At 47.1% G+C, this 67,970-nt stretch overlaps 9 protein-coding genes across 21 annotated transcripts; 1 reads left to right on the top strand and 8 right to left on the bottom strand.

Moving 5' to 3' along the window:
• Positions 1-2,626: 2,626 nt before the first annotated feature.
• LOC101769400 (translation initiation factor IF-2) lies at positions 2,627-9,313 on the top strand. 9 transcript variants are annotated; one of them, XR_002678215.1, is made up of 9 exons: positions 2,627-6,301; positions 6,461-6,680; positions 6,797-7,097; positions 7,181-7,237; positions 7,318-7,402; positions 7,789-7,979; positions 8,130-8,205; positions 8,296-8,416; positions 8,536-9,313. XR_002678215.1 is itself a non-coding variant. In XM_022827658.1 (8 exons), exons 4-8 carry the CDS (start codon positions 7,332-7,334, stop codon positions 9,166-9,168), a joined length of 1,092 nt encoding a protein of 363 aa, XP_022683393.1. In that variant the 5' UTR covers positions 6,462-6,680; positions 6,797-7,097; positions 7,181-7,237; positions 7,318-7,331; the 3' UTR covers positions 9,169-9,313. The 9 variants fall into 9 exon arrangements, 3 of the variants coding, with proteins under 3 accessions (XP_022683393.1, XP_004974102.1, XP_004974101.1); XR_002678212.1 differs by having other exon boundaries at positions 7,318-7,398; positions 7,675-7,979; XR_002678214.1 differs by having other exon boundaries at positions 7,318-7,398; positions 7,784-7,979.
• A 167-nt stretch (positions 9,314-9,480) lies between these two features.
• Positions 9,481-13,613, bottom strand: LOC101768999 (la-related protein 6B). Its single transcript, XM_004974042.2, has 10 exons — positions 13,155-13,613; positions 12,011-12,092; positions 11,373-11,467; positions 10,989-11,051; positions 10,840-10,916; positions 10,675-10,765; positions 10,506-10,553; positions 10,358-10,426; positions 10,104-10,241; positions 9,481-10,020 (listed from the first exon to the last, which is right to left on the bottom strand). The coding sequence occupies exons 1-10, from the start codon at positions 13,512-13,514 to the stop codon at positions 9,757-9,759; spliced, it is 1,287 nt and encodes a 428-aa protein (XP_004974099.1). The 5' UTR covers positions 13,515-13,613; the 3' UTR covers positions 9,481-9,756.
• Positions 13,614-15,807: 2,194 nt separating this feature from the next.
• On the bottom strand, positions 15,808-19,311 carry LOC101768595 (ankyrin repeat-containing protein At5g02620). The gene is made up of 4 exons (XM_004974041.3): positions 19,110-19,311; positions 18,305-18,849; positions 17,337-17,746; positions 15,808-17,190 (listed from the first exon to the last, which is right to left on the bottom strand). The coding sequence occupies exons 2-4, from the start codon at positions 18,699-18,701 to the stop codon at positions 16,312-16,314; spliced, it is 1,686 nt and encodes a 561-aa protein (XP_004974098.1). The 5' UTR covers positions 18,702-18,849; positions 19,110-19,311; the 3' UTR covers positions 15,808-16,311.
• Positions 19,312-26,175: 6,864 nt separating this feature from the next.
• LOC105914618 (putative disease resistance protein RGA3) lies at positions 26,176-26,805 on the bottom strand. Its single transcript, XM_012846898.1, has 2 exons — positions 26,801-26,805; positions 26,176-26,674 (listed from the first exon to the last, which is right to left on the bottom strand). The coding sequence occupies exons 1-2, from the start codon at positions 26,803-26,805 to the stop codon at positions 26,176-26,178; spliced, it is 504 nt and encodes a 167-aa protein (XP_012702352.1).
• Positions 26,806-32,463: 5,658 nt separating this feature from the next.
• LOC101768185 (disease resistance protein RGA2-like) lies at positions 32,464-36,975 on the bottom strand. Its single transcript, XM_022827336.1, has 2 exons — positions 32,784-36,975; positions 32,464-32,607 (listed from the first exon to the last, which is right to left on the bottom strand). Exon 1 carries the CDS (start codon positions 36,321-36,323, stop codon positions 34,836-34,838), a length of 1,488 nt encoding a protein of 495 aa, XP_022683071.1. The 5' UTR covers positions 36,324-36,975; the 3' UTR covers positions 32,464-32,607; positions 32,784-34,835.
• A 288-nt stretch (positions 36,976-37,263) lies between these two features.
• LOC101767251 (putative disease resistance protein RGA3) lies at positions 37,264-42,669 on the bottom strand. 4 transcript variants are annotated; one of them, XM_022827332.1, is made up of 4 exons: positions 42,059-42,669; positions 38,210-41,813; positions 37,891-38,026; positions 37,264-37,579 (listed from the first exon to the last, which is right to left on the bottom strand). In XM_022827332.1, the coding sequence occupies exons 2-3, from the start codon at positions 41,687-41,689 to the stop codon at positions 37,913-37,915; spliced, it is 3,594 nt and encodes a 1,197-aa protein (XP_022683067.1). In that variant the 5' UTR covers positions 41,690-41,813; positions 42,059-42,669; the 3' UTR covers positions 37,264-37,579; positions 37,891-37,912. The 4 variants fall into 4 exon arrangements, 3 of the variants coding, with proteins under 3 accessions (XP_022683067.1, XP_022683069.1, XP_022683068.1); XR_002678034.1 differs by having other exon boundaries at positions 37,312-37,576; positions 38,137-41,813; positions 42,059-42,222; XM_022827334.1 differs by having other exon boundaries at positions 37,312-37,571; positions 42,059-42,224.
• A 4,492-nt stretch (positions 42,670-47,161) lies between these two features.
• LOC101766836 (putative disease resistance protein RGA3) lies at positions 47,162-50,076 on the bottom strand. The gene has a single exon (XM_022827335.1). The coding sequence runs from the start codon at positions 49,547-49,549 to the stop codon at positions 47,303-47,305; it is 2,247 nt and encodes a 748-aa protein (XP_022683070.1). The 5' UTR covers positions 49,550-50,076; the 3' UTR covers positions 47,162-47,302.
• A 477-nt stretch (positions 50,077-50,553) lies between these two features.
• Positions 50,554-56,989, bottom strand: LOC101765870. 2 transcript variants are annotated; one of them, XM_004974036.4, is made up of 16 exons: positions 56,615-56,989; positions 56,451-56,504; positions 56,100-56,333; positions 55,439-55,537; positions 55,299-55,354; positions 54,882-54,993; positions 53,973-54,143; positions 53,614-53,847; positions 53,062-53,271; positions 52,772-52,978; positions 52,536-52,670; positions 52,164-52,454; positions 51,992-52,090; positions 51,491-51,915; positions 51,355-51,402; positions 50,554-50,863 (listed from the first exon to the last, which is right to left on the bottom strand). In XM_004974036.4, exons 1-15 carry the CDS (start codon positions 56,684-56,686, stop codon positions 51,369-51,371), a joined length of 2,433 nt encoding a protein of 810 aa, XP_004974093.1. In that variant the 5' UTR covers positions 56,687-56,989; the 3' UTR covers positions 50,554-50,863; positions 51,355-51,368. The 2 variants fall into 2 exon arrangements, with proteins under 2 accessions (XP_004974093.1, XP_004974092.1); XM_004974035.4 differs by having other exon boundaries at positions 52,536-52,682; positions 56,615-56,988.
• A 4,296-nt stretch (positions 56,990-61,285) lies between these two features.
• On the bottom strand, positions 61,286-62,567 carry LOC101765462 (transcription factor bHLH14). Its single transcript, XM_004974034.3, has one exon. The coding sequence runs from the start codon at positions 62,482-62,484 to the stop codon at positions 61,654-61,656; it is 831 nt and encodes a 276-aa protein (XP_004974091.1). The 5' UTR covers positions 62,485-62,567; the 3' UTR covers positions 61,286-61,653.
• Between the last annotated feature and the right edge of the window lie 5,403 nt (positions 62,568-67,970).

Consider the following 67,970-nt stretch of genomic DNA (forward strand, 5'->3'; position numbering starts at 1 on the left):
CAATTGGGCCGGCAAACTACTCACACCGGCAGGTAGAAGAACCCTTGTCAGAGCAGTCTTATCCTCACAGTCGATTTACTACCTGTCTGCTCTCAACGCCCCAGCAGCGGTTCTCGAAGAAATTGATAAACGCCTAAAATGTTTCCTCTGGTCTGGCACTGATCAGATTGTTGGCGCCAAATGTAAAGTGGTATGGACCACAGCGTGCAAACCGACTAAACTGGGTGGCCTTGAAATCATGCACCTTAAAAAGTTCGCGCGAGCATTGAGACTACGATGGCTATGGCACGAATGGAAGGAACCACGCAAGTCGTGGGTGGGTATGCCAACGCCATGCAACGACAAGGACAAAAAGCTATTTGCGTCCGCAACGACCATCACACTGGGAGATGGGAAGAAGGCAAAATTCTAGGAATCAGCATGGCTACAGGGAGAAGCGCCGCGAGATATTGCGCCATCGGTGTACAAAATATCAAAAAACAAGGGAAGAACGGTGAAGGACGCCATAACAAACAACAGATGGATGACAGATGGATTTCGGACATCAACGTGGACATCATACCCTCAACAGCACAGCTCTCAGAGTTCACTCTCCTCTGGACCAGGACAAGATTGGTTCAGCTCAACCCAAGAACACCTGACTCCATCACCTGGAATCTGACCAAACACGGAGAATACACGACAGCCTCGGCGTACCTGGCGCGGTTTCAATCTTCAACACCCTCCGACATGGAACGCCTTATTTGGAAGACCTGGGCCCCACCCAAGTGCAAGTTCTTCTCATGGCTCGCGTATCAAAATAGGATATGGACGGCGGATCGCTTAATCACACGAGGATGGCCTAACCAAAAAGTTTGTATGCTCTGTCACTCCCACGATGAAACGCTATTGCACTTGCTAATGAAGTGCCGCTACACCTTACGAGTATGGGACAAAATTTTCGAATAGACGGTTGCACATGTCCCACCAAGAGGAGATTGGGAAAAAATTTTATCGGTAAGCAAATGGTGGACACAAGTAGGCTCAATGCGTTACGCGGGTGTTTCAACGCCAATTCAAAAGCATCAATCAACTACTCGCCAAGATCAAGGAGGAGGCGCGATGTTGGATCCTAGCGGGAGCCAAGCATTTAGGCTCTATCTGCCAAGTCGACGATTGATAATCGCTTCACAAGGCCCTTTTGTATATGCTGTATATTTTATACCTTTCCTTTTTGGCTTAGAACACTCTTCTCTATTAATTAATACAAACCCGGTAACCTGCCGGCCCTTCAATTTCAAAAAAAAAATTGCCATTGTTATACAACTTGTATTGTTGTATTGGAATCGGGAAAGTAGAGAAGTGCACCAACACTCAATAGGGTACGGAGAACCTCTACAAGGTACAGAGAATCTCTCGGTGCCTGGGGCGTAGGTCATAGGGATTAGGGGCAGTATACATGGCCAAACGGGCGGCCCAACCCGGCCTGGCCTGGCCTGTATCGGCCCGGCTATAGTGTCGTCCCGAGCCGGGCCGCCTGCCGGGCCGTCTTACAGGTCTAGGCTCAGCCTCTTTATATCTTATCCGGGCTGGGCCAGCACAATAGCCCGACAAGCCAAGTAGGCCGGGCCACCCATCAACACGCCGAGATCTAGATTGAGAAGGGGAAGGAGGCAGATAGGCGAAGGCGGTGGCGCGGCGCCGGTGACCGGTGGCGGAGTGGGTGGACTGGCGAGATCTAGATCAAGAAGGGGAAGGAGGCAGATAGGCGGAGGCGCGGCGTCGATGACCGGTGGCGAACTGGCAAGATCTAGATCGAGAACGGGAAGGAGGCGGACAGGCGGAGGGCCGGAGGTGGGGCGACGCCAATGACCAGTGGCGGACTGGCAGTGACTGGTGGTGAGGGAGGGAGCTAGGGAGGGGAAGGATCGAAGGAGGCAGACGGGCGAAGCGGAGGCGAGTGGCGATTGCGGTGGAGAGGAAGGGAGGTAGGAAGTCAGGGAGGGGATTAGGGTTGGTGCGCGACTGCGCGGTGGGTGGGGCCGTGGGGGCTTATACGCACGCGGCGGAGTTACACGGTCCTTAGTCGTGCCGGTCCTTACACAGGCCGCCCGACTTGCTACCTCTTCAGCCCAGGTCCGGCCTGCTACCTCGGGCCGTGCTGGCGTGGGCTCGTGTAACGGCGGGCCAGACCGTGCTAGTGCCAGGCCTCGGGCTGCCCGTTTAGCCTGGCCCATTTGGCCAGGTATAAGGGGCAGCAGGCAGCTGCCAGGTCTGAGTCAGAGATCTTCTCGGCTTCTCCCTCTCTCTGAGCCTCACAGCTGCTGCCTGAGGGGCCTGCAGACACGGTGGCCAACAGGTCAGTTCCTGCTTCTCTCACGGTCACAGCTTGTGCAGCTGGAAAGGGTGATGGGAGACCCAGACCCTGTATTGACGTGCTCGTTCGGTGGAGTGCAGCTCTAGTGGGCAGTAGCAGTACCCACCAATAATTCCGCTTCTTCAGTCTTCACTGGTTGCTTTCCTCATTCCCATCTATTCCAGCTCAAGCTTCCTTACCTCCACCACCTCCCTCTCGCTTCTTTAGCCGTCGTCAGCAACTCAGCATAGTTTATAATTAGAAAAATAAAATGTCGTGTCACTTTGCAGTTTTGTAGTGGCAGTTTTGAAATTGTAGACAAAAGAAAGAACTGTGGCATGTGTGCTACTCTGAGACCGCACTGAGAGGCCAATGATGCAAGTCAGTCAACTTTACCCGTCACATGCGTGGCTGTTGATGGTCTGGGCCAGCTTGGATTGATCGTTGACATTATTACACCTACCAACAAGTCTCTTCCTTCTTTCCATCGCCTGTTGCCTCTTCTCAGATCTCCTAATCAGATCTCCTAATCAGATCTCCCTGTGGTTGAGCAAGGAAACATGGCAGAGTCGCTGCTGCTCCCCGTGGTGCGCGGCGTCGTCGGCAAGGCGGCTGACGCTCTCGTGCAGAGCATCACTCGCATGTGGGGCGTCGACAAGGACCGCCTCAAGCTCGAGCGCCACCTGCTGTACGTGCAGTCCTTGCTGGCCGACGCCGAGGCGAAGAGCGAGACCAACCACGCCGTCCGGACGTGGATGAAGGAGCTCAAGGCCGCCGCATACCAGGCCGACGACGTCCTCGACGACTTCCAGTACGAGGCGCTGCGCCGTGAGGCCCTGAGCGGCCAGTCCATGGCAAGCAAGGTACTGAGCAACTTCACCTCAAAGAATCGTCTTGTATTCCGTCATAAAGCGAGCAGAGATCTGAAGAACGTGCTCGAAAAGATTGACGAGCTCGTGACCGAGATGACAAAGTTTGGCCTGGTGGCGCTTGCGGAGGCGCCGCTGCAAGCTCTTCCTCGGCAGACGCACTCAGCACTGGATGAATCCAGAGAGATATTTGGCAGAGAAGATGACAAAGATGGGGTGGTGAAACTGTTGCTGGACCAGCAAGATCGGCAGGATGTACAAGTGCTACCCATCCTTGGAATGGGGGGTGTGGGCAAGACCACGCTAGCCAAGATGGTGTACAACAACGACAAAATTCAGAAGCACTTTGAATTGAGGATGTGGCACTGCGTGTCAGAAAATTTTGAAGCTATTCCTCTTGTTAGATCTGTAATTGAGTTGGCTACAAATAGCACATGTGATCTGCCTGACACGATCGAGCTGCTGCGAGGAAAACTGCAGGAAGCTATTGGCCGCAAAAGGTTCCTACTCATTCTCGACGATGTGTGGAACGAAGACCAAAACAAGTGGGAGGATGACTTGAGGCCGCTACTTTGTTCTTCAATTGGTGGATCAGGAAGCAAGATAGTTGTTACAAGTAGAAGCCGACAAGTGGCGTCAATAATGGGCACCCTTCCACCTCATGAATTAGTGTGTTTGAGCGAAGATGATTCATGGGAATTGTTCTCAAAGAAAGCATTTAGTAAAGGAGTGCAAGAGCAAGCAGAGTTTGTCAAAATTGGCAGATGTATCAGCAAGAAGTGCAAGGGACTGCCTCTTGCACTGAAGACAATGGGTGGATTGATGAGTTCAAAACAACAAATCGAGGAATGGAAGGCCATTGCAGATTGCAATATTAGTGATACCAATAGAGGTAAAGATGAGGTACTGCCCATACTAAAACTGAGCTACAAGCACTTGTCCCCTGAGATGAAGCAATGCTTTGCCTTCTGTTCACTTTTCCCCAAGGACTATGAGATGGAGAAGGACATGTTGATTCAACTATGGATGGCAAACGGTTATGTTCACGAAGAGGGGACGATGGACTTGACACAAAAAGGGGAATATGTCTTCAACGAGTTGGCTTGGAGGTCCTTTTTCCAACATGTGATATTAGTGAGGGTGCCCTATTCTAATTTTATACATGACTCAAAACATGAGATAAATGGATGTAAAATGCACGACTTGATGCATGACCTTGCAAAAGATGTTGCACATGAATGTGCAAATGCGAAAGAGTTAATTCAGCAAAACCTGCCTGTAAATGACATCCGTCACTTGCATATTTCGAGACATGATCAATTGAATAAAATCAGCCAGTTACACGGAGGCACTATGTATCTTCGCACTTTGTTGATACCACCATCATTGTACAAGGATCTGTCCAAGGATATGGTGAAGTCAAAACTGATGTCATCAAGAGCATTGAGTATTCGTTGCAGAGATACTTCAATCGTCCATATGGAGCTCACACGCACAACACATTTACGGTATCTTGATCTCTCTGGCTCGATGATTGTCAGCTTGCCAAACTCAATCTGTATGTTGTATAATTTACTGTCTTTGAGGCTTAATGGCTGCTCCCGACTACAATATTTACCTGAGGGTATGAGAACTATGAGGAAGCTCTGCCATATTTGTCTCTTCGGGTGTCGTAGCTTGGAACGAATGCCCCCAAAACTTAGTGTACTACACAACCTTCGCACACTAACAACATTTGTTGTGGGCACAAAAGATGGATGTGGAATCGAGGAGCTCGAAGACCTACGACATATTGGCAACAGGTTGGAACTGTATAATTTGCGGGAAGTAAAGTGTGGGTCGAAGGCCAATCTCCATGCGAAATATAATCTAAATGAACTGTTGTTGTGTTGGGATCATTTTCGTGATGAATATGATGAGTCTACAATTGGTGAGGCCACTAATCATGAACAAGTATTGGAATCTCTTGTACCTCATGATAAGCTAAAAATTTTGGAGGTGCGTAGTTATGGTGGCCACACAATCTCAGAATGGATGAGAAACCCTCAAATGTTCCGGTGCTTGAGAGAACTCATTATGATGGAATGCCGAGGATGTAAGGACCTGCCAATAGTATGGTTGTCATCCTCTCTTGAGCATTTGTGTTTACGGCACATGGATAGCTTGACCACGTTGTGTAAGAACATCGACGTGGAAGCTGAAGCAGACAATACCTCTCTGCAAATATTCCCCAAGCTAAAGAGGATGGAATTAATTGCTTTGCCTGAGTTGGACAGATGGGCAGAAAATAGTGCTGGAGAGATTCTTAGCTCGGTGACGTTTCCCCGGCTTGAAAAACTAGTTATTAAGAATTGTGATAAGCTTGCAAGTCTCCCAAGGTTACCGGTTCTCACATATCTCAATCTATCTGGCCGCGAAGGGAATAATTCTACAGGAGCTCTTATTTCGATGCCTTTGGGCTCTTTGCCATCTCTTATCCACTTAAGAATATCATTTTTGCTGGTAGACGTGATGATGCCTCCAGACGGCGAGGAAAGCCAGAGTCAAAGACCTTTGGACACACTACGATATTTGACACTTGAGGGTGACGACGCCTTCATAACGATATTTAATAAATCCAAATTGCAACTTGGGCTTGGAGCTCTGCACATTAGTCGTTGCTCCAAACTTGACGGAATCCTTCCTCTGCTCCCCAAGTTTCCCGCATCCCTCGAGGAAATCTGGATTGACAACAACAGAAGTTTGGTGGCGCTGCCTTCAAACCTCGGAGATCTGACCAAGCTGAGGAGACTCTCTGTGTGGAGTTGCAATGCACTGAAAGCGTTGCCAGATGGGATGGATGGTCTCACTTCCCTTGAGGAGTTGGTTATTGATGGTTGTCCAGGGATAGAGAAATTTCCGCAGGGTCTCCTGCACCGGCTCCCTGCCCTCAAATACCTACAAATAGGTGGCTGCCCTGACCTGCAGAGGCGTTGCAGAGAAGGTGGGGAGTACTTTGACTTGATCGCTTCTATTCCCGATAAAGTCATTGAAGCACCCGCACAGCCACGAAAGTGGTTCCTTCCCTCCTGCGGTGGTGGTTCTCAAGGCAACTGAGGTATGTATGCTGGTGCTTCGCCTCTCCCGTCAACTAATTCTGCTATTGATCTAGCTCACATCATTGTTTACCTTTTGACTCTTCACATGTATGCATGCGTTGCAACTTAAATTTGTGTCTACCTGAATGCATATTGACGCCATTCTTTTGTACTGTCAGTATGTCATCGGATTGACTACACTTGGAGTTGAGTTGGGTTTGGACTGATCACTGGACGCGGTGCTCCACATTAACCAATCCGTGTCTCCTCGCTGGTTTTGTGCTGCATAAGCATTATCGTTTCTCGGCAAAGGACAATACAAAAAATTAGAAGCCTGTTCCATTCTGTGCCACGGAAGCCTCTTCTTGTCTCGCTGATCAAGGCACGCGAAATGCACAGGTGAACATCTAGTCCAACACCTAATGCTTTGACCCAACTGTGCTGTTCATCAGAAATGTGCAAGTGCGCTTCGTGGATGAATACTGGAACTAATTGTTTGCTTGCCCTTTGTGCAGCAGTGCAGGATGATCGAGCACATGACAATACGTCACAAGGAAGAAGTAAGTTAAGACTAAAAGGAAAATCCTCTCAAGAGATTAGTGCAACTGGGATGAAGAAAGCACGGAACATCGTGATACCTCAAATTCCGCTCGACGTGTCGAATGGAACGCACTGCTGAGTGGTGGCATGCCGGCCTGTGTGCATATCTTGATGAGGGGACTAGAATCATGTTGCGATCATGCAGTTAGATCATCTCGTGTCGAGAACAAGAGCCGTGTCTGAAAATACGCCCAAGAAAGAGAGCATCCACCGGAGGTTGGGTCTCGGACGATCTATTTGTTGTTTGCAAATGATGTCCAGAACTCTGAGATTTTATAGTATCTGTTGTGTTGGAGCAGGCCACAAGATGTTCTGGAACTGAATTCTTGAAGAATACCACAGGGTCTCTTTGGAAGGTAATAACAATATGACATTTCGTAAGAGAGTTCACAAGAGGGCTATTGGTAGTTTGTCTTTAACTCTCTGTATATAATAGAATGTGACAGAAGAATGATCCACCAAACTGTTTGCAAAGAGATCCTCCCTTCCCGGCCTTCAAAACATCTGATGCTGCATTGTGAGTATGATTTTATCCACAAGTTTCTGTGTGCATCTATCAACTCCTAATTGCATTAGAATTTTTATAATTTTGCTTTTAAAAAAGTAACATGCATGTTAGGAAAAAGAAAAAGGACCTAGATGAAAACAAAAGGCATTGTTCCATTAGAGGACAAGGAGAAAGCAACACTATGCTTACTAAACCATTGAATCAGTCAATCATTTTCCATTTGGTTGCATTGATCCATCCGTGCGTTCACCAGTAATCAACTATATTTCTGTAACCTGTCTGCAGTTAATTCCAGCAAGCCTTGGAATTGCCGGCAAATTTGGAATCTTTTGGGTAGTATTCATGTAACCTTTGTCACAGTCTCCAAACCCCTGATCCTCTCAATTTGTTGAAGCAAAGGTGCGCCTGTTTCTTCAAGATGAACCGCGTGAGGAGAATTGCAGGAATTGGCAAGGCTAAGGTTCCATCTGCAGTTCAAAAAGACAGAGATGAGAGCATCGTTTTCTTCAGGGAGCTGTACAAGCGTGAGAAGGATAAGGATGTGAACCTCTTGGAACCAATGTATTCGGTCGAGTTTGAAGCTATCCAAGGTGAGCTGTTTGGTTGTGTCAATCCTTTTTCATGGTCATGTTATCAGGAATTTTCATGAACACATCCATTACCGGTGCAAATCTTGTGCAATTGTTTCCTCGAAAGTGGATTCACTCACTCTGGTGTTTGCATACCTACTGTTGTGCTAGGTGGCCATGGCTGCAAAGTTCCCCCAGGAAAGAGAGACTTCCTCATACCAGTGGACGAGAAGCATGACTATGACTGGTACGATAGGATTAAACTCGTGTCTGTACCCTCAACCGTATTCTTGCATATAGGATGGAATTGCTTCTAAAAGGAACAGTTTATTGTCAGGTTGATGACACCTCCAGCTGCACCACTGTTTCCTTCCCTTGAGATTGAAGCCAACTCCTCCCAAATGGTGTTCCAAAGGGTACCAATCCCTACTCGTCAAGTTAAACCATCAGCTCCAAGGGTACACTGAATGCTAATACTCCCAGATATCTATTTACTACTCATTTCCAAAACAGTGTCAGAAGAATTTCTGTAGCAATCTGCTGAATATCTTTCTCTTGATCTCTTTTTGTATGACAGCTCTTAGCCAAGCCTGAGGCAACTAAAGCATCGGCACGACCAGCATCACCCACATCCAACTCTTCGTCGAGAAAAACCTTCATCAAAGGCGCTCCAGCCATCTCCAAAGAGAAGAAGCAACCTCACACCGCAGGCCAGAGATCAGACCACAAGGTTCCAGTGAATGGACATCAGAAGGCCGCTGCTGCAGCTGTTCCAGCAGGTACCCGAACCAGTGGCGCGCCGAAGAAACACTCGGAGAGGTGCTATGCAACCCAAACCGGTGGCACAAGCGCAACCAAGGGAGTGACAGACCAAGAAACCCCTTTCAAGGCTCCGAAGAATCTGATCACAACAACCCGGTCGATATTCCGGCGCCGAACTCCATCGGCGGAGAATGCTCGGAGCAAAGATCCTGGGTCCGGTGCAGATGTCAAGAAGGAGAACGGCAAGGCGAGGAGGCAGTCGTATCCGCCGCCGGCGATAAGAGGCATGACGGAGCTGCAGTTACAGGACAGGCGGGATGCGCTGCCGCCGAGAGGGAAGAGTGTGGCTGGGAGCGGCGGCGAGCTCGCCACCGGCAACGGTGGCCGTGCGGGGAGGGCATCACTGATGAAGGGCACGGGAAGAACTGATGGGAGAGCATGGGTCTGATATGAGCTTCGAAGCCAGGCGACGAAGGGAGCATATACTTCTACAGCCATTTCCGGAATCTGAAATTCATATGGCGCCCTTGTATTGCCAACTTTGCAAAAACAAAATTAGATAAATCTAATGCCAAATCCTTCAGTTGTTGCTACAGTACGCACACAATTTTTCATGCCAAAAGTTGCTGGCTACGGGCAAACAATTCCAGATCGCTCCTAGAACTGTGGCTTGCACATGGTACGGAATCAAACATGCTTCAAAGAAGAGTATTAAAAAAAAACATGCTTCAAAGATTTATGTGGCAGAAGAGACGCGCAATTTTTTAACCTCCCTTTTTTTTGGTCAAGTATGATTTTTTTTACTTTAAGAACTACATATCACAGTACACATGTTTAGACTTCCGGTGTTAGTATACACGCATGTACCACAGTACCAGCCATATCCCTTTTTTCTCTCTTTTAGATGTCACATCAAAATGAACCAACACGCCATGGCAATCGGTTTTAGAACCTGAGCAAAGGATCACCGTCATCTGTTTGCATGACTGACGATGAGCAGGGCGGCAACAGGCCGCCACAGGCATGGACTCAACCACTAGGCAGCATCTGTGGTTGGGGCAGCATCTGGGGAAGGGTTGAGCGGCTTCCCTCGGCCCATGGTAAACCCTCTTGTTCCATCCGGCATGCGGGGGCCTGGGGGCGGCTTTGGGACAGCTGGGTGATCCGATGGAGGAGTGCCAATCGGATGGTGGGCATCTCGGCTGTGGCCATAGTACTGGCCACGACCGCGGCCTCTGCCTCCACGGCCTCGCCCTCTCCCTTGCCTCATTCCACCCTTGTCATGTGAGCCATCTTCAGCCTATGAAATTCGTGGTTAGAATAGCCATCATTAAGAAGTTTGGGCTGGTGATAGCAACATGAAACTGGGGGCCACGGTAGTACCTGATGATCAAGATGTGCTTCAGAGATCTGGGTAGTATCCTCTGCCCCATAGTCATGTGGGTGGCCAGTTGTGTCAGGGCCGTCTTCATCCACAGCATACTCATCTCCACCCTTCCTTCCCTGACCCAACCCGTGCTTCTACAAAGAATGCAGATAATTGTTTTCTTCACTATCATCCCACTACTGCATCCAGCTTTGCAGAAAACATAGAACAGACAGTGAAAAAAACAGCACAGTGGTATGATTCAAAGTACCAGACAAGCAAGCAGCGAGCGAACTCTAATGCCACCATCTCTCCACTTTCCCTCAGCACTGAATGCAACCTATAATACAGGGTGTTCCTTCTATTAGTGAATCAAAGGTGGGAAAACACAACTGGATAGAAAGGTCAAGCTGACATACCGCTTTTTCAGCATCTTCAACAGCCCCATACTCAACAAAAGCATGCAGCTACAAGAACAGCAAAACGAAATTGTAAAAACAGTATACTTATTGTTTCGTATCACAAAGCTATACGCTCACTGAAAAAAAATAGTATTCATACAGAAGGTAGATAAACCATGGAACAGACCTTATTAGCAAAAAGCATCTCAATCCTTGATGTTTTGCTAGCAGCAGCTGCACCACCATCCTGTGGGTAGCAGGTACGTATAGATTTCACACTGCAAGGTAGATATCATGACTTGTGACTTCAGTATTGCATTGGGCAACTGTTTGTGCTAACAGACATGCATACCTCCCAACATCCGAGAAAATCTTCATAAGAGCCTGATACTTTTGATCAGGTAAATTTTCAGCAACAACGATGCGTGACTGGATGCACAAGGGACAAATTTCAGCAGTCTATACCTAGTGAATAGTTCATTAGACTAATTTGATGCTAACCTGAACTTCTTCAGTATTGAAGGGCCTTAAGCGTTTAACCTTTTTCCCATCCTCCGAAACAACCTATTATTGATACAAATCGGTATTTTAGTGAAGGCTAAAACATCGAAGCATCCATTCCAGATGTGGGGAGGACCAAAACATGACAAGAAAGTCCTTCCATAGGATGACATAAGTTTATGAAGATATTTGCTTTCTGCTTTACCCCTGCAATGAGAGTTTGAGACAGCCATATCCTAGGTTTGACTAATGAAACTCCATTACTTAAGTAAGCAAATACATAAAATATATTCAAACAAGGTATCGTACAGAACAAAGTGAGCTGGTATTTGACAAGAACATGAATTAAAAGAGTGATAAGCACGCTATTAGATTAAGACGTACCAGCTCTGATGATGTGCGTAATGCAGCAACCAACAAGGATCTGTCAGAAACTATCTCCCGAATTTTCCTAAAATTTGCAACTACAGATATTGGCACTGCAAAACACAAAATGAACTGTCAGTATCACCACTCACCAGAAAATACAAGTCTAACAAAACTGAGATAGCAAGATGAGCAATTCATGTCCACTGCTTGCTGATATGGCAGAATTAAAGTGTTGTTTGATGAACAAAGAATGCAGAAAACGCATTGGATACTTCTCTAGCACTACATCTTAAACTTTGTGAAGGGTGCAAAGCTACCAATAGTGAATGGCAAATAATGCAAGAAAATAGAAAAAAAAACTCCACATAAAAAATGTGTTGATAGTTCAGCACAACATGATTATTGGCAAATGGTAGTTCCCCAGACTTACGGTAACACATGAAAATAATCATTTAAAAAACAAAGATGGGATGATGGAAATGTACCAGAAGCATAGCATCAAAAATAGCTTCTTTTTCTAGCACTATCATGCACACACTACTTTCATAGTGCATCAAATTTTAAATGGTCTTGATAATAAACCATCTAACAAAAATGTACGCACTAGACAGAATGATTGAGTAGCTTATTTGAAATTCCACAGTTGAACTCACCAAATCCATCTGGATCATTAGTGATGAACTTCATCAGATGTTCAGTTGTGGCCAGATTGATATCACTGAAGTAGAACTCCACCTGCCACATTGTAAAATACATTTAATCAAAGGGATACATATCAACACAGGTGGAAATCAAGCATCCAATGAATGAGCAACTAAAAGGGAAGTAATAAAAGCCTAAAAAGTGAAGTTAGTACAGCCAAGACTTCTTTTCAGTAATTCGAGAAAAATAAAAAGGAAATCAAGAAAAATTAAAGAAACTAATAAATAAGCGAAGCTATTTTCTCTTGTTTATGATTCTTTTTACCCGTATCTATAACTCCAACATTCTGTTATCACCTCAGAAAGATGCAAAGCAGTAAAGTAACGAAATCATGATGTTCTAACTTCTTTCCATTTTCTGGAGCATTATCCTAAAATGGAAAAACAGAGAACTAACGCTTCCACCTACCATGCGTGCACCAGTTACAAGCTAAATTAATTTCTGAAAGACGACATATCTGTAATTTGTCGTATTTGCTATACCCTAGTAGCAACGGATGAATCCAACTTGCCCACGTGTATATCAAGCATTGGCATGCACGCTTATAACTGTTCTAAGTTCCCGCCTTGCCTCCACCACTGACACTCAACGCTAACACACCCGAACACGAATGCAGCCTGTTCCCTTCCCGCCATACCATGTATTTGCATGAAGCAACAACCACGTAGCATTAGCCAAGAAAAATATTTTCATGAGTTACTCTAAAAATAGAATTTGCCATATTATGTTCCACTTTTCTGTCTCCAAAGATCACTCCTCACTAATGAATAGTGTGTCATGCTACAGTAGAAATGATATGAAACCTAGGTACCAAACATGATGCTATAGATCAAAAGCCAGGGATGACACATCCTGTAGTCATCTAAGTAGAGAATGCATCTGAAACTCAAAAATCAAAATTTTCCAGTACATGAAGCAGCAAAAAGCAATCAAAACCTAAACGCATCGGTTTACACCTTAGGATTAGCTCACCAACACAGGGATCTAGGTTCTAGCGACACTCCAGATTCGCACCAGCCATCGCTCACAATCAACATGGAGATACAGTAGCACAGCAGGTAGCAAAGCAATCGAGCGCGGCGCAAAGAAAGCTACCTGTTTGACGACCTTGCGGGCATCGGCGTCGTTTAGCCGGTGATGCCCCGCGCCCGCAGGCCCCTCCTTATCCTCCCCCGCCGCGGCGGCGACCCCATCATCCTCGCCTTGGTGGTGGTGCTGGTGCCGCGGCTGGTAGTGCTGGTGGTGGTGATGCGGCTGATGGTGGTGAGACCCGCGGCGGTGGGGGTTGCTGCCGTGGTGCTGGGCGGCGGATCGGGGGGTGAACTCGGGCGCGGCGGCGTTGAGGCGGGCGGCCGGGGCGGCGGCGGCAGCGGAGGCGGAGGCGGAGGCGGAGGAGGAGCCGGATGCGGAGGCGGAGGCGGAGGCGGAGGGATCCGGGGTCTCGTCTTGCGCCATGGGGGATCGGAGATGGGGTAAGCCGAGGAGGGTTTCGTCTGATTTGCTCGCTGGCGTGGCTGGGGTGGAAGAAGAGGAGGAGAGGAGACGGGACGGGCGGTTTCCAATTTCCAAAAGGCAGCTCTTTAACCCTGGGTTTAGCTTAACCATGGATTAGAGTTGGACTTGCACACTGTCCATGTGGTGTGGTAGGGTTTTGGTAACTGCTAGCACCGTTTTTACTTTCACAACAAAAACATGTAAAAGTTATCATGAACACCCCGTCGACATCTTGCTAGCAATTTCAATCCTAGATGGCGGCAAGCAGATGAGCTAAGTGAGCACCATTTTAGGGTTTAAATAAAAGTGAAAAAGATTTTCTCTCCTACTATAAAGGCAAAACTGCCGAGGAAGTGGGTAAAGATGGCAAGTGGCATAATGAGAGGGTCAATGTTTACCACTTTAGGTGGAACGCACAGGTAGTTGCATTGCATGATTGACGGTCCCGACATAAGTAGAAGGGTTACATTACATGGCGATGTGATCGTCATGTGCATGTATGGTTGCTTTGATGGAAAATGGGCATGTTTGTTATGGTGCCAAAAGTAAGGAGGAGGCAAATATATAAGAAAAAAAAGATAAGGTTGATAGGTAGATAGCTTGATAATTGTGTCCATATGGACGTTTTTATTAAAAAACTCATGCAATTTGAAGTTGTTGATTAGGTCAATATTTACGGGGATGATAAATCACGAGAAAATTCGTATATTTTCTAGTTGTCCAAGAACGAGCGAAAACAGGAGACCCGTTCTGAGGGCCCGCAACCCTGTGCCCCCACGCCAGTCGGACTTGGCCCAAGAGGCCCACGAAGCCGATGCAAAAGGTTAAGCCCCGTCCTACGACACATTTCAATAATCAAGTGAGATGCTGGAAAATATCTCACTACTCCAACCAGACACATTTGTATGGAAACGAAAAACAAAACACCTTCAATAATACGCAGAAGAGTTTATTCTGAATAACACAACGCCCATCAAGCATGCTGACTTGCACATTGGCATTCCATTTTCTTGTTATCAACGTATTCATACACCCAGTAGTAGCGTGCTATTCTTGCTCCAATTTTTTCTCTTATATGCAAAGGTTGGGATCCCGTGAGATGTGGTTTATGTCACGGTTCTACGCAGCTGATGAAGCTGACAAAATGGGACTTGTGCACACTGTGGAGCCGGCGAGTGTTGAAGAGTGAAGGCTATCTTTAACTGCTGAAACACACTGTTTTGATCGTCAGCCTGTTCGCTTCAGCTTATTCAGCCGGCTTATCAGCCAACAAACAGTATTTTCCTCTCACAACAAATCAGCCGTTTCAGCTTTTCAGCCGGCTTATAAGCTGAAGCGAACAAGCCCCGGCGTGTTGCCACAAAAAAAAAAATACTGTTTTGAACCTTCTGGTGAACTGACAAGTATACGCTTCTGTAGAGCGACACTGTCAAATGGTACCGACAGATCCTAAGGAACAGCCCATGCATGGCCATTCGGGTGATGAAATCTGTTCATTGTAATTGCTGGAGTTAAACTTATGTTTGCATTACTGATGACGCTTCTGTTGTTGCAGGAGCTTAGCAGGATCGCCACGCTGATTCTACACCACTGAAGAGGCAAAGGAAGGGACGAATGCGTACTTGGAGAGACCGCGCCCCGATTTCTCCAAATCCCCACCGAAATCTACATCATTCTGTTACCAGGTTAAGAACGCTGGGGTTTGCAACATCAGGCTGAAGACAGCTCCAGCCACACCACCACTGTTCCTTTCCCTTGAGATTGAAGCCAACTCCCCTCAATGGTACGGCGTATTTCAAAAGGACATAGCAATCCCGCCTAGACAAGTTAAACCGTCAGCTTCAAGGGTATACAGAATGACAGAATGTTAAATGGTCCGAGAGTCTGTCTCCTAGATTTCTATCTACTGCTCCATAGCTGTGTCCGGAGAACTTTCTGTATCAATCTCTTCATCTCTTTATCTGCAACAGCTTTTATCTCAGGCACGATCAGCATCACCTTATACACAGGATTGCAGGACCGCCATAGCAGCTTCAGAACTTCAAGATCACATATAAATTATGCGTAATTTTTCAGGAACGAAACATGTAGATGTTGGCACTTCAATAATCACATGACAAAGTTCACCAAATCAGCCTCCGTTTTGCCAAATAAAATTTGACCAAACAGCAGCAAATTCGCGCCTACACATTTCATCCCTGTGGTCAGCAAATTAGAAGACCATCTTCTAGGTTAGTCATGACGCATAGTCAAGTCTTGGAAAACTTTCATGTGATCGATCATGGATCACTGATCATTTTCACGGTGTCAACACATAAACCCTGTGTCATGTACAGACCACATACTCCAAGGCCCCCGCCCCCGCAAACAACCTACCCAGACGAGGTCAGCCAATTACTGAATTCACCCCGTTCTACCACTTTCTGACATCATCTTGCACAAGATCAGAATGCATGACCATTACACATTGGTACTGAACTCTTTTATTCTACTCTGATCAAGTTATCGCCATCATCATGGACTGTTTCAGGTACAAGAGATACACAGCTTTAACAGACTTTCACCCAGGAATGGATACAAGACAGTCAAGTGAGCTGAGAGGTGATATCCTTGTGTTGGCAGCAAGGAAAATTCAGCTAAGCACAGATACCGTGCTCCAGCCTCTGCATCTTCCTGATCTTCAGTTCTACCCCAGTGAATGCTATTCAGTATCCCAGCACTTTATGTACAAAGAATCCATCATAATGTAACTGTTATTCTACAGTGCGTACATCTTCGTCTTGTATTCGCTGTTAAGTATCTCTTCATCTGAATCAACTGACCGGGACCACGAGCCCCGGGACTGGCTCGCGGAGGCCTTCCTGATCTTCCTCGTGTTCTTCTCGTTCAACCTGTGGGTGATGATGCAGTAGCACATGGAGCCAAGGGTGGTGAGCATGATCACGGTGCCAATTGCCATGGTGCACCAGGCCAGCCACCAGTCATCACGCCCCACCACGACGTATGTCAGTGCAATGAAGGCCACCGAGATGAAGAGGCACGCCAGCCACATCAGCTTGTTCATCACGAAGACCATCCGCTTCTTGGCCTTCTGCTCCACCACGATCAGCGAGGTCTGGACGACGACGACCGCAAGGGAGATGAAGAGAGCCAGGGCGTCGAAGACCAGGAAGACTATGAAGGCCGGGTTGCTAGCAACATATGCTTGTCCCAGGGACATCTCGGGAGGCGCTTGGCTCAGATCCTCTACAAAATTTCCAGGGACGGTGAATATGGCAGCAAAGGCTACGGTGGCGATAAGCACTGCAACAACAGTGTTGGAGTTGATGGCGTTGTTTAGACCACCAATATGGAGCTTTTCGAGTCTCTTCTTGATCTTATGGACTTGCATCTTGGTCTGACGTGTTTGTTTGATCTGGGACTGGACATCATGTCTGATATCACTGACTGTTTGCTTAAGTTGCTTTGCTGAATTCGGAGGATGCGCTGGCTCTTTTGCAGTTACGCCACCAGCCTCCTTAAGGATGTTAACAAGTTCTTCATTGTTCATTTTCTCAGCAATGGCGAATGCAGTCTCTCCAGATCTATTAACTGCATTCACATCGATCCCCTCAACTGATAATAGAGTTTGCACTATCTGCAAAGAAGTACAGTGATATATGAGCCACATTTCAGAAAGCCAAAAATTGATGAGCTTTATGCTCACAACTATCCTAATAAAATAGATTCATTAAGTGTAAGAAGGTACATAGATAAAGAACAATCCAATATGTGATCACCTACAATGATATTCCCCTTCCGACTAGCAACATGCAAAGGTCGGTTCCCCTGTTTGTCTTCGATATGGACAACTGAAGTATCAGGCTTCAGCAACTCGACCACGATTTCAGCATTTTGTCCTTTCGAGGCCATATGCAGTGCCGTTTGCCCCTTCTTGTCAGTCCTTAAACCAATGCTGGGATCCTTATTCAACAATGATCTTACAACTTCCACATGGCCCATTCTTGCTGCTGAATGCAAAACTGTTTTCCCATTATTTCTCGCAATTCTGGCGAGGCTAGCATCCGTTTCCAGTAGAAGATTGACTATATCAACATGCCCCTGAATTGCAGCAGTGTCCAAAGCTGTAGCATTTACAGAATTTGTTGTCATGGCAAGAGCAGGAAAAGCCTGCAACATCTCCTTCAGAACTTCTGCAAAACCAAGATGGGAGAAGATTATTAGCCTGCAACATCTCCTTCAGAAGACAGAAACACTGCATTTCACTGTCCATTAACATGTGTTTTATGGTAGAGAACAAAGTGGGATAAGATCAACTAACCAATAGTCACATAGTCACATCATCACCATGCGCAAAAGGAACACTAGCAACTTATCATAGATCAGACTCACAATACAAATTTCTTCAGACCATGGTTTCAGGAAAAGATTGAGAAAGGATTGATGTTTTCTCTCGGCCATATGAAAAAGATAGTCGAAAAAATTGTTGAATACATCAACCTTAAATTGAGCACATGTGTTTTTCTGAGTCCATCAAGATCAGCACAACTTCTCTGACACTAGACAATTACAGGTATAAATAGGTCAACAGTCAACAGTACAGTCTCAACTAACTGCAACACCATCTGCCCAAATTTTTAATTCCGTTCCATAAACCCAATCATCATTTATATTGACTACTATGGCTAAGAAAACTGGTTGTGAGAGTGTTGTTTTACGTTGACGGCAAGGAAAGGCAGATAACAGTTTACCAAGATGGCCTTGCTTCGCGGCGATGTGGAACGCATCGAAGCTGTTGCTCGCCTTGATCCCGGCCGTCTGCACATCGGAGACCTTGAGGATCTCCCGCACCACCTCGGCGTGGCCCTTCTCGGCGGCGACGTACAGCGGCGTCTCGCCGTCCTGGTTCTGCTTGGCCGCCATCTCCGCTACCAGCGCCGGGTCGAGCTCGGCGAGGATCCTCTGCGCGTGGGCCACGCTCCCGGACCTCGCCGCGAGGTGGAGCGGCGTGTCGCCGCGCTTTCCCGGGCTGTCCCTGCTCCGCCGCTCCAGGGACATGATCCCCCGGAAGCTCTTCTGCTTCTCCATCCCCCGGAAGCTCTTGAGCTTCTCCAGCGCGCCCAGCCGGATGCTGGATTGCCGCTCCATGGCCGAATCCGAGGGGAAACTAGATTGAACCGGAAGAAGGCTTCAGATTGCGATGCCTCGTTCTTGACGAATCCAGGAAACCTCCGCCTGACCAAACTGTGTGCGACTCCTCAACAAACTCCCCAAAAATTGCAACTTCTGCCTGGCACTGCAAAAGAAAAAAAAACATTAGCATTTATGCCCGCTGTTGCACTGTGATCCTGGCTGAGAACAAGAACTGAAATGGACACGAAACAAATAAATTTCAATGCAGAAAATTAGAAACGAAAAGGGAAATAAACGAGAATATTACAGAATCCCATTCCCCACCGAACCAAGAACAGAGAAGAAAGCTCGAGAATGCAAGAAACCAAAGAAATGAAAATCGAATGATTTATCGAAAGATCCCCCCCACCCCAAAAAACTCACCCTTTCTCGCACCAGCCGCCGCACCCAATGACCCAATGAGGAGCGGAGGAGGGAACAAAATCAAGGTCCTGGACTCCTGGTGGAGATATCGGTCGGAGCCCTCCTGGCTTTTCTTCGTTTGGCCCCTCTCTCTTTCGTAGAGCTCACTTTCAGGCTTCGCCACTTCTGCTTGGCCGCCGCTGATGGGAGAAGACTGTCGAACAAATATGCCAATTGCCTTGCCGGATGAGTCTCCTCTGCAGTTACTGCAGAGAGACTGTGTCCCCGGCAAGTGGGCCAGTTGGCCGGTGGACCCACTGGTCAGCTACACAGTGTCTCTGCAATAACTGCAGAGGAGCTGCTTCCCAATTGCCACCCTGACCTCAAGTTGGTAGGGGGGTCCTTTATTTTTTTATGGGAATAAATTATTGCTACTTGGCAGCCTTCTATTGGCTGCAATTTTCCTTTCCTGTCAATGTTTGTTTGTGGTGGTTCTCTGAGGGAAAAAGGATTGGTTTGTGGTGCTCTTTGCCTCTATCATCAACTCAATCAAAGGAAAGATCGATAAAGAAAAACAAAATAGGTGTAAAAAATGAAGAATGATATGACAGTACTTTTATTTTCATGTATCTAAGAATAAGTAGAAAGTAGAAACATTCCAGGTTTATTCTAAATAAAGTTTAGTGAAGAACTAAAATAACTGTAAGAGGTATAGTGTGGTCCTTAAATAAGGAAATGTTTCAAACTAATCTTATGCTGCAAACAATGGAAGGTCAACCATCACTGTCCAGGAGAGGCTAGTACACTGTTGTAACAGTATTGATTAGTAGCTAGCTCACATTTTCTCTGAAGATTAGCTGTTGCATGGTAACTATTACAATTAAACAGTAGCTGACTCACAGTTTCTCTGAAGATTAGCTGTTGCATGGTAAGTATTGCAATTAAACAGTATCTAACAATGCTAATTAAGCAAGCAGTACACAGCCAATTCACAATGTAAAGAAATGGTTTTGACCAGTGTTTGCTGTGTTAGCACACATGTCAGCAAAAACACTACCCGATACTTTTATCACTAACATAGCATAAAGAAAACTTAGTGGGTGCTGGTCCTTTTCACCCCTTTAATCTCCCTTTTATTCCCTAAATCCTTTTACGAACAATCCAACAAAGCAAGGACGTTGCCGGCCGGCCACCATGACATTCACCGGTCAAGGTAAAAAGCAGATAAACAAACTCGCATTAAGAAAACCAAAATCACCATACGTTGCACGTGATGGTGCCGATCGAGTATTGGCTCGCAGCATTATATATCCTGGGCCCACATGTCACCGTGGTGAGTGGTGCTAGTAGTAAACTTATGTCCTGGATCTTCGGGACCCACATGTGTGGGCTCCGGCAGCCGAAAGCCTCCAAGGCATGATCACTTGGGAAAGAGCGAGGAAGAACGTGGTGGTGGTTTCATGGGGAGAAGAGTACAAGAATGCATGTAGCTCTCGAAAGGATCTTGGTATGCTTATAGAGGTGAGTAGGCTCAAAAAAACTTCGTAACGGTAGTAGATACGTCGGAACTTCTGACACTATGCTGGAACTTCCGACAAGGTCAGAATTTCCGGTACATAGGTGGAACTTCTAATATCAGGAATAAAGCTGAACAAAATTCAAAAACTAACTTGAATCTGCAGAAACTATTTGAATAAAAAGTTCGGTAATGATGAAGAGAGACAACTGCAGGTGAATTTTATGAGAAAAACTTTACTAGAACGTAGATCAGCATAAATCAAGTCCTAGGTCAATAAGAATATGAAGAACTCAATAAGCACACGAGACAAAAAATTTGTTTACCGAAGTTCACTTCCATTAAGGAAGCTACGTCTCCATTGAGCAGCTCACAAAGAGCCGGGTCCTCACTAACCCTTTACCTCTCCCAATTAACCACAAAAGAGGATTGAGTTACTTACTATGAATCCACGAAGGATGGGTGATACAAACGTTTCCGGATGCACCGCACAAAGAGAGCTTGTACATATGGTTGGGAAATTTAGGATCTTCAACATACACCAACTCGGATAGGGAGCCATTAAAGAATGCATTTTTCACATCAATTTGATAAAGTTTGAAATCATGATGAGTAGCATAGTCTAATAAAATATCGTTTGCATGGATTGGATCGGCGATCCGGAGTGAACCGACCCACGCCTATCCTTATTTCGAAGGTTATGTAAAAGTACTCATAATTTTAGTAACAACACAAGCTATGGATATCTGAATTTTGTAGTAGATTGAACACTGCATTATTTTTGCTGTTTACTGTTCTGATGACAACTCTTGCAGAGCCACCTGAAAGCATAGATTTTTTTTTCCGGAGAGGGAGAGGGAGAGTGAGAGATGGGACACCCAAGCACATGTAGATAGGAATTAATGAGAAGAGCATATATGTTTGTGTCCCAAAACGAAGTAATGTGACAGACATCTCCCAGGATCATGTTAAATAATGCTAGGCGCATCATGTGCTGGTGTCCCCCCTGATGAGAGAGCACCTAATCCGGGCCTTTTTTATGCATAGGTGACAGGGGTCATGATGCGCGAGATTAGCCGCACGACACCTAATGCCACTCTGCAAGACTGCAACAATTCTTTAAGGACGCCTGGCTGCTGCCTGCGCCCCATGAGCGCCATCAACAGCAGCAGCATCGGTATAGTATTCAGACACGGGAAAGTCGCCAAAAGCAGCTAATCAGAACCACACGTGGTGCCTCAGCAATTAAGCAACTTGTTGCTTGATCGTAGCCGTAGCAGTATCTAGGATTAAGATAACAGTGTTTATATCTCCTGGATAATCCTGGTAGATCAGCGATCACCGAGGCGTACCTACGGAAGGTGCATGCATCGATCTTTCAAGGAGGAAAAAAACAACACCGTGCCAATTAACTTGGCAGTGGTTTCAGACACTTTTTTCTTTGGATCCGTGCAGTGATTCATCATTGCTGTTAAGCTAATCTGAATGGTTAACGAAAAGGTTATGCATTGGATCGGAAGGAGGCAAGGCAAGATTGCACATGCAGGAAGCCAGGAAACGACTGGCAGGAGGAGCGTACAGGGCAAGGGTGGTGCCAAAAGAAGAGGAGGAGGAGGAGGAGAAGCATGGGCCATGGAGCCATGCATGGGTTGCGGTTGGTGGTCTGATAGATGCATGCATCTCGCGGTCGTCAGAAGCAATCAATCAGACAAACCCCCACGTACTCCCTCCACTGACGCTACTGAATCGCGGTGGTCGATCGATTCATCAGCTATCGAGGTAGCCGACCAACCTTGACCTCCGCGGTTTTGGTCAATTCAGCACGACTCCCACGCCCCCTGTATTTGCATGGATTGATCGCTTTCTTTCTCTTTTCAATTCAGAATACAGTTGGGTTTCGATTGGATCTGGGTTGTTGGCACTTGCTGTTACAGTCAGTAGCAGGGGCCCTGGGATTAGAGGCCAGTGAACTCCTAATCCTACCACTGCTCTCTACTGCCCCCACTAATCCATGCTTTGCGGCCTAACAAGTCAACGGGGCCAGTCAACTCGCGACGGCCAGTATAAGTGTATAACGGCCTAAAAGATCTTTTCGAGGCTGTCTTGGACAGTTGGATCACCCTACAAATGGCTTAAACTAAACTAAAGGCTTGGTTAATTAGTTAGCAGTTAGATACAGTACTCCTCCTGCATCCCTTTGTTGAATTGAATGGCATTTACATTACTTTGTAGTAAATCAAAGAGCAAGATTCCTCGCCCAAAAAAATTGACAGCAAGACGATGGCGACTGTCAGGATGAACTGGTAAGCAATTTGGAACTGGATACACAGTGCCACAGTGGGTATGGTATGCATATACTAATAGGAAGGCCCCACGCCAAGAGGGGAGCTAGGAAATCATCGGAGTAAGTTTCATGGGCAGTTTGCTTCCTCTCGATGCCTCTGCTCTCCCTCTCGTCTCCTCTCCTCTCCTCCATGCGATGGAATTGAAGACAGGAACAGGGAAGGTTTGGTCACATCATCACGAGCATGCTGGAAATTATGACTGAGAGATCAAGTTGAGATGAGTCTTTGGTTTATTTGTGATGAGTGATTAACTAGATGATTTAAAGCTTTTCCGGCTGAGTCAATATTTCATATGCGCATGATTATGCTAACGGCTAATCGGAGATGTTGTGTTGTGTGCGTTGTGTTGTGGTGTGTGTAAAACATATCTTATGTGTTGTGTCTCTTGACTCGTGATGTGCAGGTGTAGGATGCGACATGGCGGTCGATGATACGAGGTAAAGATTAAATCCACGCTGTAGTTCACAACAGCTCGGTGTAGATTTAATCTTTATCATGAGTCATTTTCGAGCTACAGTGATGCAATAGTGAATTGATTATTCAAGCATGAGCGAATTATTTGGATATTAATTTATTTGGTTTTGCTTGCTCAAGAGTGCTCGGGAAGTCTTTTAGGTTCTCTTATTTTTAGTGCTCGTTGATGTGCACTAGCTTGTGTGCTTGAGCATTCTTTTTTTGAACGAATGGGCACGAGACGGTGCCTATTTCATTGATAGAGCAGGTTGTTACAAAATAGTTTCAAATTGTGATATGTTACATGATTACTCTCTAGATAGAAAAGACGCTAAAGCTTTGGCCCCTGCTAAGATCCATGTGCTTGCTTCCTCCTTGACTTTGGCGAGCAGAGAGGTCGTTGCCATCTCGTGATGATTGAAGATTCGCCTATTTCGCTCCTTCCAGATCTCCCATATTAGCAGCAGCGTCATAGAGCATGTGCCCTTTCTAGGCGCTTCTGTCCTGGTAGTCATATTCATCCACCATTGTAGAGCGGTTTCCGTTGGGGTCCATTCCGAGGGGTGCATGCTTGGTTGAGATGTCCAGGTGGCCACTAGGCTCCATATTCGTTTGGTGTATCTGCATTGGGCCACGAGGTGGTGCGCTGTTTCGTGTTGCGTACGGCATAAAGGGCATATAGGGGAGTGAGGCCATCCTCGTCGCGCGAGGCGGTCAGCCGTCCATACACGGTTTTGGAGAATGAGCCATGCGAAGAACTTGCATTTCGGTGGCGCCCAGCAGTGCCATAGTGTTTTGTATTGCGGCGCAGAAGTAGATCCCAAGAACTGCGCTTTGTATGCCGATGCCGCTGTGTATTTGCCGTTAGATGTGAATTTCCATTGGATTGTGTCTTCCTGTTGCGTTTGCATTTGTGGCCTTATTAGAGCTGCTAGACGCCATATAGTTACAAATTCTTGGAGGTGTTGTAGTGTCAGTCCTTCCTGGAGGTTTATGTTCGTCACCCAGTTGTTGTTGTGTAAAGCTTCTGCTAGTTTTTTATGCTTTCCCCTGGATAGCATATATAGGGTTGGTGCAATGTCCTTTGGTCTAATTCCTTGTCCCCAGGCGGAATGCCAGAAGCTCGTTTTGCGTCCATTGCCCACCGCGATCGTTGTGCAAGCCGCGAATAGTCGTTTGTCGGATTCATCACATGGCACCTCCGTTCCAATCCATGTTTTCTGCGGGGATTCCCATTCGTGCCATATCTAGCGTAGCCTCAAAGCTCTGGCGAATTTGTGTAGATTTAGGACGCCTAATCCTCCGTTTTCTTTAGGTAAGCAGGTTTTGATCCAGTTAACCTTGCATTTGCCGCCTGTAAGCGTTGTGTCTCCCGCCCAGATGAATCGTTTTCTTATTTTATCTAGTTCATCTAAAACTTCCGTTGATGCTTTGAGGACGGTGAGCAGATATAGTGGCTGTGCTGAAAGAACTGCTTTGGTGAGGCAGACCCGTCCTGCTTGGGAGAGGTTGCGACTATGCCATCCGGATAGCTTCTGCGCTGTTTTGTCCATTATGGGCTGAAAGTCCAGTTTCCTTAGGCGCCTAATCGCAAGAGGGAGACCAAGGTACCGTATTGGGAAGCGTGTACGAGCAATTGGCCATTGTGAAAGTATTTCTTCAAGATCAATGTTGCCACAGCTGATGGGGGCCACAGTTGTCTTTTGTAGGTTGGTTTTGAGTCCAGTTGCCTCCCGAAAAAATCCAGCTTGAGCATTCTTTTGGCTTGAGTTCAGAAGACAACAGCACATATGCACAGTAGTAGTACAGTAGCACTTGAGTACATGAGCTATTGCATGCTTTGTCTAGTTAACTTGTTTATTTTCATGAGCTCTTTTGACAGGTTAATTTGATAAGAGTTTCTTAATATGTGCTTTATTATTTTTCTTCTGCTATGCTATGAACGTTTTCTAATCGTTACCAAGGTGAGCTTATCACGAGTTGACTTGTGTCATCTTGACGATTAGAAGCGAGGTACGTTTGGGATGGCAATCAGGATACAATCCTTATTCTCGGAGAAGAATTTTAAAGGCTCTCATTCACACACTCTAATCGTCCGGTCCTTCAATGGCTCAATGGAATTCTACGGCTACCTCAACTCAAATTCCTTCCTGATGTGGAAGCACTGTTAGCGAGCATACTACTGGCACGCAAAGCACGTGGGAATAGAATGCGAGGCCCAGTCAGTGAGTGGGGCCATCCTCCAGAGCTTGTTATCGCCGCTATGCAAAAGTCAAAGCTTCTTCCCGTGTATTTTCCTTTTCTTGTCATTTTTCGGTTTGAAGTTTTTACCGGATTGACTGGATGTTGAAGAAGGCCATCGAGGCCTGCTGTACCGAGATTGTGGGCTCTCGCTCCATGCACCTACTGGGCTGGCTTCACTCCTGGCCCGCTTCGGCGGCAAATGGCAAATACTCAAGCTGCTTCTGTAGATCCTCACATGTGACGTCAGTAGCTAATCTAATCGTATGAGATGGAAAGTGTATCTTAAGTGATGGCATGGAACCAAAATCCTCGTGAAACAAGAGTTTACACAACTTGTCTCTCACCTTAGAATTGGACTGCCTGTACATACCGCTAGCAAATAAAATTGGTAATACATTATTACTTGAAATATTCGAATATTTTGGTTTTGAAAAACTACAGATTGAGTCGTGTATGCATACTCTTAGCGGCTCACGCAACGGCTCAACAGTGCCAGGCAGATCACATGTGCTTTTTGTAGCAAATTCAATTACACATATCTCACAAGAGAAATGGCTTCAAAGTTTTCTGACACACAGTGCCACATCTTCAACCGAAAGTGCTTCTGAATCATGCGGTTGTGGTACACCATCTTGGCTAGCGTGGTCTTGCCCACACCCCCCATTCCAATGATGGGCAGCACCTGAACAATCTTGTGATCTTCCTGGTCGCGCAAGATCTTCACCACCACCTCCTTGTCGTCTTCCCTGCCAATGATACCCAGAGACTCATCCAATGCTGGGTAGGTTTGCCGATACAGAGCTTGCGGTGCCTCCGCACGCTGCAGCAGACCAAAAGTATTCATCTCCGACACCAGCTCGTCAATCTTATCGAGCACGTTCTTGAGGTCCCTGCTGGCCTTCTGATGGAACACAAGCCGATCACGCGAGAAGTAGAGTACCTTTCGTGGCGTGGACTCGCCGGCCTGGGCCTCGCGGCGCAGAGCCTCATATTGGAAGTCATCGAGGACATCATCAGCCTCGTTTAATCTAAAAAAAATCAGCCTCACCGCTGCGACGCCGCCGCATCTCGCACTCGCCCGCGCCGCGCCGAGGGTGCCACGGTGGCAAAGTCGTCGTTGAGCGTGTCGTCAAGAAAGCGGTACCGTGCAGTACCCCATGCTCACACGCACCAACTACCAAGAATGGTCATTGACGACGCGCGTGAACATGCAGGCGCAGGGCCTTTGGCAGGCCGTCGAGCTAGAGGAGGGCGAGGTCGTCGAGTACTGCGAGGATCATCTCGTGCTCGCCGCCATCCTCCACGCCGTTCCACCCGAGATGCTCAGGTCATTGGCGCGTAAGCGCACGGCATGCTCCGCCTCGGAGGCGATTAAGACCGTGCGGGTCGGCGTTCAGCGTGTGAGGGAGTCGACGCCGCCCAGCTGAAGAAGGAGTTCGGTGATCGTGTTCAAGGAAGGAGAGTCCATTGACGACTTCGTGCTTCGTCGGCCTCGCCAACAGCATCCGCACCCTCGGCATCGACGTCACCGATACAGAGATCTTCGACCTGTTCGCTTCAGCTTATTCAGCCGGCTTATCAGCCACCAAACAGTGTTTTCCTCTCATAACAAATCAGCCGTTTCAGCTTTTCAGCCAGCTTATAAGCTGAAGCGAACAGGCCCCTTGAAGAAGATGTTGCAGGTGGTTCCTGACCACCTATCACAGATCGCCATCCCATCGAAACCTTCCTCAACATGGAGACCATCGCCGTGGAGGAGGTGGTGGGCTGACCTGCGTCAGGTGGAGGAACGATACAAGAAGAAGACGCCGCTCGCTTCGCCGTTGGATCCGATCCGCGACAAGCAGGGTCGTCTCTTGATGTGCGAGGAGGAGTGGCTCGCGCGGCTGAAGCTACGCGCCAACGACGACTCCGGCAGCAGCTCCGGCTCCATCAGCAATAGACACGGCAAGACGTGACACGGTCACAGCGGCCGCAGCAGCAGCACCTCCTCTTCGTCAAGTAGGGAGGGGAAGGAGAAAGAGCGGCCCGGCATCGACCCATGCCGCAACTGCTATAGAAAAGGCCACTGGGCCAAAGACTGCTGCAGCAGGCCCAAGTCGGGCCAAGCCCATGTGACCCAAGGTGAGGAAGATGAACCTACATTACTGATGGCCCAGGCCGTCGTTTCTGCCAGCTCTACTCCGCCGCCGCAGAGCCTCGTCAATGCCTCTCCTCCACCGCCGCCACCGTGAGCCCCATCACTGGGTTCTTGATACAGGCGTCACCAACCACATGACCGGGGCAAAGAGCGCCTTCTCCGAGCTTGACGCCAGCATCTATGGGATGTCCATTTCGGGGACGGATCCATGGTGGAAATCGAAGGGCGCGGCTCCATCGTCTTCAGCTGTAGGAACGGCGAGCACCGTGCGTTGACCGGGGTGTATTTCATACCCCGCTTGACGACGAGCATCATCAGTCTCAGACAATTGGACGAAGTCGGCTGCAAGATCGACATTGAGCATGGCGTCCTTAGGATCTTCGAGCAGGGCCACAAGCTGTTGGCCTGGGTCAGGTGCTCCCCAGCTCGGTTGTACCTTCTGGAGCTCAAGATCGAGCGCCCGGTGTCCCTGTCTGCCAAGAGCGAGGAGCATGCTCGTTATGGGCACCTCAGCTTCTAGTCGCACCGCCAGCTCGCGCATCACGGCATGGTACGTGGGCTGTCGCCCCTCGATCAAGTTGACCAAGTCTGTGATGTGCCTGGTCGGCAAGCAGCGGTGAGCTCCCTTCGCCGAGCACGCGCATCGTCACGCCACGAACGCCATCAAGCTCATCCACGGTGACATCTGCGGCCCAATCACGCCTACCACGCCCAGCGGTAATCAGCACTTCTTGTTGTTGGTTGATGACATGAGCTACTTTATGTGGCTTGTGCTGCTTCCTAGCAAGGACTAGGCGGCGTCGGCAATCAAGAATTTCCAGGCAGCCGTCGAGGTGGAGACTGGCTGCAAGCTGAAGACCCTCCGCACCGACCGTGGGGGAGGAGGGGAGTTTACCTCTGTCGAGTTTGGGCGCTACTGTGCTGAGCGCGGCATGCAATGGCAGCTTACCGGCCCCTACTCTCCGCAACAGAATGGGGTGGTTGAGTGCTGCAACCAGAGTGTCGTCGCCATGGCGCGTTGCATGCTCAAGGCCAAGAGCTTGCCTGGCTACTTCTGGGTGAGGTGGTCGGCGGTCACCACGGTGGTACATATTCTAAACCGAGCTCCGACGCGCACACTCGACGGCAAGACTCCCTATGAGGCATGGTACAGTGAGTGACCGCCGGTGCACTACCTCCGCATGTTTGGCTACATCGACCACGTGAAGATGACGCGGCCTCACCTGAAGAAGCTTGACGACTGTAGCTCTCCGATGATTTTCGTCGGGTACGAGAACGGCTCCAAGGTGTGGTGCTTCTTCGATCCAAGTTCTGGGCGCATCACAGTGTCCCGCGACATCATCTTCGACGAAGCGGGGCAGTGGAAGTAGGAGGAGCATGACTTCAACGCTGGACACTGCGACGATGAGCCATTCACCGTCGAGTACGTGATGGCTACCATGGCGGGCGCACTTGATCCAGATCAGGGGCTTGCGATGCCACGCATCCCCTCACCAGCTGCACCAGCGTCTCCCATGCCAGGTCTGACTGAATTTGTCTCACCTCCATCCGGGCACCTTGACGAATTGGATGCAGATCATGACAATGACGCGCTACTCCGCTTCTGCGCCCTCGACAACGTTCTCGGCCCAGCGACTCCACCCGGCTTTGCGCCCAGGGTGCTCGACGACGAGCTCCACTTCACCTCTGCAGAGGAACCCAGCTCCTTCCGCGAGGCTGAACAAGAGGCATGCTGGAGAGGGGCCATGATCGAGGATGTGAGGTCCATCACCGACAACAACACCTGGGATCTCGTCGACCTTCCACCTGGACACCGTGCAATCGAGATCAAGTGGGTCTACAAAGTGAAGCGCGACAAGAACGGCGATGTCGTGCGGCATAAAGTGCGTTTGGTGGTGAAAGGCTACGTGCAGCTCGTCGGGATCGACTACGATGAAGTCTTAGCGCCTGTGGCCCGGATGGAGTCAGTGAGGCTCCTGCTCGCACTGGCGGTGCACCAGGGATGGGATGTCCATCATATGGACGTCAAGAGCACCTTCCTCAACGGAAGGCTCAAGGAGGAAGTGTATGTCTCCCAGCCCGCAGGTTTTGTGGTTGCCGGCGCTAAGCAGAAGGTTCTGCGCCTTCGAGAGGCGCTATATGGCTTGAAGCAGGCACCCAGGGCCTGGAATGCCAAGTTCGATGCCGCCATGGTGTCACTTGGTTTCTAGAGGAGCAGCTCGGAGCACGATGTGCACACGCGCACGAAGGAGTCCTCCGCGTCTACGTCCACGGCAACGACGAGATTCTGGCATTCAAGGCTGAAATGAAGACAATCTTCAAGATGAGCGACCTTGGCTTGCTGTCCTACTACCTCGGGATCGAGGTGAACCAAGGGCCTGCTGGGATCACTCTCTGCCAGTGCACGTACGCCGACAAGCTCCTGGAGCGCAGCGGATGTAGAGCTGCAACTGCACAGCAACTCCCATAGAGCCGCGACTCAAGATGGGGAAGGAGAGCAGGACTCCTGAGGTGAACGCCACGGAGTACAGGTGCATAATCGGTGGGCTTCGTTACTTGGTTCATACCAGACCGGACCTCGCATTTGCAGTGGGTTTCCTGAGTCGGTTCATGGAGAAGCCGCATGAAGAACACCTAGCCGCGGTGAAGCGAGTACTCCGGTATGTTGCTGGAACGCGTGGCTATGGGCTGCGCTATGTGCAAAGGGAAGACCAGGCGCTGAAGCTAATTGGTTACAGTGATGCTGATCTAGCCGGTGACATTGATCAGCTCAAGAGCACCAGCGGCATCGTCTTCTTCCTCGGCAACAACCCCATTACCTGGCAGTCGTCCAAGCAGAAGGTCATGGCTCTTTCTTCTTGTGAAGAGTAGTACATCGCGGCTGCAAGTGCTTCATGCCAGGGCGTCTCGGTTGCTGAGCGACTTCGTCGGCTTGGAACTTGGAGCGCCAGAACTCAAGGTGGACAACATGGCCGCCATTGCACTCAAAGAATCCTGTTTTCCATGATCGCTCCAAGCATATAGACACAAGTTATCATTTCATCAGGGAGTGCATCGACGGGAACCGCATCGTCATCGGGCATACCTCCACTGAGAAGCAGCTCGCTGACATGCTCACCAAGGCGCTTGGGCGCGTTCACTTTCAGGAGCTTCGTGCTGAGATTGGCGTCGACAACATCTTAAGTGACTCGGTCAAGGCTTAGGGGGGAGAAATATTGAACATAACCCGTTGATCGAGTCAAGCTCTTGTATATAGCTCTGTTTGTTAGTTTTTCTGTTAGCGTGTTAGCCTGACGCATGCCATGTTCATGCGGGGCGCTTTCCGTTTTTCTCGCGTCGTAGGAGCAGTGAGCGGCCGTGCGTGAATTGTGGGATGGCACGATCATTAGTGGCGTGCGTGCCGCTGCTGGTTGTTAGCTAGTTTGTTTTATAAATTGCAATGAAGATAAACAAAAAAGCTGCTCAGTTTTCGCAGCACCAAAACACCTTTGTTTCAGTGAGTTCTTGAGTGCTCGTCTCTGAGCTCGCCGGCAACGAATTTCTGGCGACCTCCAACATTCACCGTGGGCGTGGTGGATGGGTAAGCGCGCGGCCACCATGTTCTGGCACTAGTAGGCAACCATATCTGGAAGCATTTTTAAGGGGACATGGCATCAAACGATTGGCAAAATCTGAAAAAACACGCGGCATGCCTACAGCGTTACCGTATCTAGCCACAAAAAGATTGGCGAAATCTCAAAAACAGATGCACTCTGTTTTCCTTCAGTCTTCCTTGTGTCGTTCTTCAGGTTCATCTTCTTTCTAGCATTTCATCTTCAGCCCGAAGATCGGAGCACTGCCCTTCCTCATGTTTTATTGCCATTCGGTATTCCGGTCTCCCACATCCAAGTCAGCTGCTCCAAGTGAGCGGTATATCTTCACCTTGTCCACCACAGTACTCTAGAACATAGGCTGCTGAACCAGTCTTTGAGCAGTTCCCATGCTTATTGCCGAATCAGCTCGATATTGATCCAATTCTGTCTGGAAAAAAAAACAAATCATTATGATGAAGCCCAAGTGTGCCGAGCATAGAATATTCAAGAAGCATATCTTTCATTGCAAATCCAATATCTAGACACAGACTGATAATCCTGCATTGTACAGTATAAAAAAATTCTAACAAAATGCAATTTAGCCACCACACATCCGGACAACAATCTACCGAACAGCATGGATGTACATCTGCTAACTTAGGATTCATGGTCATGCCATAGGTCAACAGTTTAACTTGAGCCTTCATTTTTCTAAGGTAAAATGGTGAGGAATATCTCTTGCCTATGAGCATGTGATGCTGTCACAATCGTTTAACTGCACCACAGTACAAGGAGAGATAAGTTACATAGTAGGAAACCTTCCTTGGCATTTTCTGAACTTGGACTAGGCCCCATATGTAGAGTTCTTTTCATGATATACCGATTTAGCAGAACAGACATGGTGAATATATGGGCAGGTGGATTTTGTTACCTTTTGATTCCTTAGTTAGGATCATTAATAATGATATCTTTTCTATTGTTTTCAGCTTCTCATGTTGCTGTGAGGAATGAAAAAGATGTATGTCTGGCTGTCTGCGCGACTGCACCATCCCTGGTGAGGACACAATGAGCAGAGTCGGAGCCCAACCCCTTTTCACACTCTTTACTCCTTCCTTTGGCACTTGTCATATGCGCAATCATCCATTCTCCTATACTGCTGCAGAAGGACAGACAACCATATGTTCTGGGCTTTGCTTCTGGCGTACACAGATCGATTGTGGAGGATTGCATTCCAATTTAATCTCAAGGTCTGGCATAACAAAAGCGACAGGGTTGAGTTTCATTCAGCTCGATGCAAATTGAGTTCTACTGTATATACTTGAAACATAAAAAAGAAAAGGTAAAACGATGTTGGATTAGTCGAAGAATGAGATAATGTTCAATGGAAAAAAGAACAAGGTAGTAAGAGAGAGGTAATGCAGGCACCTCGATTCAGACTTGAGGGTCAGCAGTGGCGGAGGAACCTCTTTAAGGACTTTTCTCTCTTGGGTTCTGCTGCAGGAATGTGCTTTCTTGGAATAGAAGAGACCAAGTCAAAATACTCCCAACCTTGTCCGTAACGCCTTTGCAGCTCGGGGCAATCCTTGATATGTAGGCATTTTAAGTCTTGAAGCCGCTGGAGGAGGCCCTCCGGAAATTTCTCAATCCCTGGACACCTAAGAATTGTCAGTACCTCAAGAGAAGTGAGGCCATTCATCACATCAGGCAGTGCTTTTAGCCCCTGGCAACTGTGCAGACGGAACCAACGCAGCTTGGCCAGATTTCCTAGGTTTGAAGGCAGTGCTATCAAACTTTTGCACCAGCAAATCTCCACTTCGACAAGTGATGCAGGCAACTTTGGAATCTCCAGCAAGCTGTGACAAAAATATATGTATAACTTTTCCAGACGAGGCAGAGGAAGGATCTCCTCATATGATGAGCCTGTGCCCTCCAAATTCTTAAGGCAAATACTCAAAGATCGAAGCAGAGGCAAGCAACGCAGCTCCTCCACTGGCCAGCGGAGGATGCTGTCGCAACCTGAGATATCTAATTCCTCCAAGAAGGCAAAGCAATCCCCAAGTCCAAGTTGCAATTTGGAAATGTTAAAAATCGATACAAAGGCATCATCACCCGATAGCTTTAAATTTCGCAGGGTATCCACAGATCTTTGGCTTTGACTCTGCTGGTCATCGAAAAGCATCACCACATCTGCCAGCATCCCAACTTCCAACGAGACAAGGGACGGGCAAGAGCCCAAAGATATGCTCATAGGAACAAGGCCTTCTGCAGAATCAATGCAACGACATAATCGTGCTCTTTTGACGAATGAAAAGGATAGGTGTGTGAGAGCTGCGCTCTCTGGAAGATGTGCAAGTTTACTACAATTATCGATTCTTAGCTCCTCAAGCTGGGGAAACATCACGGAGCTATAAGGCTCTCCTGCACTGTTTTCTGCCCATTTTTCCAACTTCGGCAAATGAGATAGCTCCACTATCTTTAGCTTTGGGAAAATTTGCAGAGAGGTATTGTATGCTTCACCTTCCACATCGACATTCTTACATAATGTGGTCAGGCTGCCCATGCAAGATAAATACAAATGCTCAAGAGAGGACAGCCATACTATTGGCAGATCCTTGCATCTTGGGCAATTGGCAATACCGAGTGCCCTTAGGCACCTGAACATTTGAGGGTCTCTCATCCACCGTGAGATTTCATGGCCACTGTACCCATGCACCTCCAAAATTTTGAGCTCACCATGAGGTGCAAGCGATTCCAATACTTCTTCCACATTATTACTGATCACATCATTTAAAGGTTTGTAATCTTGATCGCGGCCCCAATACAATCGTAATTCACTCAGTTTCTGTTTCTCATGGAGATTAGCCTTTGACCCACTCTTTACTTTCCTCAAATTGTACAGTTCTAACTTGTGGCCAAGCTGTCGCATGTCTCTGAGTTCCTCAATCCCAAAGCCATCTCCTGTGTCATCCACAACAAATGTTGTCAGAGTGCGAAGGTTGCACAGTAGACTAAGTTTTGGTGGCATTCGTTCCAAATTCTCACATCCGCAAAGATAAAGATGGCTGAGCTTCCTCAAGGTTGTTATTCCTTCCGGTAGATATCATAGATAACGGCATTGGTCAAGTCTCAATGATTGTAAGTTATACAACATGCATAGTGAATTTGGTAATCTAACAATGTCTGACTCAGAAAGATCAAGGTACCGCAAATGTGATGTATTTATACGTGGGCTATGGATAAAAGCAGGATCGATGCAACAAAGCGCTCTTAGTGATGTCAGTTTGAACTTCTTGAGATCCCTGAGTCTTGATTGAGTTAATAAAGTGCGGAGAGATAATGTGCCTTTTAATCCACTGATCTCTTCCAATTTACAATCTGACATTATCATGTGGTACACATCTTCCATTGGTGTTTTTTTCTGAATTAATTCTTCTGCAGAGGCGCATTCGTCCGTGACATCTTTTGCTAGGTCATGCATTAAATCATGCATTTTACATAAAATTTCCTTGGAAAATGATTGCACATCCACATCTTGAAGAAAGGACCTCCAAGCCAACTCGTTGAAAATGAATTCGCCTTTCTGTGCCAAATCCATTGTTCCCTCACCATGTATATAATATAACTGTTTGCTATCCATAGTTGGACCAACTTATCCTTCTCCATCAAATAGTCTTTGGGGAAAGCTGCACAGAAAGCAAAGCATTGCTTCATTTCCGATGACAAGTGTCTGTAGCTCAGTTTTAGTATGGACAATACTTCATCTTTGCCTCTACTGGTATCACTAATATTGCTTTCCGCAATGGCCTCCCAGTCCTGGACTTGCTGTTTTGAACTCATCAAGCCTCCCATTGTCTTGAGGGCAAGAGGCAATCCTTTACACTTGTTGACAATGCACCTGCCAAACATGACAAACTCTTCTTGCTCTTGGACCCCTTTACTAAATGCCTTCTGTGAGAACAACTCCCATGAAGCGTCTTCACTTAGGCATGCTAGCTCATAGGGGGGAAGGGTGCCCATTATAGAGGCCACTTGTCGGCTCCGACTTGTGACAACTATCATACTTCCGAATCCACCAATAGAAGAACACAGTAGTGGCTTCAGGTCATCATCCCACTTTTGCTGCTCTTCGTTCCACACATCATCAAGAACCAATAAGTACCTTTTCTGGCCAATGACTTCCTGCAGTTTTCCTCGCAAAAGCTCAATGGTGTCAGGCAGGGAACATGTTCCATTTGTAGCCAATTGAATGACGGATCTAACAACAGCAGTAGCTTCAAAGTTTTCAGATACACAGTACCACATCTTCACGTCGAAGTGCTTCTGAACCCTGTAATCGCTGTATACCATCTTGACCAGAGTGGTCTTTCCCAAACCACCCATTCCAATGATGGGAAGTACCTGGACATTCTGCTGATCTTGCTGATCGATCAACAGTTTCACCAACGCCTCCTTGTCTTCGTCTCTGCCAAAAATCTCTACAGACTCATCCAGCACTGAGTGCGTCTGCCGATAAAGAGCATGCGGTACCTCTGCGCGCTCCATGAAACCAAACTTGTTCATCTCCATCACTAGCTCATCGATCTTGTCAAGCACGTTTTTGAGGTCCCTGCTCGCCTTATGACGGAACACAAGTCGGTTATGCAAGGTGAAGGAGCTCAGTACCTTGCTGGTCATGGACCGGTGGCTTTGGGCCTCACGATGCAGCGCCTCGTACTGGAAGTCGTCCAGGACATCGTCAGCCCGGTAGGCAACCACATTGAGGTCCTTCATCCACCTCCTGACAGCGGGGTTATTCTCACTCTTTACCTCGGCGTCGGCTAGCAAGGACTGGACGGCCAGCAGATGTCGCTCCAGCTTGCGCCGGTCATCATCGACGCCCCACATGCGAGTGATGCTCTGGACGAGCACATCAGCAGCCTTGCCAGCCACTCTGGACACCATGGGCAGAAGCAGTGACTCAGCCATCTCAAGTTAACCTTTGCTCACAGGTTCTTCGATCAAGCACGACCTCCCAACCTATGACTATCAGCTTCGGCTTAGCTAGATGCAGGAGCCAGGAGGAGCAGATCGAGCAACAGCTGTGGAAAGAATGGGGATACTAGTAGGAGAAACAACAGGTGGCTGATATTCTGGTCACCAATGTCAATTGTCAACTGAAGCTGGACAAAAGCGAGTGGGTGACACTGAAAAGTATAAGACTAATGGGAGAACGCTACGCGCACAAGTTGACTGACTTGTGTGCGCGCCAATAGACCAATAATAGTAGTTGACTGGTTGAGTGTCAGCATCTCCGTGGGGGAGGAACCCGTTCAGGCATTTCTACAAGCACAGCGCGTGCAGCTACAGGAGGGGAGAGAGGAATGGAATATGTGAGAACAGGAGCTTAGAAGAAAGAGGATACGACCTGATGCGAGGGCAGCACTTGGTACTCGGCGAGCTCAGTGCGCCACCACTACTGTCAAACTTGGACTGCAACAGCATCGGTGTATACAGCTCCATCTGTTTCCTGAATTCCTGTGAGCCGGATAAAAAAATGACGGTCACAATCGCTGTCAGTGGAAGAAATACAGGATCACAAATTCACACTGATTATAGATAAAGGCAGTGCGCACGCGCTCCCAATGTGACTATGTGAGCCGGCCCAGGCATTTTTACAGCAACAGGGATGGGCGGTCGAGATGGGCAAGCGGCGATGGCCACCAAATGGAGGAAAGAAATTGGATTGCACAACAGGAGACAGCCAGCGCGTGCGCTCGGTGTGACGAGAAGTCCCATGGCCCGCTGGGTAATTTCTACGAGCACCCCGCGTTCATAGCACAGCTATGTGGCTACGCTATAAGAGAGGCGACATGAGAAGGTAGAGGAAGTGAGACCGACGGACCGAGAGTGTGCGGGACCTGAGGAAGAGCAGAGCAACCAAGTGCTGATCTAACATTCACTATAAGAGCAGAGCAGAGCAACAATAATAAGTCGCGGGCTGTCAAACATTCCACAGCAAGGTGAAAACTCTCTGATTACAGGGTCAAACAGATACTATAAAATCACAACACGAGATGATCTAACTGCATGATCACAACATGATTCTAGTCCCCTCATCAAGATATGCACACAGGCCCGCATGCCACCACTCAGCTGTGCGTTGAGCAGAATTTGAGGTATCACGATGTTCCGAGTTTTCTTCATCCCAGTGTTTTCTTCATGTGCTCGATCATCCTGCACTGCTGCACAAGGGCAAGCAATCAATTAGTCCCAGTATTCATGCACGGGTCACATTATGACCGCAGATCAAATATTTCACCACAATGAAGTTTCACTATTGTAACCTGCAGTTCACAGAATATATATATGGCTCTAACGATGTAAAACGGATTAATCAGGAAGCAAAGCCACCATTATTTTACCATGGTACTCCTACCGATCAACCGATTAATCATGTAAAACGAATTAATCAGAAAGCGCACTTGCACATTTCTGATGAACAGCACAGTTGGGTCAAAGCAATGAAGCATCAGGTGTTGGACTAGATGTTCACCTGTGCATTTTGCGTGCCTTGATCAGCGAGACAAGAAGCAGCTTCCGTGGCACAGAATGGAACAGGCTTCTAATTTTTTGTATTGTCCTTTGCCGCATCCAGTGATCAGTCCAAGTGCAGTCAATCTGATGACATACTGACAGTACAACCGAAAAGAATGGAGTCAATATGCATTCAGAACAATGATGTGAGCTAGATCAATAGCAGAATTAGTTGACGGGAGAGGCGAAGCACCAGCATACATACCTCAGTTGCCTGGAGAACCACCACCGCACGAGGGAAGGAACCACTTTCGTACGTGCCCTTTATGTATAGCTACCTCAGTTGCCTGTGCGGGTGCTTCAATGTATTTATGGGGAATAGAAGCGATCAAGTCAAAGTACTCCCCACCTTCTCTGCAACGCCTCTGCAGGTCAGGGCAGTGATGTATGTATAGGTATTTGAGGGCTGGGAGCCGCTGCAGGAGACCCTGCGGAAATTTCTCTATCCCTGGACATAATCCAATATCAAGGGAAGTGAGACCATCCATCCCATCTGGCAACGCTTTCAGTGCCTCGCAAAACAGCACACTGAGTCTCCTCAGCTTGACCAGATCTCCGAGGTTTGAAGGCAGTGCCACTAAACTTCTGTTGTTGTCAATCCTGAGTTCCTCGAGGGATGCGGGAAACTCGGGGAGCAGAGGAAGGATTCCGTCTTCCTCAGATGACGAGCCCTTCCCCTCAAGTTTGGAGCAATACCAAATGTTCAGAGATCGAAGGCGAGGAAAACAACGGAGTTCCTCCACGGGCCAGCGGACAATATTGTGGCATGACATGATATTCAATTCTTCCACAGAGACCAACCAGTCCCTAAGCCCAAGTTGCAATTTGGATTTATTAAATATCGTTATGAAGGCGTCGTCACCCTTAAGCGCCAAAGATCGTAGTGTGCACAAAGGTCTTTGACTCTGGCTTTCCTCGCCATCTGGAGGCATCACCACATCTACCAGCAAATGTGATATTTCTAAGTGGACAAGAGATGGCAAAGAGCCCAAAGACATGCGCATCGAAATAAGAGCTCCTGTAGAATTATTCCAGGGGAAACCAGATAGGTATAGATGTGTGAGAACCGGTAACCTTGGGAGACTTGCAAGCTTATCGCATTTCTCAATTTCTAGTTTTTCAAGCCGGGGAAACGTCAGCGAGCTAAGAATCTCTCCAGCACTATTTTCTGCCCATCTGTCCAACTCAGGCAAAGCAATTAATTCCATCCTCTTTAGCTTGGGGAATATTTGCAGAGAGGTATTGTATGCTTCAGCTTTCACGTTGATGTTCTTACACAACGTGGTCAAGCTTTCCATACCCCGTAAACACAAATGCTCAAGAGAGGATGACAACCATACTATTGGCAGGTCCTTACATCCTCGGCATCCGATCATAACGAGTTCTCTCAAGCACCGGAACATTTGAGGATTTCTCATCCATTGCGAGATTGTGAGTCCACCATAACTATGCACCTCCAAAATTTTTAGCTTATCATGAGGTTCAAGAGATTCCAATACTTGCTCATGATTAGTGGCCTCACCAATTGTAGACTTGTCATATTCATCACGACAATGATCCCAATACAACAACAGTTCATTTAGATTATGTTTCTCATGGAGATTGGCCTTCGACCCACACTTTACTTCCCGCAAATTATACAGTTCCAACCTGTTGCCAATCTGTCGTAGGTCTTCGAGCTCCTCGATTCCACATCCATCTTTTGTGCCCACAACAAATGTTGTTAGTGTGCGAAGGTTGTGCAGTACACTAAGTTTTGGGGGCATTCGTTCCAATTTACAACACCCCAAGAGATAAATATGGCAGAGCTTCCTCATAGTTCTCATACCCTCAGGTAAATATTGTAGTTGGGAGCAGCCATTAAGCCTCAAAGACAGTAAGTTATACAACATGCAGATTGAGTTTGGCAAGCTAACAATATTTGAGCGAGAGAGATCAAGATACCGCAAATGTGCTGTGTGTGTGAGCTCCATATGGACGATTGAAGTATCTCCACAACGAATACTTAATGCTCTTGATGACATCAGTTTTAACTTCACCGGATCCTTGTATGATGATTCTGGCGTCAACAAAGTGCGAAGATACATAGTGCCTCCGAGTAACTGGCTGATTTTGTTCAATTGATCATCTCTCGAAATATGCAAGTGACGGACGTCATTTACAGGCAGATTTTGCTGAATTAACACTTCCGCATTTGCACATTCATTTGCAACATCTTTTGCAAGGTCATGCATCAAGTCGTGCATTTTACATCCATTTATCTCTTGTTTTGAGGCATATTTAGAATAATAAGAAGGATCATAGGGCTTCCTCACTAATACCACATCTTGGAAAAAGGACCTCCAAGCCAACTCGTTGAAGACATATTCCCCTTTTTGTGTCAAGTCCATCGTCCCCTCTTCATTAACATAACCGTTTGCCATCCATAGTTGAATCAACATGTCCTTCTCCATCACATAGTCCTTGGGGAAAATTGAACAGAAGGCAAAGCATTGCTTCATCTCATGGGACAAGTGCTTGTAGCTCAGTTTTAGTATGGGCAATACCTCATCTTTACCTCTATCGGTATCACTAATATTGCAATCTGCAATGACCTCCCATTCCTGGATTTGATATTTCGAACTCATCAATCCACCCATTGTCTTCAGTGCAAGAGGCAGTCCCTTGCACTTCTTGCTGATACATCTGCCAATTTTGACAAACTCTGCTTGCTCTTGCACTCCTTTACTAAATGCTTTCTTTGAGAACAATTCCCATGAATCATCTTCACTCAAACACACTAATTCATGAGGTGGAAGGGTGCCCATTATTGACGCCACTTGTCGGCTTCTACTTGTGACAACTATCATGCTTCCTGATCCACCAATTGAAGAACAGAGTAGCGGCCTCAAGTCATCCTCCCACTTCTTTTTGTCTTCGTTCCACACATCGTCGAGAATGAGTAGGAACCTTTTGCGGCCAATAGCTTCCTGCAATTTTCCTCGCAGCAGCTCGATCGTGTCAGGCAGATCACATCTGCTATTTGTAGCCAACTCAATTACAGACCTAACAAGAGGAATAGCTTCAAAATTTTCTGACACGCAGTGCCACATCCTCAATTCAAAGTGCTTCTGAATTTTGTCGCTGTTGTACACCATCTTGGCTAGCGTGGTCTTGCCCACACCCCCCATTCCAAGGATGGGCAGCACTTGTACATGCTGCCGATCTTGCTGGTCCAGCAACAGTTCCACCACCCCATCTTTGTCATCTTTTCTGCCAATTATCTCCATGGATTCATCCAGCGCTGAGTGCGTCTGCCGAGGAAGAGCTTGCGGCGGCCCCTCCGGAAGCGCCACCAGGCCAAACTTTGTCATCTCGGTCACGAGCTCGTCAATCTTTTCGAGCACGTTCTTCAGGTCTCTGCTCGCTTTATGACGGAATACAAGACGATTCTTTGAGGTGAAGTTGCTCAGTACCTTGCTTGCCATGGACTGGCCGCTCAGGGCCTCACGGCGCAGTGCCTCGTACTGGAAGTCGTCGAGGACGTCGTCGGCCTGGTACGCGGCGGCCTTGAGCTCCTTCATCCACGTCCGGACGGCGTGGTTGGTCTCGCTCTTCGCCTCGGCGTCGGCCAGCAAGGACTGCACGTACACCAGGTGGCGCTCGAGCTTGAGGCGGTCCTGGTCGACGCCCCACATGCGAGTGATGCTCTGCACGAGGGCGTCAGCCGCCTTGCCGACGACGCCGCGCACCACGGGGAGCAGCAGCGACTCTGCCATGTTTCCTTGCTCGCAGGGCTTCCTTGCTCTTCCTCAACGGCTCAACCACAGGGAGATCTGAGAAGAGGCAAACTGTGTGCGACTCCTTAACAAACTCCCCAAAAATTGCAAGTTGTGCCTGGCACTGCAAAAGAAAAAAAAAACATTAGCATTTATGCCCGCTGTTGCACAGTGATCCTGGCTGAGAACAAGAACTGAAATGGACACGAAACAAATAAATTTCAATGCAGAAAATTAGAAACGAAAATGGAAATAAACGAGAATATTACAGAATCCATTCCCCACCGAACCAAGAACAGAGAAGAAAGCTCGAGAATGCAAGAAACCAAAGAAATGAAAAAGTGAATGATTTACCCCCCAAAAACTCACCCTTTCTCGCACCAGCCGCCGCACCCAATGACCCAGTGGAGGAGCGGAGGAGGGAACAAAACCAAGGTCCTGGACTCCTGGTGGAGATATCGGTCGGAGCCCTCCTGGCTTTTCTTGGTTTGGCCCCTCTCTCTTTCGTAGAGCTCACTTTCAGGCTTCGCCACTTCTGCTTGGCCGCCGCTGATGGGAGAAGACTGTCGAACAAATATGCCAACTGCCACCCTGACCTCAAGTTGGTAGGGTTGGGTCCTTTATTTCTTATGGGAATAGATTATTGCTACCTGGCAGCCTTCTATTGGCTGCAATTTTCCTTTCCTGTCAATGTTCGTTTGTGGAGGTTCTCTGAGGAAAAAAGATTGGTTTGCGGCGCTCTTTGCCTCTATCATCAATTCAATCAAAGGAAAGATCAATAAAGAAAAAGAAAACATGTGTACAAAATGAAGAAGATATGACACTACTTTATTTTCATGTATCTATCTAAGAATAGTAGAAAGTAGAAACATTCCAGCTTTATTCTGAATACAGTAAAATTTAGTGAAGAACTAAAATAACTGTAAGAAGGTAAAGCGTGGTCCTTAGATAAGGAAATATTACAAACTAATCTTAAGCTGCAAACAATGGAAGGTCACCTATCACTGTCCAGAGAGGCTAGTATGCTGTTGTAACAGTAAGGTTTAGCTAGCTCACATTTTTCTCTAAAGATTAGCTGTTGCATGGTAACTCTTGCAATTAAGCAGTAGCTAACAATGCTAGTTAAGCAGTACACAGCCAATTCACAATGTAAAGAAATGGTTTTGACCAGTGTTTGCTGTTTAGCACACATGGTCAGCAAAAACACCATCCGATACTTTTATCACTAACAGAGAGCATAAAGAAAACTTAGTGGGTGCTGGTCCTTTTCACCCCTTTAATCTCCCTTTTATCCCCTAAATCCTTTTACTAACAATCTTTCAATGATGTTGCCGGCCGGCCACCATCACACTCACCGGTAAAGGTAAAAAGCAGATAAACAAACTCGCATTAAGAAAACCAAAATCACCATACGTTGCACGTGATGATGCCGATCGAGTATTAGCTCGCAACATTATATATCCTGGGCCCACATGACACCATGGTGAGTGGTGCTAATAGTAAACTTATGTCCTGGATCTTGGGGCCCCACGTGTGTGGGCTCCTGCAGCCGAAAGCCTCCAAGGCAAGGCATGATCACTTAGCGAGGAAGAACGTGGTGGTGGTTTCATGGTGGAGAAGAGTACAAGAACGCATGTGCCTTCCTGTCTCCATTGCTTTGTCATAAAAAAAATGATGTATTTTCTTTAAATAGTATGAGTGTGCCTTTAGGTTGGCAAAAGCTCATCCATTTTCTATTTTTCTTTCAAAGGTTATGTAAAAACTCAAGTACTCATAATTTCAAGCATGTATGTGAGTAAAAGAATTCAGTAACACAAAAGCTATGGATATCTGAATTTGGTAGGAGTAGATTGAAGACTGCATTATTTTTGCTGTTTACTGTTCTGATGACAACTTACAGAGCCACCTGAAAGCGTAGGGTTTTTTTTTAGAGAGAGCATGTGAAATCTCCAATTAATGAGAAGAGCATATATGTTTGTGTCCCAAAACGAAATAATGGGACAGACATCTCCCAGGATCATGTTAAATAATGCTAGGCGCATCATGTGATGAGAGCACCTAATCCGGGCCTTTTTTATGTGTAGGTGACAGGGGTCACGCCACCTAATGCGACTCTGCAAACAATTCTTTACGGACGCCTGGCTGCTGCCTGCGCCCCGTGAGTGCCATCAGTAGAGTATTCAGCAACTTGCTGCTTGATTTGCTGCCTGCGCCCCATGAGCATGCACCTACTGGGCTGGCTTCACTCCTGGCCCGCTTCGGCGGCAAATTAAATGGCCCCAAAGCGAGAGGGAGGTGGTGAAGGTAAGGAAGCTTGAGCTGGAATAGATGGGAACGAGGAAAGCAACCAGTGAAGACTGAAGAAGCGGAATTATGGGGATACTAGTAGGAGAAAGAACAGGTGGCTGATATTCTGGTCACCAATGTCAATTGTCAACTGAAGCTGGACAAAAGCGAGTGGGTGACACTGAAAAGTATAAGACTAATGGGAGAACGCTACGCGCACAAGTTGACTGACTTGTGTGCGTGCCAATAGACCAATAATAGTAGTTGACTGGTTGAGTGTCAGCATCTCCGTGGGGGAGGAACCCGTTCAGGCATTTCTACAAGCACAGCGCGTGCAGCTACAGGAGGGGAGAGAGGAATGGAATATGTGAGAACAGGAGCTTAGAAGAAAGAGGATACGACCTGATGCGAGGGCAGCACTTGGTACTCGGCGAGCTCAGTGCGCCACCACTACTGTCAAACTTGGACTGCAACAGCATCGGTGTATACAGCTCCATCTGTTTCCTGAATTCCTGTGAGCCGGATAAAAAAATGACGGTCACAATCGCTGTCAGTGGAAGAAATACAGGATCACAAATTCACACTGATTATAGATAAAGGCAGTGCGCACGCGCTCCCAATGTGACTATGTGAGCCAGCCGGCCGGCCAGGCGTTTTTACAGCAACAGGGATGGGCGGTCGAGATGGGCAAGCGGCGATGGCCACCAACTGGAGGAAAGAAATTGGATTGCACAACCAGACAGGAGACAGCCAGCGCGTGCGCTCGGTGTGACGAGAAGTCCCATGGCCCGCTGGGTAATTTCTACGAGCACCCCGCGTTCATAGCACAGCAAACATCCGGCGGACCGAGAGTGTGCGGGACCTGAGGAAGAGCAGAGCAACCATCCGGCGGCCGGCGTGCGCCCAACGAAGGACCAGCAGGGGCGCGAGCGGCGGCGGCCCAAGGGCCCCAGCAGCAGTTGATGAACAGACGCGCGGTCGCTGCGCGGTTAACCCGGCGCCCGGCGGGATCGGGAGAATCAAACCGCCTTGTCATTTGCTGGGCCGGACGAGGAGCGAAGGATGCTTGTGTGGCAAACAGTTTCAGTGTGCGGCTGCTCGAGATTAAGTGTGGCAAACAGTTTCAGTAATCGCTTGCACACAAAACAACAAACTTCCTTAGCTCTCTGGTAGCAAAATTTGGCCATAACCAATTCCACGGCAAGGTGAAAACTCTCTGATTACAGGGTCAAACAGATACTATAAAATCTCAGAGTTCTGGACATCATTTGCAAACAACAAATAAATCGTCCGAGACCCAACCTCCGGTGGATGCTCTCTTTCTTGGGCGTATTTTCAAACACGGCTCTTGTTCTCGACACGAGATGATCTAACTGCATGATCACAACATGATTCTAGTCCCCTCATCAAGATATGCACACAGGCCCGCATGCCACCACTCAGCTGTGCGTTGAGCAGAATTTGAGGTATCACGATGTTCCGAGTTTTCTTCATCCCAGTGTTTTCTTCATGTGCTCGATCATCCTGCACTGCTGCACAAGGGCAAGCAATCAATTAGTCCCAGTATTCATGCACGGGTCACATTATGACCGCAGATCAAATATTTCACCACAATGAAGTTTCACTATTGTAACCTGCAGTTCACATAATATATATATGGCTCTAACGATGTAAAACGGATTAATCAGGAAGCAAAGCCACCATTATTTTACCATGGTACTCCTACCGATCTACCGATTAATCATGTAAAACGGATTAATCAGGAAGCGCACTTGCACATTTCTGATGAACAGCACATTTCTGATTAATCCGGTGTTGGACTAGATGTTCACCTGTGCATTTCACGTGCCTTGATCAGCGAGACAAGAAGAAGCTTCCGTGGCACAGAATGGAACAGGCTTGTAATTTTTTGTATTGTCCTTTGCCGAGAAACGATAATGCTTATGCAGCACAAAACCGCGTCCAGTGATGAGTCCAAACCCAACTGAACTTCAAGTGCAGTCAATCTGATGACATACTGAAAAGAATGGAGTCAATATGCATTCAGAACAATGATGTGAGCTAGATCAATAGCAGAATTAGTTGACGGGAGAGGCGAAGCACCAGCATACATACCTCAGTTGCCTTGAGAACCACCACCGCACGAGGGAAGGAACCACTTTCGTACGTGCCCTTTATGTATAGCTTCAATGTATTTATCGCGAATAGAAGCGGTCAAGTCAAAGTACTCCCCACCTTCTCTGCAACGCCTCTGCAGGTCAGGGCAGCCATATATGGATAGGTATTCGAGGGCTGGGAGCCGGTGCAGGAGACCCTGCGGAAATTTCTCTATCCCTGGACAGTCTCCAATAGTCAACAGCTCAAGGGAAGTGAGACCATCCATCCCATCTGGCAACGCTTTCAGTGCAACGCACCACCGCACAGAGAGTCTCCTCAGCTTGGTCAGATCTCCGAGGTTTGAAGGCAGCGCCACCAAACTTCTGTTGTTGTCAATCCAGATTTCCTCGAGGGATGCGGGAAACTTGGGGAGCAGAGGAAGGATTCCGTCAAGTTTGGAGCAACGACAAATGTGCAGAGCTCGAAGGTGAGGAAAACAACGGAGTTCCTCCACGGGCCAGCGGACAATATTGCAGCTGATATTCAATTCTTCCACAGAGACCAACCAGTCCCTAAGCCCAAGTTGCAATTTGGATTTATTAAATATCGTTATGAAGACGTTGTCACCCTCAAGCTCCAAAGATCGTAGTGTGTTCAAAGGTCTTTGACTCGGGCTTTCCTGATCGTCTGGAGGCATCACCACATCTACCAGCAAAAGTGATATTTTCAAGTGGATAAGAGATGGCAAAGAGCCCAAAGGCATGCGCATCGAAATAAGAGCTCCTGTAGAATTATTCCCTTCGCGACCAAATAGATTGAGATATGTGAGAACCGGTAACCTTGGGAGACTTGCAAGCTTATCACAATTCCCAATTACTAGTTTTTCAAGCTGGGAAAACATCACCGAGCTAAGAATCTCTCCAGCACTATTTTCTGCCCATCTGTCCAACTCAGGCAAAGCAATTAATTCCATCCTCTTTAGCTTGGGGAATATTTGCAGAGAGGTATTGTCAGCTTCAGCTTCCAAGTCGATGTTCTTACACAACGTGGTCAAACTTTCCATGTCCCGTAAAGATAAATGCTCAAGAGAGGATGACAACCATACTATTGGCAGGTCCTTACACCATGGGCATCCGGACATAATAAGTTCTCTCAAGCACCGGAACATTTGAGGGTTTCTCATCCATTGCGAGATTGTGAGGCCACCGTAACTATGCACCTCCAAACTTTTTAGCTTATCATGAGGTACAAGAGATTCCATACTTGTTCATGATTAGTAGCCTCACGAAAATGATCCCAATACAACAACAATTCATTTAGATTATGTTTCTCATGGAGATTGGCCTTCGACCCACACTTTACTTCCTGCAAATTATACAGTTCCAACCTGCCGCCAATCTGTCGTAGGTCTTCGAGCTCCTCGATTCCACATCCATCTTTTGTGCCCACAACAAATCTTGTTAGTGTGCGAAGGTTGTGTAGTACACTAAGTTTTGGGGGCATTCGTTCCAAGCTACCACACCCCAAGAGATAAATATGGCAGAGCTTCCTCATAGTTCTCATACCCTCAGGTAAATATTGTAGTAGGGAGCAGTGATTAAGCCTCAAAGACAGTAAGTTATACAACATACAGATTGAGTTTGGCAAGCTAACAATACTCGAGTAAGAGAGATCAAGATACCGCAAATGTGCTGTGCGTGTGAGCATATGGACGATTGAAGTATCTCTACAAAGAATACTCAATGCTCTTGATGGCATCAGTTTTGACTTCATCAGATCCTTGTACGATGATGGTGGCATCAACAGTGTGCGAAGATACATAGTGCCTCCCAGTAACTGGCTGATTTTGTTCAATTGATAATTTCCCCGAATATGCAAGTGATGGACGTCATTTACAGGCATGTTTTGCTGAATTAACTCTTCCGCATTTGCACATTCATTTGCAACATCTTTTGCAAGGTCATGCATCAAGTCGTGCATTTTACATCCATTTATCTCTTGTTTTGAGGCATGCATAAAATAGGGCTCCCTCACTAATATCACATCTTGGAAAAAGGACCTCCAAGCCAACTCGTTGAAGATATATTCCCCTTTTTGTGTCAAGTCCATCGTCCCCTCTTCATGAAGATAACCGTTTGCCATCCATAGTTGAATCAACATGTCCTTCTCCATCTCATAGTCCTTGGGGAAAAGTGAACAGAAGGCAAAGCATTGCTTCATCTCAGGGGACAAGTGCTTGTAGCTCAGTTTTAGTATGGGCAATACCTCATCTTTACCTCTATTGGTATCACTAATATTGCAATCTGCAATGGCCTCCCATTCCTCGATTTGTTGTTTTGAACTCATCAATCCACCCATTGTCTTCAGTGCAAGAGGCAGTCCCTTGCACTTGTTGCTGATACATCTGCCAATTTTGACAAACTTTGCTTGCTCTTGCACTCCTTTACTAAATGCTTTCTTTGAGAACAATTCCCACGAATCATCTTCACTCAAACACACTAATTCATGAGGTGGAAGGGTGCCCATTATTGACGCCACTTGTCGGCTTCTACTTGTGACAACTATTGTGCTTCCTGATCCACCAATTGAAGAACAGAGTAGCGGCCTCAAGTCATCCTCCCACTTGTTTTGGTCTTCGTTCCACACATCGTCGAGAATGAGTAGGAACCTTTTGCGGCCAATAGCTTCCTGCAGTTTTCCTCGCAGAAGCTCGATCGTGTCAGGCAGACCACATGTGCTATTTGTAGCCAACTCAATTACAGATCTAACAAGAGGAATAGCTTCAAAATTTTCTGACACGCAGTGCCACATCCTCAATTCAAAGTGCTTCTGAATTTTGTCGTTGTTGTACACCATCTTGGCTAGCGTGGTCTTGCCCACACCCCCCATTCCAAGGATGGGCAGCACTTGTACATCCTGCTGATCTTGCTGGTCCAGCAACAGTTCCACCACCCCATCTTTGTCACCTTCTCTGCCAAATATCTCCATGGATTCATCCAGCGCTGAGTGCGTCTGCCGAGGAAGAGCTTGCGGCGGCGCCTCCGGAAGCGCCACCAGGCCAAACTTTGTCATCTCGGTCACGAGCTCGTCAATCTTTTCGAGCACGTTCTTCAGGTCTCTGCTCGCTTTATGACGGAATACAAGACGATTCTTTGAGGTGAAGTTGCTCAGTATCTTGCTTGCCATGGACTGGCCGCTCAGGGCCTCACGGCGCAGCGCCTCGTACTGGAAGTCGTCGAGGACGTCGTCGGCCTGGTACGCGGCGGCCTTGAGCTCCTTCATCCACGTCCGGACGGCGTGGTTGGTCTCGCTCTTCGCCTCGGCGTCAGCCAGCAAGGACTGCACGTACACCAGGTGGCGCTCGAGCTTGAGGCGGTCCTTGTCGACGCCCCACATGCGAGTGATGCTCTGCACGAGAGCGTCAGCCGCCTTGCCGACGACGCCGCGCACCACGGGGAGCAGCAGCGACTCTGCCATGTTTCCTTGCTCGCAGGGCTTCCTTGCTCTTCCTCACAGGCTCAACCACAGGGAGATCTGAGAAGAGGCAACAGGTGATGGAAACAAGGAAGAGACTTGCTGGTAGGTGCAATAATGCAAGCTGGACTGAAGGCAAGTGGGTAACAGTGACGGGGAAGATATTTCGTGGCAATTGTTGACTTGCATCATTGCGTGGCAATTGATCGCATCGGTGCACAAGCTCAATAAATGATTTCATCCGGTACAAAATAAGAGGCGGAACGATGCAGAGCAAAGGAAACCACAGCACTACAGCGAAGGACAGCACACGCTCCCGCTCCCAATGCAAGCCATCCGGTCAGGCATTTTTACAAGCACCCGGCGCGCCCGACTACAAGATAGGACAGGGAATGCGGTCAACGAAATTGAAAGGAGAGAAGGAAGCAGGTGCGGTCGGCTAGCTCTGGTGCGCGCCGGGGCCGAAGACGCAGCCCAGGCCGACCAGCCGACGCCGACGCATGGCGAGATAGGCCAACGGAGGACCTCGCGATGTGCCGAGCCGACGCCGACGCATTGCGCGAAGGTGAGCGAGCCTGCCCATTTTAGCGGCGTCGCCGTGGGGCGGCGGGCAAGCTGCGGCGATCTGGGTCCAGGCACAAGCAAGCTATTTTATTTTGTCTACAATTTCAAAACTGCCACTACAGAATTGCAAAGTGACACGGCATTTTATTTTTCTAATTATAAACTATGCTGAGTTGCTGACGACGGCTAAAGCGACGGCAGCAGATCATGTTGACGGCTAAAGAGTGGTGTGCACACCACCAACCTCACTCTGACTCAAATACAAGTCGTTTAGAGAAAGATACGCACGACGGCCATTAACGGGCAATTGATTTGGTTGTGATCGATGGATTTATTTGGTTGTATTCGATGGTCTGGGCCTAGGATATGTTATGTTGGTATGACGAAAGGCTACAGGTCGAGAGCTAGAATCGAGTGGTCGCTTTCGAAAGGTAAACTTCACGGAACACCAAGACAAAGGGCATATAAAGACGCTACCACATCATTCAAATGCACCACAATACAAGCACAGGCAGGTTACACAGACGCAAAACTTCCACAGCCTTTTTCTGATTCTGGGGGGCTAGAGGATTTCAGTACAGCTTCTCCGAAACCCAACCAGGGCAGGCGCTGTGAAAAGCAATGGTGCAACAATAAATCTAGAATAATTTTTAATCCTGGTCATCTTCAGCATCCAACCGCTTCCAAGCCTTCTACAAGGTTGCCACTTGCATGATGGTTCCCGACCACTTCACCCTCAAAAACCAGTTGGATCTACAAAACAAAGCAGTGAAGTAGTTCAGAATGATGCAGAGTTTCTAATCCGTAGATCTAGTGAGCATCTGTTGTAGCAGCTAGTATGGACGATTAAGTCCAATGCAAGACCAGATGATAGTGGCAAAGACAAACACAGTAAGGCAAGTGCAGTAAGAGCAAATGATTATGCAAAAATGTTTACTACATTTGGCAGCTATGAACAAGATGCAAGGCATGATAATATGTTACAGAAACAGCAAGGCAAGTACAACCATTTGTTGCAAAAGCTCAAATGGAAACATTTTGAAATTTGTTATACAATCGAATTTTCAAAAACAATACCAAGTAATCTGATGCCATGCTATATTTTAGCTGATTCTAATTGAAGATCCTATAGCAAGGATAAAGCTAAGGACAAAAAACTTACAGGCTAGTGGACAAGAAAAGGCTGAGTAAATTTGAACCACAAAAGGGACCACATGACTGTTAAAAGAATGTATTTCACATACCCAGTGAAAGCACTTCATCTTCTGGAATTGTATGCCGTCCCAGTCGACCTGCAATACAAGAGAAATTTACACCTAGTTAGCATTTGAAAGACTAGTCTAAGATTTGACATCACATCACATCAGGAATGGACCATACCTCCCCTGTTGCTTTCCTCCATAACCATGTCTGATATTGCTTGCACCTTTGTCATGTCTTACGCCATTCACAGCAGCCGTGTGCATAGATGGCTGCCCAGTTCGAACTTCATCTGAGAAGCCATTGTCTTGGGTGTTTCTTACTTTGCCTGAAATTGTTACATCACTGACCCCCTGAATGATGTTAAACTGATCAGTGAAGCCATTTCCGGAGGGAATTGCATTTGATGATCTGGAATCAGCTGCAGGCCCTCTCTTTTGCCGAGTGCTTTGCGCCACAGGAGTAACAGCAACAGAAGGCAATAATGATGAGTATGGGGCAGAAGATGCCGTAGCAGCAGCAATTTTTGCAGCAGCTGTAGTAGCAGAGATGATCTGTTGTGCTCCTTCACGGAGGTGAATGAAGTCTCCCTCAATCACAAAGAGCTGCAGAAGTAATTCGCATGTCAGACCCACAAACTATCTAGTACTGACAGATTGATTATGCTGTGTGAAAGCAAACCTCTGGATGACTAGCCACAAAATCGTCCAGCTTCCCATATTGCTTCTTATAGTCATGCCAGTGAAGAGGAGCCAACATTTTTCCAAGCCTATTTGGCAGCTGAGAAAAAATTGCACATGAATCAGAATTTAATCTCTACCCTGGCAACTTAATAAGGATAGAAGTAACTCACAGTTGTACTAATTCTGATTGCAGCCTCAGGTCCTGCAGGAACTGCACGTACAATGCAAGCCAATAGAGCTCTCTCATCTAGGAGAGCAGGCTCCTTTGGTACACGAGGTAACTGTGAACCAAAACCACCCACAGCTGATTTCACTGTGTCAACCTGATTTACAACATTAGGATTGAACTCTGCCGCATTGTTTTTGAAATGAATCTGGGGAGTTGCTGTAGAAAAGTTTGAAGGCTTCTGCTGCTGTCTAGGTACAGGCTCAGGTTGCTTGTCAGATGCAGCTCTTTCATCCTGGTTTTAAAGGGGGAGCTCAAATGTGAGATGCTAACAAACAGATTAAAAACTATACAAGAAACTAAGTAAAATAGAAACCTTTGATTCAGTCTTTTGCTCTTGATGTTCAACCATTCCAGTTCGGTTGTTCACATTTGATGGTGAGTCCTGTTCTTTGAAGGCTTTATGCTGCTCATCATAAACTGCATGATCAGCTACGTTCGATTCCACAACCTGTGATGTTTTCTTTTAAAAAAATATTAATAGAGACTAACCGTAAGTTCACGAGTTGATTCTAAATTGCAGAAAAAGCAAACATCAAGAAAACGACTAACCGTAAGTTCATGAGTTGATTCAGCAGGCACACTTGCAGGACTCTGCTGTTGTTTCCCATGGGCATTAAGGTGATCTGGATGGCTAGCCTGGCTTGGCTTGGAGGACAGCTCATCAGTATTAATAGTGGTGGGTTGTAATGCAGTCTGGTCTGATTGGGATGGTTGGTAGTTTGTTTCATCTTGTGGTTGTGAGACATTTTGTACTTCCTAAATGAGAATAAATTAATTTCAAAATCAGAATTGGCACCCTTTAAATTGTGGTGTGCAAAGTGCTTAAAAAATGTAGTTACCTGCTGATTTGCCCAATGTAGGTTAGGTTGAATTGTTGACTGTGACTGAAAACTGCCAAATTGAGGAACACCAGAGTTGGGCGATGCTAAAGGTTGAGGAATGCCTTGATGAATCATATAAGAATGCAACCCAGCAATATGTCCAGGTGGAGCATAACCACCTATGCCCAACAGAGAAGATGGAACGGGTACAGCAGAGGCATTATTGCCCTTAAAAAAAAAGAGTTACACATCTTGTAAGTACTTTGTAACAAACAATGTTATGTGTTATATATTCATAAAATACAGAAGCTAACCGAATAATCGTAATTGAAAACATAAAGTTTAGAAAACAGGTAAGGCAAAAATAAGGACACAAGGTACTACAACAACAGTAACTAAAAACAGAAAGGACTCCAGAAACAGGTAAGGCGGAACTGCAATACAGGGAAAGAAAGGCATAATGAATCGCAGTGAGTTTATGTCAAACAAACAACCGTGACTGATTCAAGATTCAACCTTCACCTCCCATTGTTTAAATTGCTTATTGAAATTACTTGAAATCAGTAATACCTTTACAGAGACATCCACAGTTCCATTGTTTTTCAGTTGCTGGTTGCCATCTGCTGTAGCACTACCATTTGAAGCCACGCTGTTCGCTATGCTTTGAACAAATGATGATTCAGCTGACCCCTCCCGAGAAACTTGTGGGCCCTCTTTTGGTGCACCAGACCGTTCTCTTGCCTCAGTTAATTCTAGTTGAAGTTGTTGTATTGTATGTAAAAGACCCCGTTGCATCTCAGCATACTATGGAAATCAAGAGGAAAAGGTGAAATTCTAGTCTAACAAAGGGATATAAAAAAGGGTGTAATATAGGAAACCAAAGCATGCATGAATACTGGAGTGGTGTTTTTATAATCTAAAAAACTAACCTGCTGCTGGGAACTAATCCAATATTGATTAAATTGCTCCATGCGCTCACGTAACTCAACTTGTAGGGATTGAGACTGCAAAGCATCCATTTCACGAACTTGGGAAACCCAAGCATGAGCTTCCCTCAACTGCTCATCTTTGTAAAGAATGTTCTCTTGAGCAACTCTATGCTGGAAAAAATAAAATGGTTATAAATGCCTGAATTTAGAATTACAATTATTTTTAGTTTGAGAAAGAAATCATGCAACAAGACCGAGTATTCAAGAAGAAACTGTCCTATAACTAAATGACATTTTCAATGCTTAGTGAAATAGTCTAGGATTCTCACTCAAGACAATAAACAAATATAATCACAAAATAATTGTAGGCATGTAATTACAAAGGATGTGTAAGTGTTGGAACATATTAGGGAGCTACATGGTACGTGCTATCAGGATTAATGCGGTAAGTTCATTACAGACAACTAGCATTTCCGTGATTTGAAAAATTGGAAGATACACCAGCTTTTGTCTCGGAGATCATGCAAACTAAGACAATACTATGCCAGATATGAAACATTCAGTATTATGACAATGCATACCTAGTAACAGCATAACCTGTCACATACAGAGATCCGATTGGCCCTGAACCCAGGCAGCGTGACCTCACCGTAGGCGGCAGCCGCACCACAAGGGCAGGGATAGAAGTGGCTAACCCTAATAGACTGATATTCCCATTGCTTGCCATAAATTGGTACAACTCATCTCCTTATATAGAGAGGATTACTTGATGCCCAAGTAAGAGATCTAATCTTATCTCTAAACCTAGCTCTAAAGGGCCTGCCACCGTACTGCCGACCCGGCCCATATGGCCTCTGACAGCCCATGACATAACCATAGAGTGAAATGGAGATGGCTTATCAAATATACCTGTTCCTCTAATGCAATGAACTGGCTTTCTTTTTCTCGCAGATGTTCTTGAAGATCATGAATTTGTTTAAGATGTTGGGCTCTTTCAGCTTCAGAGGTGTCGCGTTCCCTTCTGCGGGAAATTAGAAAACATCATACATTTACTTTGCAATGAACTGTTGATTGTGAAAACTATGAGTAACTAAAGGAACAGTTTCCGTATTTTTGTATGAATAGGTGTAGAAATTTGCTGGGTTCTTTTTTACTCAAAGGAAGGCGGCTCGCCATAGAAGCAGCCTTGCCAGAGCAACCTAACAAGTCCACAGCACGTATGGAAAGGAATTTGAATACTGCTTCAAAATTAAAAGATGTTCAACTCTATGAGAAACTATTCGATGTAGTGAAATCCAGTTCCACACCAAGCAATTCAAGTAGTACCTGACAGTTGCCAGTTCTTTGGTCTGTTCTCTAAGCAAATCTTGATTCGCCCACACCTGACAGAACGAAACAAGATGTCAGACATTTTTCATCATCTCTTGCTGTGAAGATTGCAAGACGTAAAAGTGAAGACCACTAACCGTTTGATGGTCAATCTTCAGAGCGTTCAGTTCTCTATCCTTGTCATTGAGTTTCATTTCTAGCTCGAGAATGTACTGCTCCCGCTCATGCAGTTGGTCCTGTCCAATCCAAACACCAAGTTTTAGTTTCAAATAAGGACCAGACAATCCTAGCATACTCTGATTGAAACAAAACAAAGTAAGAAGCAAGAACATGAAATCAAAACAACAAGACTAAGCTACCCTGTGTCTTGTCATTATAGAAACAAAAAAACCAACCAAGAACAATGCAGCATGTAAATGTCTTGAGCATAACCACTACTCGAATTTGTTCATCAGCATATCACCACTGGTGGAACTGCTCAATCATGGCAAAAATCTAGCAAAGCACAAGGATGAGAACGTAGCTACACTCTCATCCACCAGTACGACATGAAATTGGTCAACCATTTCAATGCCAACAACCACTGAAAGGTACTTCCAATTCCTGCCCACGAGACTTCTCAGAAAGTCGAAATCATGAAAAAAACACAGGTGGAGTACTATACCACATCCCTAGTGAACATTAGTCAGTATTACTGGCCAAAATCATCTCCGATCAGTAAATTAGCATGTGCTTCTTGGCAGCTACTAGTTGGTATGGAAACACTGAGGTCATTGAAAGCGGAGCAAAAGGTACAACCTTGAGCTTGGCAGCAGCCGCGGCGTGCTCCTTGGCAGCCGCCTGGAAGCTCTGCTGCGCCTCGATGATCTGCGGGTGCGCGATGGCCTGCGCTCGCAGCTCGATCTCGACCTGCTGCAGCTCCTCCCGCTGGCGCACGACGCTCTGCAGGCGCTGCTGCAGGATGTCCTCGCTGAGGCCCCCGCTGCCGTCGATGGTGATGGCGCAGAAGCCGTCCAGTCCACCCGCCCCTTCCTGCACGCACAGCACCCGAAGCGGTCACCCACGGCGGGAACCACAACCCCGCAGCACGAGAGGTCGGAGCGAGGAAAATGGCTGCATTTCTGGGTGTCGCCGGGAGCGAGAACGCACCTCGTAGATGGCTCGGTCCTCCGATTGACCCATCTTCCCGTGGTCCGCGGCGTCCTGAACAGGAAGCAACAACAGAAAGGGGTGAGTACGGTAGTGCGCAGTACGGATGATGGTGGGAGAGGAGGGTTTTGAGCTGTTTGGGATGGGGGGAGAAGGCGATGTACCTTGGCGCCATTGGAGCGGAGCGGGGCGTCGGGGACGGCGCGCCACTCCTTGCGCGCCGCCGCGGTCTCCATCTGCGGCGGGGTGGCCGCGGTCCCTGCCCCGCCTTCCTCCTCGCGGGATCGGGATCTGGAAAAGGCGGCGGCTAGGGTTTTGGGGCTCGGCGCGCCGCGGGGGTCGGCGAGGCGGGGGCACGAGGGCGCACGGGCGACGGCGGCGGGGGGGTGAGACGGGCTAGGGTTTACGCGCGGAGGGGGAGGGCGGCGATCGGGGGGCAGGGACGGGAATTTGGGTGGGGGATTTCCGCTGCCGGGACGGGAGGGAGTGGCGTGCGATTGGGGGAAGGGAAGACGGGTGGGGAGGAGACGGGGGAGAGGCGAGGAGTGGCGAGACTGACCCGTGGAGAGTGGATGTGTGCGTGTGTCGTTTTGTAGGAGGGCGATGATGGGCGGCGCCGCCGCGGGGCTTCTTCTTTTCTTCGTGGGCTGGGTGTTTCAGCTGGGTTTCGCGGCCCATCTGCCGGGCCACGCACACGCCCGCGAACCGACAAAGGAAAGATGGGGACGGGGCCGAAAGCAAGATGAGAGAGATGTGGACTATCATGGGCTGTGGGGTTGTTGGGCTGCCCTTACTGATCCCGACCAAAAAAAGAAGAACAAAGCCCACGGTGCGATTGTAGCATCACTTGCTGGGCCGAAGAAGTTCCAGAACATACAAGTTGGCCGAGAGCCCATCCATCTCCAGGCCTATAATTCTTACCAACAAAATCCCAGACGTCGTCTCACACCTTCTTTTTGTCCTTTTTGTTGTGCTCCCTTTTTTCCTCACCTCGTTGTTATGGGCCGAACCACCTTCCTTCGAATTTTCGAAGCGTGGGCCTCCATTAACCGACCGACGAGTTTGTTCCGACCGGAAATCTAGGTACAAGCTACATGGCTTCCATTAATGGAGATTCATGCGGTCGATGGGACCATACGATCTTCTTCATCTTCTTTTCGACAGTCAAGCTCAATCATGGTCACAGCGTGCCGTCGCTCGCTCACGTGCCGACGAGAAGGCAAGGCGGAGGATGCGAGCTTGGCAGAGGGGGTGGGTGGTGGGCACGAGCAGCTGGTGGTAAGGTCGCCGTCGGTCGCTGGTGGTGGTCGAGGGCGACGGCGGTGGATGTTAGGGTTTCCGAGTTGCCAGGGCTCCAATGGTCACTGGCGTACGAAGATAAGGCTGGAGCTGGCGGGAGGCCCAACGGTGGTGGTGGTTTGACCGGCGGTGGTTGGGTAAGGCCAGCCAACTGGTGAGTGGTGACCGGCGACGAGGGGTGAGGAAGACCATGAGATTAGGAAATGACTAGTGGAAATAGCGGTGGTGGGTGGCGCAACAACCGCGGTGGAGGCAGCGAGCTGGGGGGGACGTAGCTACGTACTCCCTCTGTCTCTTAATATATGTCGCCGTGGGAAGTGTGTTGATCAAACTTTTTTAAATTTGACTACATTTGTAGAAAATATTAGCAACATTTATATTTTTAAATAAATTTATTATGAAAATAGATTCAACGACCTACCTAATGAAACTAATTATGTATCATAAATATTAATATTTTTTTATATATTTGATAAAGTTGATTATGTTTGAATTCTCGGAAACTGAGAATGACGAAACTGAGAATGACGGTAAAAAAAAGGATGAAGTGCGCAAGAAAGAAGAAGCGGCGGCCGAGGGGACCCTGGACGGTCTACCTATCTGGCTTGCGTAAGCAGCCCCCGGTCCACGCACCAGCTGTCCAATGTCCATGCACGCACGTGTCCGTACGTACGCTGGCAGGAGAGGAGACCTGTTTTGAAGTAGCATGTCCCCCCCTAATGGGCACGAGAACGAGCGTGCCCCCCGGCCAGGAGGAGAGCCCAGGGAAAACAGTGCTGCACTGCAGCCTGCCTGAGGGAGGCCGGCATGCACTATCATTCATCGATGCATGCGCTCTCCTGTTTTATATTTTTGTCTCTCTCTCTTTTTTATTTTCCATACACACAAAAGATTAATTGAAGCATGTGAGTGACTGCCGCGTCTGCCCTCTGCAGTTCAGCGCGTCCACTTGTTCACTGAACACTAGTGGTGCACCGTCCATGGCTAGGTCCCATGGCTATGGCCCCTTTTCTTCCTCTTGCTCTTGTGATGCTGTGTCTCTTGGGAAAGAGGACGAGCGCTATCATCCCTGTGCTGCTGTGCAGTGGGCGTGGACCCTCCGATCCAGACTTGCAGGATGCCAAGCAGCCTCTATCACCATTCACCAATCACCATCTCGTCCGGATATACCACACGGATTACCTCATCAATGTGGGCGAATGCGATTTTTTTCGAAAACACGTGTAGCCGTCGAGCACACGTGTAGTACTGCTACGGCTTGTTTCAGGAAAGAGAGGTGGCTCCCACCAGTATATGCGTACGCGTGGTTCTCCATCCATGTCCAGAGGCTGCGGTGGCGGCTCTGTCACATGTATCATGACTCTGTCTGCTGTCCTCCGGGGTTGACGGCCTGCCCAGGGGTGCCCTGCTGCGGGGAGATGTTTGTATGCACGTAGAAACATTTATGAACCAAAAAGTAAAAATATCCTATAATTTCGAACGTAAGAAGTATTTTCTAGGACACTTTGTCCACTTGCATTGCATGTTTGCGACCATTCCATTGATGGTATGATCGCAATCCGCTCCATACGATCTTACAGTCTCTTGCTCTTGTTCCTAGCTAGTATTTAGTAGCCGGCTCTGTGCACATGTACGATGTATATGTAGAATCAAATCGTATCAATCAATACCATGCCATTGTATCATAACATACTACTACCCGATATAGGGATGGCAGTTCTAATACCCATGGAACCAGCCATCCATGGGTGGACCTGATTGGGGCAAGGATAAGGGGCAAATTTGTCCCGTGGGGACAAATGGGGCGCAAGTTACATTTGCTTCTGGTGGTCCATGTGGGCCTAAAATTAAGTAATTCTGCTTGTGGTTCAACTAATAATATGCAGCCCAAAATCTAACTCATCTAAGCTAGATAGTATATATATTCTCCACTCTACCAGGAACCCTAGCGCACCCATCCCCACCATTCCCTTAGCCAACCACAACCACACAATCATATGAAGTAACATCACTACTTTTGCTATGATCTACAGATGCACACAGTAAAAGGTGTTAGTCAAAGTTGTGTTTCGGAGACCATGTTGATGTCCCAAAATGACACTTATTTTTGTGACTTAAAGGAGTATATATATTAACTTGTGCCGTATCGTTGACGGTGGCGTGTGTGTGTATATATGAAAACATGATCTATCTCGATGTGACAAGGAGTTAACAAGATCTCAAATATTGCATGACACCATATAAACTAACCCAAGTGAGCCTTAACACTTGATCAATTCCCCGGTATGAATGGGAAACTGATGATTTTTCTTTCTGAAAGGAAAAAGATATGTTTCCTAGGAACCAATATGATATGCAGTTGAAAGTTCAACACACATGAGTAGATACGATCAGAAGTCGGTATCACGCATGTGCAGTCCTCTTCTTTTGAAAAAGTTATATTTGTCTCTATCCCATCGATTGTGACAAAAGTTTAATTTTGATGGGTTATTGATTCCATGCCACTCTCTTTTTCCACACAAAAAACATTTTTGAAATGTGCTGTCACATAATTGTATTATTATTTATGCTATGAACAATAATCGATCCCTATTTTCATTTTCACTCATCACCTCTCACGCCCTTTTCTCTACCGTACCCATGCATGCACCCATCGCAGCCATGAAATGAAAGCCTAACAGACACCTGTACATTATTCCACATCCCACGATGGACAAAGTGTAAAAAGTTAGAGGATAACTAAACTTAGGTCCAGAGCTAATCAAAATTGCTTACACATTTTTGTGCTGTCATTAATTAGTTTGAACTATCATATTTGAGCTGTAATAGCAGCTTCTGTGCTCCCTTGAGAATGGATGTGGTCGGACTAGTCCGCCGGGCTATTGTAATAAGGTCATTTTTTCTTCCCCTTTCAATAAAAAACATTCAAGGCACATTTGCAAAAAAAAGTTGTAATAGTAGTCTCGCACTAAAGTTTATGAAGAATATCCTGTGAAAAATAAAATAACTAGATTTCCTTTGATACAATACGATATAAAGTACATCTATCATTCAAAAATTAACGTTGGGGACTGTATAGTTTAATTGCACAAATCCGAAAAACACCATTACCATGCCTCCGAGAAGATATTGATATTTACCAAGCACATGGTTAATTTGATTCAAATGATATATGATTTGTTAAGCAAATGAAACTTTCGTCTGAACTAATGTAGCATCAAACTAAACATCAGTAGTGCATCATAGATTCATAGCTGATGCAGAATAATATCAGGTAGCAAATCGTCGAATAGAATCTCAATCTCATCAATTGCTGCGAGGAACAAACACATGAAGCACGCAATACGTATTCTAGGTGGGATAAAATAAGCTTCTGCAATGGATGATCAAATACAACATATAAATGAATAGCATGAGATGATTGTTTTAAATAAAATGAATAGCGTAAGGAACGAAAATAGGCGTGTGAGTGTTACACAGTACATGAGATAGGAACACACGAATAGCACGGATATATAGCATATTTCAACAATAAATAGAATGCTTAAATTAAAGGCCTGTTATTTGGATTAATGATAATGTAGCATGGTGTGGGAAAGTATTGAGATTATGTTCAAATTTGAACTGATCTCAAAATTTCGCAGAAACGCACATGCACCTCTACATCTACTCCAAACACTCACTGAACCATTGAAATTATTTACGCGCGGAAGCATTATATTATTACCACCTAAAAGATAACCACCATGCGCGCATTACAATGCGTGCAAAGTGTGACCACGGACGACGCAACATCGATCAACAATGGTGACTGGTGAGAAGAGATATGCACGTTACAGGCCAGATGGCAGTGATTCCAAGCCGGCCGGCCAATGCAAGGCTGCCGGCGACAAGCCAGCTACAGCTAGCCGCTGTGCTGCAGCCTGTGGAGCAGCGCCGCCCGGAGGCGGCCCTCGTCCCGCAGCGCGGTGGGCACGTCGACGACGGCGTCCTGCACGACCACCCCGCCGACGCGGCACGCGCAGGCGTGCTGCACGGGCAGGTCCAGCGAGCGGAGCGCGTCCATGAGGCGCGCGGTGGCGTGGCGGTGACGCGCCGCGGTCGTCAGGCGCAGCGCCGCCGACTCCTGCCCGACCACCATCCGCACCTCCAGCTTCTCATCCTCCTCGAGCCCGAACGAGCCGGCCGCCGGGGCGGCGCCGTCGTCGTCCACCACGAGGAACGGGCTCGCCTTCCGCAAGGCGGCCCGCGTGGCCTCGACCTCGAGCTGCTCCACGCGGGCGCGCAGCTCGGAGATGTAGGCCGTGGCGTCGGCGAGGAGGGACGCCTTGTCCATCCGGGTCACGTTGGGCACGGCGGCGCGGAGGTCGCAAAACCGGCGGTGGAGCTTGTCCCGGCGGTGCCGCTCGGCCTCCACGTGGCTGAAGGCAGGGCCGGCCCCGGAGCTGGGCCCAGGCTTCCGCCCCCGCCGCTTCGTCGCCGCAGCTGCCGGCGGGTTATTATTATTCATGCTGGACAAGTCAGCGGAGCTTCCGCCCCCGTCGCCCGACACGGCTCCATGCTCTAGGGGCGGCTGGTCCTGTGCGTTGTCGTCGTCGTCGTCCATCAGCCATTGCTCCAGCACCTCGGTGTAGGGGAACTCGAGCACCAGGCCGCCGTTGCCGGCAGCGGAGAAGAAAGATGCTGGGGAGGGAGGGTTGCTGGTGGAGGAGGTGGGGCGGGCATGCTCATCCATGGAAGATAGCAGCACGCGATAGTACAATACTACTTTACTCTACGCTCAGCTATATGTAGTGCCACTCCCCTTGAACAGGCATATATCGTTAGAAATGGCAGGCTTGGTTGGATCACTTCCCTTTCATAGGCATATTTCTTTTAATAGGCATATTGGATGCTCGAGGTGTCCGTGTATTTAAAAGTGCTGTGTTGGTGCATATCAAAATCACCCTACTTTTTAATAATAGCCTAAAAATTCATACTTTTTAATTAATCTTTTGTTTGGTAATTACTGAAACAATTGACTGATCATGCCTTACGATTTAGTACCAGTGAATTCATGTTTGAAAGCATTTTCATGTGATGTCAGATTTCATAGTCATGAACATTATAAAATACTATCCCTCTAATTTAAATGTAAGTCGTTGCAGCATCATGGGCTGCAATATGACACTTTGGTTGCAAATTAAGCATATTTTTTAAAATAGACAATTTAGTAATATCAACTACACGTGTTGTCATTCTAGTAACATCAAAACCATGCCTTGTAAATGATCAGACCCGGCCCTGCTAAGCCTTAATCAGAAGCATAAAATCAAGAGCTCACTAACGAAGCTAGGCGCACCTAGCTAGTAAAAATCATGGAGATAATTGAATACTAAAAGTTACCCCTTATTGTATTAGTACTAGCTCCCTCCACTAATAAACAAGTGATGTGTAGATGTTTTTGGGTGGTTAAGTTGATCATTCAAATGTTGGTAGAGCATATTAATTTCTTCTTATATATGTAGCTAGTATTCGGATAGATGGAGATGTCTGTTGTGCTGAGTGTAAGCGACCAGGTCTCTCTCTGTACATGACCGTTAGCGTTAGGCTCAGGTGCTGTTAGTCTAGAACCGAGTCCTACGGCGACTCTCCTGTGTACCGAGTCCATCGGCCTCTCTCCTAGAATATTCTAGGTCAGGTCAGGTAGTTGCACACGTTCGGCCGCTGGCCTGTGTGGTATACGTGGGTGTTTGATCCTGGAACTAAAGTTTAGTCCGTGTCATATCGGATATTCGGATCCTAATTAGGAGGACTAAATATGAGCTAATTACAAAACTAATTGCAGAACCCCTAGGCTAAATCGCGAGACGAATCTATTAAGCCTAATTAATCCATCATTAGTGAATGTTTACTGTAGCACCATATTGTCAAATCATGGACTAATTAGGCTTAAAAGATTCGTCTCGCGATTTAGCCTAGGGGTCGTGAAATTAGTTTTATAATTAGCTTATGTTTAATACTCCTAATTAGTATTCAAACATTCGATGTAACAGGAGCTAAAGTTTAGCCTGTGGATCCAAACACCCCCTATGTACTCACCGATTGTGATCAATACAAGCTGAGCATTCTACCTTTCTCACTCTTACACTAAGGCATATGAAGTTCAGACAATTGAAGATAGAAAGAAAACCCAAAGATCGTAGAAAAGTCTTGCCCTCGGATAAATGGAGATGTCTGTTGTGCTAAGACATGGAACGTGGACGAGCTCCAGCTACAAGATCCCTACTACTGCATGCACTCACGCCAAGCTTCAGCAGTCTCCTTCAACGAAACAGACTGAAGAATCTGATGGGATCGTTGGTAGCTTTTGGAGTTTGCAGCGTGTTCGATTTCTTGGGGGCAATTCATTTGGCATGCCAAAGCTGCATTATTATTAGAGTATACAAGTCAGGGTGCACGTGGTTTCCTCGTACGCACCTGGCGCGTGTGGCCCGCGGGTACGTCCTTATCGCGGCCTCGTGGCTGTCGTGCGTGGTGGTCCAGCGCGCGGGCAGGAGGGGTTTTACATCAACAGTGCTGTCAATGGGCCGGCCGGGGCTGGTCACGACGTCGTCTCGTGTCTCGTCTCGTCGTCGTCCTCATCCATCCTCATCGTCTCTGGAGCCATGGCTCCGGGACCTTTTGCCTTGCCAGAGGCGAGTTCCAACTCGAGCACCGGCGGCGGATGGGAGGTGTCCGGCCGGGAAGCTAGGGAGCTCGATCAGGGAGAGGGGGTCTGCTGCCGTGTGGTGCTGCTGGAAAAAGGAGGAACGGCTGCCGAGACGGTCATCCATGGACCATGGCTGCTGGAGCATGCGGTACTATGCCAGCCTCGCAGCCCGGCAGTCAGGCAGTGTCCTTGCTTCCCTTTAACAGGCATATGCGTTGCTCAGGTGGTGGGTCTAGCTAGCTGTCTCCTATAGCAGGCTGCAGGAATGCAGCAAGAGGAAGCAAATGCAGTGGGGGGCTACACCCCCCTAAACTTTAAATTTAGTACCTGTCACATCGAATGTTTGATACTAATTAGGAGTATTAAATATAGTCTAATTACAAAACTAATTGCACAGATAGAGTCTAATTCGCGAGACGAATCTATTAAGCCTAATTAGTCCATGATTTGACAATGTGCTACTACAGTAAACATGTGCTAATCATGAGGTTCTGCAGTTAGTTTTATAATTAGCTCATGTTTAGTCCTCCTAATTAGCGGTCGAACATCCGATGTGACCCTCCTAAAGTTTAGTACTTCGTATCCAAACAGCCCCTAAGCTACCTTGGCAGACCTGAATAGGGATGGCAGTCGGACCCATGGGTGCAGGCATAGGTGTGAAATTCCACCCGTAGGTCTAGACCCAACCTGACCCGCATTAAGGTGTGTTGGGTGTGGGTGTGAATTTTCACCCGTGAATGCCAATGGAGCCCATTATAACAAGGTATATCATAGTTCACCTCATGACACGTGACCCTTTGCACCATGAATTCGGCCTAGCCCAACTGAAACCCTAGACTACACATTCAGTCAGTTACTTGGTGGTTTTATGTTTGCTGAATGGGCATTGTGCTAGTCTTGTATTGTCTCTATTTAATTCTTTATTTGCTGAAGCCTGGACTATTCTTTTTGTTGACTGAGACGATCTTATTAGTTATTATTATATATTGATTGATATCATGTGATCATGTTGATATATATTGTATATTGCACTCATGGGCAACCCGAAACCCGATGGTGACCCATGGGTGTAGGTGCGGGTGTGATATTTCACCTGCGGGTCTATCCGAGGGCGGGTGTGATCAAATGTTGCGGGTCTTGTTGAGGGCGGGTTTTTACTCCACCGCACCTCACCCACACATTGCCATCCCTAAACCTGAAAGGCAACGTAAAATCAAGAGTCCGGTGACCTAGCTGCAGGAAATTGTTAAAGAATCAACGCACACCTGCACCTGAAATCGATCTTAATCGTTGATCTCATTTCGGAGTGGTTAGTTCTAGCAGCTCTGTCATAGCGTCTCTCCATCTCTCTCACAAAGAAAATTTATTAGGAGCAGAATCGATGGAGGCAGGGCGTACGTCTCTCTCCTCAGCACTCCCAATGAGATTCGAGCTAAATTTGGAGGGTGTCGTTGGGAAAAGATTCCTTCGCATGTACATGTGGTCACATGCTTTATCTACTCGTCTATCTCACTTACATGATGTGCCATCCAATGGCACGGGGAAAATCCATGTTTCGTGTGTGTGGGGGGGGGGGAGGGGGGGCGTAAAGGCGATGGCATTGATGGCGTCACCTGTATGGGTCTGGTTTGGGGTTTACATTGGGTGCTGCTATAGATCTTTGGGCACCACACAATTGTAGTAAAACTAATGGTCGGGATAATACAATGACGGATTTGATAACAAATAAGAGTAGTTTGTTCATATATATAGGACAATTCTTTTCATGTAAATAGGAAAAAAATAAGGAAAGCCAGAACTATACACAATGTTTAAAAAAAAGAAAAAGATATTAGTAGGTTGCAAGGATATGTATCGGATCCTAGCTAAATTCCAAAAGGAAAAAAAAGGACAAACACAAAAACTGAAAAGAAGCTAACTGAAACAGTCAATATCCAAGCGTGAAGCTAGGACGTGTTTCTTTTTCTTTTTTTGCTAAAAAATGTCCTTTTGCATCTTCGGCTTCGGGACCAGCCGAACGGAACCAATTTTGTGGCCCACCGACCAGGAGCACATAACGGCCAACCGTTGCCTTATCCTTACGGACGACACTTGGGCCTTGAAGATCGATTCTGACAATGGGAAGGGCAATATAAGAAGCCTATATTATTCCAGATAACTTCCCGGAGCATAGCAGCTGCAGTTCTACCTTTATTCAGCCTCTTGTTTAGTTCACCCCCAAATCCCAACTTTGACACTATGCAAAAAGAAGATTCCTCATCACATCAAACTTGCGGTACATGCATGGAGTACTAAATGTAGATGAAATTAAAAACTAATTGCACAGTTTTATTGTACTTTGCGAGACGAATCTTTTGAGCCTAATTAGTCAATGTTTGGACAATAATTCACAAATACAAACGAAACGCTACAGTGTGCTACAGTGCTGTCATAATAATTTTAGCACTCCAAATTTTAGCAACTAAACAAGGCTATAGGCTGGTAACCATGTGAAAGAATCAAACATGGATGTGCTGCCCATTCACAAGAAAGAGCCAACTAGGCATCTTGTTGCCTGAGGAGGCTTTCCATCTATGCAGCAGTACCTTTGCCAAGTAACTTGAGCCCAAGGTATCACAATGGTTGTAATTTTGTGTAGAAACTCGAATAACCTTGCTTTGTTATGGGCTCCTAACTTTAACCCTAGCAACCTTCATTTTTTTTACAAGCTCTGGTGCATGCAACAAGGCAATTAATCCCCCTTTTTATCGATATTACTCCACCATTCCTCGAACTATGTTCCCACATATACAAATGTTATCTTGTTTCGACACAATTTTAACAATAGAAAGTACTAAAATTTATTTTTTTAATGAGGATCTGCAAAGACATATGGTGACCTTATTAATCTCAACATCAGTTGGTTCAATCTATCAGATGTGCTAATAGCAGTAGGGTTAGCGTCATTGAGGATCAGTTTGGTCGGGTTCCTTGGACTCCGGCTCCTGCACTGTAGCGTGGCAGCGTGCCAGAGGAGCCAGAGCCGGAGGAGCCACAATTTGTGGCTCCACCAGCTCCTCCAAGGTCTGAGGGGGAGCGAGAGGAGAAAGGAAATTAACTTCGGTGAACAATATCACTACAATGCGTGAACAGTAAAATCCGGAGCTCCAAAAAGTCCCACAAAACTGGCTCTTATACCAGTGAACGTGCATGTGTGTTTTTTTTTTGCATATTGTGATTAAAAAAAAACTTGTACCTATATGTTTGCTACGGTAGTGCACTATTGCCGGAAAACGACTCTAGATGCTTGTAGCCTTGTACTATTCTCTCCTTAAGTTAGTTCTTTCTACTTCAAGGAGCTGCTTCTGCTTGCATGTGAGGCCGTACGTGCGCCTCCGTCCGTCTGCATCGATCTGCCACGAGCAGAGCTTGGCTGCACGCCAAGCGGCAGGGACCACTTGTCCATCCACTTGCATTGTTACACACTGACTGCACCAGTCCTATATATGAAGAATTGACGATCTGTTCCATCTATGCGTGGCATGCGACCC

Source organism: Setaria italica, chromosome VI (genome assembly GCF_000263155.2).
Source record: "Setaria italica strain Yugu1 chromosome VI, Setaria_italica_v2.0, whole genome shotgun sequence".
NCBI lineage: Eukaryota > Viridiplantae > Streptophyta > Magnoliopsida > Poales > Poaceae > Setaria > Setaria italica.

What these genes read in the sequence shown, in the direction of transcription:
- LOC101769400 (XM_022827658.1), top strand. Translation starts at nt 7,332, where the DNA reads ATGATCCACCAAACTGTTTGCAAAGAGATCCTCCCTTCCCGGCCTTCA. An exon ending in CGAGTTTGAAGCTATCCAAG is followed by an intron (nt 7,980 to 8,129) that starts GTGAGCTGTTTG and finishes CTGTTGTGCTAG; the next exon opens with GTGGCCATGGCTGCAAAGTT. An exon ending in TTAAACCATCAGCTCCAAGG is followed by an intron (nt 8,417 to 8,535) that starts GTACACTGAATG and finishes TTTGTATGACAG; the next exon opens with CTCTTAGCCAAGCCTGAGGC.
- LOC101768999 (XM_004974042.2), bottom strand. Translation starts at nt 13,514, where the DNA reads ATGGCGCAAGACGAGACCCCGGATCCCTCCGCCTCCGCCTCCGCCTCC. An exon ending in ATTTTCTCGGATGTTGGGAG is followed by an intron (nt 10,766 to 10,839) that starts GTATGCATGTCT and finishes TCTACCTTGCAG; the next exon opens with TGTGAAATCTATACGTACCT. An exon ending in AGATGCTTTTTGCTAATAAG is followed by an intron (nt 10,554 to 10,674) that starts GTCTGTTCCATG and finishes CTGTTCTTGTAG; the next exon opens with CTGCATGCTTTTGTTGAGTA.
- LOC101768595 (XM_004974041.3), bottom strand. Translation starts at nt 18,701, where the DNA reads ATGGAGCGGCAATCCAGCATCCGGCTGGGCGCGCTGGAGAAGCTCAAG. An exon ending in CGCGAAGCAAGGCCATCTTG is followed by an intron (nt 17,747 to 18,304) that starts GTAAACTGTTAT and finishes TTGGTTTTGCAG; the next exon opens with AAGTTCTGAAGGAGATGTTG. An exon ending in GTCGGAAGGGGAATATCATT is followed by an intron (nt 17,191 to 17,336) that starts GTAGGTGATCAC and finishes ACTTCTTTGCAG; the next exon opens with ATAGTGCAAACTCTATTATC.
- LOC101768185 (XM_022827336.1), bottom strand. Translation starts at nt 36,323, where the DNA reads ATGGCTGAGTCACTGCTTCTGCCCATGGTGTCCAGAGTGGCTGGCAAG.
- LOC101767251 (XM_022827332.1), bottom strand. Translation starts at nt 41,689, where the DNA reads ATGGCAGAGTCGCTGCTGCTCCCCGTGGTGCGCGGCGTCGTCGGCAAG. An exon ending in CACCCGCACAGGCAACTGAG is followed by an intron (nt 38,027 to 38,209) that starts GTAGCTATACAT and finishes TTGTACTGTCAG; the next exon opens with TATGTCATCAGATTGACTGC.
- LOC101766836 (XM_022827335.1), bottom strand. Translation starts at nt 49,549, where the DNA reads ATGGCAGAGTCGCTGCTGCTCCCCGTGGTGCGCGGCGTCGTCGGCAAG.
- LOC101765870 (XM_004974035.4), bottom strand. Translation starts at nt 56,686, where the DNA reads ATGGAGACCGCGGCGGCGCGCAAGGAGTGGCGCGCCGTCCCCGACGCC. An exon ending in TCCGCTCCAATGGCGCCAAG is followed by an intron (nt 56,505 to 56,614) that starts GTACATCGCCTT and finishes CTTCCTGTTCAG; the next exon opens with GACGCCGCGGACCACGGGAA. An exon ending in GGAGGAAAGCAACAGGGGAG is followed by an intron (nt 51,403 to 51,490) that starts GTATGGTCCATT and finishes CTTGTATTGCAG; the next exon opens with GTCGACTGGGACGGCATACA.
- LOC101765462 (XM_004974034.3), bottom strand. Translation starts at nt 62,484, where the DNA reads ATGGATGAGCATGCCCGCCCCACCTCCTCCACCAGCAACCCTCCCTCC.